General features: G+C 45.0%; 9 protein-coding genes and 1 long non-coding RNA gene across 12 annotated transcripts; 5 read left to right on the top strand and 5 right to left on the bottom strand.

Annotated features, from left to right (window-relative positions):
• Window positions 1–1166: 1166 nt before the first annotated feature.
• On the bottom strand, window positions 1167–1722 carry LOC125129725 (histone H3). The gene has a single exon (XM_047784787.1). It carries the CDS (start codon window positions 1667–1669, stop codon window positions 1259–1261), a length of 411 nt encoding a protein of 136 aa, XP_047640743.1. The 5' UTR covers window positions 1670–1722; the 3' UTR covers window positions 1167–1258.
• A 1035-nt stretch (window positions 1723–2757) lies between these two features.
• Window positions 2758–3336, bottom strand: LOC125129726 (histone H2A type 2-A). Its single transcript, XM_047784788.1, has one exon. The coding sequence runs from the start codon at window positions 3258–3260 to the stop codon at window positions 2868–2870; it is 393 nt and encodes a 130-aa protein (XP_047640744.1). The 5' UTR covers window positions 3261–3336; the 3' UTR covers window positions 2758–2867.
• A 215-nt stretch (window positions 3337–3551) lies between these two features.
• On the top strand, window positions 3552–4070 carry LOC125129728 (histone H2B type 2-E). The gene has a single exon (XM_047784789.1). It carries the CDS (start codon window positions 3614–3616, stop codon window positions 3992–3994), a length of 381 nt encoding a protein of 126 aa, XP_047640745.1. The 5' UTR covers window positions 3552–3613; the 3' UTR covers window positions 3995–4070.
• A 6427-nt stretch (window positions 4071–10497) lies between these two features.
• On the bottom strand, window positions 10498–11654 carry LOC125129730 (histone H2B type 2-E). The gene has a single exon (XM_047784791.1). It carries the CDS (start codon window positions 11556–11558, stop codon window positions 11178–11180), a length of 381 nt encoding a protein of 126 aa, XP_047640747.1. The 5' UTR covers window positions 11559–11654; the 3' UTR covers window positions 10498–11177.
• Window positions 11655–11841: 187 nt separating this feature from the next.
• Window positions 11842–12382, top strand: LOC125129729 (histone H2A type 2-A). Its single transcript, XM_047784790.1, has one exon. The coding sequence runs from the start codon at window positions 11912–11914 to the stop codon at window positions 12302–12304; it is 393 nt and encodes a 130-aa protein (XP_047640746.1). The 5' UTR covers window positions 11842–11911; the 3' UTR covers window positions 12305–12382.
• Window positions 12383–13441: 1059 nt separating this feature from the next.
• Window positions 13442–32597, top strand: LOC125128726 (uncharacterized). The gene is made up of 4 exons (XM_047782901.1): window positions 13442–13910; window positions 14040–14121; window positions 14239–14463; window positions 31321–32597. The coding sequence occupies exons 1-4, from the start codon at window positions 13503–13505 to the stop codon at window positions 31734–31736; spliced, it is 1131 nt and encodes a 376-aa protein (XP_047638857.1). The 5' UTR covers window positions 13442–13502; the 3' UTR covers window positions 31737–32597.
• Window positions 22864–23241, bottom strand: LOC125129732 (histone H4). Its single transcript, XM_047784794.1, has one exon. The coding sequence runs from the start codon at window positions 23224–23226 to the stop codon at window positions 22915–22917; it is 312 nt and encodes a 103-aa protein (XP_047640750.1). The 5' UTR covers window positions 23227–23241; the 3' UTR covers window positions 22864–22914.
• Window positions 32598–32739: 142 nt separating the features above from the next.
• On the top strand, window positions 32740–33792 carry LOC125129731 (histone H2B type 2-F). The gene has a single exon (XM_047784793.1). The coding sequence runs from the start codon at window positions 32799–32801 to the stop codon at window positions 33177–33179; it is 381 nt and encodes a 126-aa protein (XP_047640749.1). The 5' UTR covers window positions 32740–32798; the 3' UTR covers window positions 33180–33792.
• An 11251-nt stretch (window positions 33793–45043) lies between these two features.
• On the top strand, window positions 45044–51666 carry LOC125129734 (uncharacterized). Of its 3 annotated transcripts, none has more exons than XR_007135525.1 (3): window positions 45044–45429; window positions 45596–46340; window positions 51174–51666. It is a non-coding gene; the product is annotated as an uncharacterized LOC125129734 (long non-coding RNA). The 3 variants fall into 3 exon arrangements; XR_007135526.1 differs by lacking the exon at window positions 45044–45429 and having other exon boundaries at window positions 45441–45719; window positions 46155–46340; XR_007135524.1 differs by lacking the exon at window positions 45044–45429 and having other exon boundaries at window positions 45436–46340.
• LOC125129733 (high affinity immunoglobulin gamma Fc receptor I-like) lies at window positions 48331–57464 on the bottom strand. Its single transcript, XM_047784795.1, is given in 7 exon segments — window positions 48331–48468; window positions 48471–48647; window positions 49467–49751; window positions 50701–50952; window positions 56069–56323; window positions 56965–56985; window positions 57384–57464. Coding segments are annotated over 7 exon segments (1095 nt in total). The 5' UTR covers window positions 57415–57464; the 3' UTR covers window positions 48331–48394.
• Window positions 57465–57957: the final 493 nt, after the last annotated feature.

The following is a 57957-nucleotide window of genomic DNA, read 5'->3' on the forward strand; positions in this document are numbered from 1 at the left end:
GGGAGGTGGGGTGGACACCTTTCAGTCCTAACAGGGTTTATTCTGAAAATCTGTGAGCCTAGGGTTGAAAACTGGGGACCCACTATCAGGGGCAGCTAGTCAGTCCAGGCTGCTCTTCACTGTCCACCCCTTGCAAAGGGCAAAAAAGTTTTCAAAAGTATTTCTGCTTCAGTTTCTATTTCCCTCAATGAGTTGTCAATGTCTGTAATGCTTTACCTATCAACTGTGCTGAGAAAACAAAATCATGAACTCTGGCCTCAAAAAAGTAATGATCAAAGTTAAAAGGTGTAATTTAAGACCCAAGTAGTGGCTTCTATCTGAGTCTTGTGTAGTGTGGGTTCTCCAAGATCCTGTCCACTCCAACTGAAGAGGTTCATTACCAAAAGACAGTAAGAGACCTGGGGGTAACTACCGGTACTACGTGCTGAGCTGGGTTGTGCTTTTGAAGGAAAAGGAGGAAGGTTGAGAAAAGTGACTCTCATGGCTTAAAAGACCAGGCAAAATGCTTCAGGTCTGCAAGGGGATTTTGAGAGGGTTGAGTAAGGGGATAAAAGGCATCCGCCAAAGTTTTCTAAGAAGGGAAGGCCGGGGATTCACTACAAGCAACCCGCAAGCAGGAACAAGAATGCCTGGTTTTACCCGACAGAAACGAGGACGGATGGACAGACGGACGGAGGTGGCCATTTCCCTCCCGAGCCAGAGAAACGCACCGGGTCGGGGTGGGAGTGTGGGTGTGGGTGTGGGGGGAGTGATGACGCACCCATACTCGCGCGGCTCCCAGCTGCGTAAAAGGCCAGGCCCCTGCGCTCCTTGGAGCGCGAATCCTGAGCGTCCCCTAGTGACCCCGCCCGGCCTCAACCCGTCCTCTCGCGCCCCCCCCCGCCCCTCCCTGGAACAGACTACGGTTCTGGGCCGCCGTGGAGACGCCTTGCCCTTAGCGGAGGACCCATGGCCGCGCCCAAGAAAGCGGAGAAGCCGGCTGACCAAACTCTTGAAGGACTCAAAAGCTTCTAACGCGCCAGGAGGCGGCCAGCAAGCAGGGGGCTAGACCGGACACGTGGCTTCTAACCCACTTGGGCACCCGGAGCCCAGTCAGTGCTTCTGCCGGCTCGAACATCCTCCCTTCCCCGAGCTATGGGAGAGTCCGCCGGACAGAGCGCGGAAAAGTGGCACAGCCTCTTCCAAGTGCAGTTGTGGGTGGCTCTGAAAAGAGCCTTTGGATGTGATGGAACCTCGGGCCGAGTGCGCACTTCTTTCTCTAAGCCCGCTCCCCGCGGATGCGGCGAGCCAGCTGGATGTCTTTGGGCATGATGGTCACGCGCTTGGCGTGGATGGCGCACAGGTTGGTGTCTTCAAACAGCCCCACCAGGTAGGCCTCGCTCGCCTCCTGCAGCGCCATCACGGCCGAGCTCTGGAAGCGCAGGTCGGTCTTGAAGTCCTGCGCGATCTCGCGCACCAGGCGCTGGAAGGGCAGCTTGCGGATCAGCAGCTCGGTCGACTTCTGGTAGCGCCGGATCTCCCGCAGGGCCACGGTGCCCGGCCGGTAGCGGTGGGGCTTCTTCACGCCGCCGGTGGCCGGCGCGCTCTTGCGGGCCGCCTTGGTGGCCAGCTGCTTCCGCGGGGCCTTGCCCCCGGTCGACTTGCGGGCCGTCTGCTTAGTACGGGCCATGGCGGCGAGCCAAAACACGAGCTTACCAGCGCAGCGCAGGGAGAGTAACCAGGGGGACGCCCGCCGCAGCAGTCTTTATAGGCACAGGCTTGTCCCGATTGGGCGGGACAATAATTGAAAGTCCCGCGCTGGCTCTCTATTGGCTGTGACCTCACCAGCCCTAGCGCCACTGATTGGCTTGGGCAGAATCCTCCTCCGCCCGCCCCCCACCATCCCTCCCTCCCTCCCTCCCTTAATACTTTCCAGTTTGCCAGCAGTTTTCCCGGCCTCGTCTTTCCTTTCTTCCCGGCGAGAGTCATTTTTGAGCGCGACTGTGTCAGAACGTTCCTCCTCAGCCCTTCGCTCCCTTAGAACACACTACCGGCGATGCCCGCCTCCTTTCCACGCTTTTTACCTCCCAGACCGAACCCCCGCCCCCTGAATGCCTTGTTACCTTGTCAGAACCCCCTAGGTTAGCTGCTAGTCTGGCCGATCTCCCCCCCGCCCCCCCCCCCCCCCCGGCCCTTTGGTGCTTTTCGGATCGGAAGGTTATCTGCGCCCTCTCCGGGAGCAAGACTCCACTTCCGAGAGCCTCAGGACCTGTTATCCCCATCCCCGCCCCCCTCTTCCAAAGACGGTGGGCTCAAGCCAAAACCCACGTCCGCTACGCTCCCGAAAACCGTCTTTACCCCCTAACCGACTGGGGTGTACGGGGCGTGCGCGTGTGCGAGGGAACGTCCCCTTGGTGCTAAACCTCAGGTGTTGGGCAGAGGCTTGGGAAGTAACTGCAGTTGCTCACCGGGCACCCGACTTCGAGATAGAGCGTCGCGGCCGCCTGGTACTGCTTATTACTTTCAGCAGCCGAGTCAACCCCTGGCTCGCCCAAGCAGGGTTTGCTACCTCTACCTGCGTTAACTAGATCCTAGGATTTGCCACACTCCCACCCGCACCCGCTTCCCAGCAAAATAACGGCTAAAGCACCTAGTTCCAGAGGCGAGTGAGGAACGGCAGGGAGTAGAGGGCAAACGGCACTCCCTCCGCCCACCTCCGTTCCCCCGGCATCCGCGCTTACTACTACCAAGGGTGGAGTTAAGGAGAAGGCTGGCTAGTGTAGCAACTCTTTTTTTTTTATTTGAAAGAGTGGGTGGCTCTGAAAAGAGCCTTTGATTTCACAGGTGCCCCTTCCGGACGGGGCTGGGTGGGCTTCCGGATGCCGGCCTCACTTGCCCTTTGCCTTGTGGTGGCTCTCCGTCTTCTTGGGGAGCAACACGGCCTGGATGTTGGGCAAGACGCCGCCCTGGGCGATGGTGACTTTGCCCAACAGCTTGTTCAGCTCCTCGTCGTTGCGGATGGCCAGCTGCAAGTGGCGGGGGATGATGCGCGTCTTCTTGTTGTCTCGCGCCGCGTTGCCCGCCAGCTCCAGGATTTCCGCGGTCAGGTACTCGAGGACCGCCGCCATGTAGACAGGCGCGCCGGCCCCCACCCGCTCGGCATAGTTGCCTTTGCGCAGCAAGCGGTGCACCCGCCCTACGGGAAACTGCAGACCTGCGCGGGACGAGCGGGACTTGGCCTTTGCGCGGGCCTTGCCTCCCTGTTTGCCACGACCAGACATGACAACGACACTCACTGCAACCGGCTCCCGCTCAGGCGACCGAGAAAGTCGCCCTCAACGGCCCCGCTTCACCTTTTTATAGGCAGAGCGGCGATTGGCTACGGAGCACGTTGATTGGCTAGAGCACATCTGTGTCCCGGTGGCCAATAGGATAGCGCAACCAGAATCCACTCATTTACATAACCTCGTCTCCCCTCGCAGCAGAGCCACTGAAAACTCGCGAATCGCAACGCGGCGGAACCCGAGCCTTCATTTGCGTACGGCCTCTATAAGTACCGAGTCGCTTCCGGTAGCCTCCGTGCTGCTGTTGCTTTTGCGTTCCCGGTTGTCCTTTGCAGCTGGTGCCTGCCGTTATGCCTGAGCCCGCAAAGTCCGCCCCGGCGCCCAAGAAGGGCTCGAAGAAAGCCGTCACCAAAGCCCAGAAGAAGGACGGCAAGAAGCGCAAGCGCAGCCGCAAGGAGAGCTATTCCATCTACGTGTACAAGGTGCTGAAGCAGGTGCACCCGGACACGGGCATCTCGTCCAAGGCCATGGGCATCATGAACTCCTTCGTCAACGACATCTTCGAGCGCATCGCGGGCGAAGCGTCCCGCCTGGCTCACTACAACAAGCGCTCGACCATCACGTCCCGGGAGATCCAGACGGCCGTGCGCCTGCTGCTGCCCGGCGAGCTGGCCAAGCACGCCGTGTCCGAGGGCACCAAGGCGGTCACCAAGTACACCAGCTCCAAGTGAGTCCCTGCCGGGATAGTGGCGCTCGCCCGGATCGCCGGGTCGCTTGACTCCAAAAGGCTCTTTTCAGAGCCACCCATCTTCTCAATGGAAGAAGCTGTCATCTTGTTTTATCCGGGTCCTGTTTTCCTAACTTGCCTTTTGGTTTCTTCTAGTTAATACTGGGAGTTGCCAGTAGTTAGAAACAAATTCTGTTTCCATTCAGATATTTGACGGATAGGTATACTTACCTAGTTGGGTGAAAGAACCTAATGGAGTGTAGACATGCTATATTTTGTCATAGAACTGCTCTTGAAACTGGCTTGGACTTGATTGCACGCAAGTGCATGTGTCTACATCCAAGTTGTTAAGCAAAATGCCTTTTTTTTTCTTTTTTCTTTTTTTGTAGTATATAAACTTCTGCATGCAGCATAAAATTTCAAAGGTGTAGCCGTCTGGTGTTAAGGAACAAAATGCTGGTGGCAGAATTTTTTACCCATGTGCTCTATTGTGTACAAAAAAAGATAATTATTAGATTTGGTACTAACAAATTCCATGAGTTTGTGTATACTGCACTTACAAGTATCTGTGTAGCCTGTTTATATGTAGATTCCCCAATTAGGAAAATAGAAGCTTGATTTTGATCCCCAGGAATCAGCCGGTATGCTGGTGCCTTCTCATTACTTCATCTCATCAGATCACATAAGACCTGCTTAATATTTGGTGATAGTGTCCTCCATATAGAATTATCACTCAGAAAACTTGCCCAATTTAAAGGATGTGTCCATACAATGGGAACGAAATGTGCATAATTTCCGAAGAATGAAAAAGTTTGAACTGTTAGAGCAGCAGAAAGCCCCAGTGGCTGGGAGGGCAAGGAGATTGGCCTCACACTTTTAGTTTTAGTGCTTTGGGAACCCTTGGATTGCTTTCAGCAGGAATCTGAATAACATGATCCCCATCTCTTTCTAAAAAAATGCAACTGCTAATCACAAAAACAGACATCTCAAGTTAATGCTTTTAGTGCTTTTAGGTATAGGAAGATGCAAGAGTCTGGGCTTATTGAAACCATTCCTTTGATATGCACCTTAACTCTGCAGGGCCATCATCTTGTTTTTCTCCATCCTGAATCCCCTCAGGGTGCACTGTAGGGGTGGCTGCAGTGGTTGATCGCTTTTTGGCCACAACATCTATTATTTACTGAAATGGCAGGTGACATTCTTTGTCCATACTCTATAAACACAGTAGTATTCTTCTAGGCTTTATTTCTCCTTCTGTGTTTCCTTAAAGTATTCTTCAAGACTTGATTTCTTACTATGTTTGTTATGAAGTATAACTTAGTAGTTGATAGCCCTATAATGTATATTATTGACTATAGCATTTTTCTTCTGTTTCTCTAATTGTACGCTGATTTTCATTAAGGAACTACCCAACCCCTTATGTTTGGTTCTCAAATTTCCCCATTGTACCCTGAGAACTTCTAAAAATACTGGTGCCTGGGTGCCATCCCCAGAAATTCTGATTTAAGTGATTTTGGATACAGCCATCACTTGGAATTTTAAAAATCTCACTGGGATACAACCGCCACTTGTATTTCCCAGAAAACAGAATTAGCCACATACAAAAGACAGACTAAACGGGAGTTCCCATGGCGGCGAGGTGGAAACGAATCTGACTAGGAACCATGAGGTTGTGTGTTCAATCCCTGGCCTTGCTCAGTGGGTTAAGGATCTGGCATTGCCGTGAGCTGCGGTGTAGGCTCTGGCGTAGGCCAGCAGCTACAACTCCAACTAGACCCCTAGCCTGGCAACCTCCATATGCTGCAGGAGCTGCCCTAGAAAAGGCAAACACACACACACACAACCAAATAAGGTCATATTCTAAGGTTCTGGGAGTTAGACTTCAACACATCTTTTCACAGTTCAGCCCATAACAGTAGTCAACAGCTGTGGTAGGCTGAAAGGGGCTCCCAAATACGTCTACATCTAAATCCCTAGAATCTGTTAATATTACCTTAGAGGATCACCAATGTCCTTATGTAAGGCAAGGGAGGAAGGTTATGGGAACAGAGAGACTTGAAGATGGTAGGATGTGGGCTTTGAGAATGGAGGAAGGGACCATGACTCAAGAAATGTCCCTCTAGAACCTGGAAATTGCATGGAAAAGGATTCTTCCCTAGAACCTTTGGAGAGAGTACAGTTTTGAGATCCACTTGGTGAAACTGATTTCTGTATTTCTGATTTCCAGAATCATAAGAGAATAAGTTTATGTTTTAAGCCATCAAGTTTATAGTTACTTGTTACAGCAACCATAGGAAATTAATACAACACCTTTATCAGATTTTTTTTTTGTCTTTTGCCCTTTTCTAGAGCTGCTCCCACAGCATATGGAGGTTCCCAGGCTAGGGGTCCAATCGGAGCTGTAGCCACCAGCCTATGCCAGAGCCACAGCAATGCGGGATCCCAGCCACATCTTCGACCTACACCACAGTCCACCACAACGCCAGATCCCCAACCCACCAAGCAAGGCTAGGGATCGAACCCTCAACTTCATGGTTCCTAGTCAGATTTGTTAACCACTGAGCCATGACTGGAACTCCACCTTTATCAGATTTTTTTACTGACAACTGGAGAAATTTGAATATGGATTGCACATGTTAATATTGAATCGATATTAAAATATTTATTAGTGGAGTTCCCGTCGTGGCGCAGCGGTTAACGAATCCGACTAGGAACCATGAGGTTGCGGGTTCGGTCCCTGCCCTTGCTCAGTGGGTTAACGATCCGGCGTTGCTGTGAGCTGTGGTGTAGGTTGCAGACGCGGCTCGGATCCAGCGTTGCTGTGGCTCTGGCGTAGGCCGGTGGCTACAGCTCCGATTCAACCCCTAACCTGGGAACCTCCATATGCCGCGGGAGCGGCCCAAGAAATAGCAACAACAACAACAAAAGACAAAAGACAAAAAAAAAATTTGTTGGGTGTAATAATGATATTGTAGTTATATAGGAGAATACCCTTGTTTTTGTAGTTATAAAGGAGAATGTCTTTATTTTTAAGAGACATGCCAAATAAAGTATTTAGGGAAAAGAACGAGAATTTGCCATTTGTAGCAACATGGATGGACTTGAAGGGCATTACGCTATGTGAAATAAGTCAGACTGAGAAAGGTAAATAGGGTATAATATCACTTATATGTGGAATCTTAAAAAACACAACGAACTAGTGACTATAATATAAAAGAAGCAGACTTACTGATATAGAGAATGAACTAATGCTTACTAGTGGGGAGGGGAGAGGGGCAATGTAGGGTAGGGGAGTGTAGGAGTGGGGGAGTGGGAGGTACAGTCTATTGGATGTAAGATAGGTGCAAAGATGTACTGTACAACACAGAAAATATGGCCAATATTTTGTAATAATTATAAATGGAAACTATCCTTTAAAATTGTATTACAATAAAGAATTTTTTGGAGTTCCTGTCGTGGCTCAGTGGTTAACGAATCCGACTATGAACCATGAGGTTTCGGGTTCGATCCCTGGCCTTGCTCAGTGGGTTAAGGATCCGGCATTGCTGTGAGCTGTGGTGTAGGTTGCAGACACGGCTCAGACCTGGTGTTGCTGGGGCTGTGGTGTAGGCCGGCGGCTACAGCTCCCTAGCCTGGGAACCTCCATATGCCACAGGTGCGGCCCCAAAAAGACAAAAATAAATAAATAAAATGAAATATATCTTCACTACTTCACCATCCCCACAGCTACCACCCATCTTTCTCCTGAGATATTACTGTAGCCTCTTTGATATTCTGCCTCTACTTTTTTCTTTTTTCATTATTGTTTCTTTTTATGGCCACACCAGTGGTATATGGAAGTTCCTAGGCTAGGGGTTGAATTGGAACTGTGCCCCTAGTCTTGCTCTCCTAAAGGCTGTTTTTCAACACAACATCCTGAATGGGTCAATGTCATCACTCTGATCAGACTCTCCAAAGGCATTCCAGCTTATTTAGAATGAAAATCAAAATCTTTGCAATGGCCTCTGAGGCCCAGCAACAGCGTGCACGATCTGACCCTCAACTACCTTTTTTTATTTCTTTTTGTCTTTCTAGGGCCGCACCCGAGGCATATTGAGGTTGCCGGGCTGGGGGTCTAATTGGAGCTGTTCCTGCCGGCCTAGGCAACTTGGGGTCTGAGCCGCGTCTGTGACCTACCACAGCTCACGGCATCGCTGGATCTTTAACCCACTGAGTGAGGCCAGGGATTGAGCCCGAAACCTTATGGTTCCTACTCGGATGCGTTAACCACTGAGCCACAACGGGAACTCCTCAACTACCTTTCGGATGCCATCTCCCTGATAATCTTTCCTTTGTTCACGGTGCTTCAGCCTCAGTGGCCTTGCTTATTCCTTGAACTCCTCAAGCTTGCGCCTTTCTCAGGGCCTTTGCACTTGCTGTTTTTGTTCTTAGAATGAGCTTCTCCAAAATATCCTGTGGCTCGCTTTCTTAATTCAAGCTTCTGTTCAAATATTAACTGATCCACCTGTTATTCACTCTACTCAACATCCTGCTTTACATAATAGCACTATCACCTCCTAAATACTATTACATTTCTTTCTTTTGCTTGTTTTCAGCATCCATCAATTACAATGTAGCCTTATGTGGACAGTGACTTTTTCCTATTCTGTTTATTGCTGATCCCTAGCATGCTTTATTTATCTCAGTGTTCCCCTCTCTCTTATTGTGAGACATGATACACAAATACTCATAATGGAACCTAAATAAGGTATCAATTTTGCTTTCACATCTATAAGTGTAGTGTTGATGCTAAAGAAACTATTAATTGATGGGTAATATAGCTGCACCGAGTCTCTTTCTCCACCTTTCAGATTAGCTGTTTTCTGCTTTCATATTCATCTTCAGAACCAAATATTGACTATTCCTTCCCCCACATATAATTAGGTTATTTACCCAACATCCTAAATGCCTCTTGAAATGCTTTTGTTGTATTTTTATCCTATAAACTCAGCATTTCCCGTTTTCTTTGCTTCGTCCTCATCTCCATGTTTTACCTGAACTTTCAAGCTTCAAGCAATCTGCCTTATCTCTCAGTAAATCTAAGCAAGTCATGTGCAAAAATAGGAGAATGTTTCCTGGGGCCTAAGAAGAGATGGATTTAGTACAACAACCAAGAAATAAATTATCTGGTTTTGATTGGGTAGGACAGAGAGGAGGTAATGAAAATCATGCTGGAAGATAATACTTGAGATTTTATATACACATATAAGGAAAAAAATGAGAAAAATGGGATGAGCTAGTACACTTACGATGTGCTTAGCTTTTTTTTTAGGAAGCAGTTTTATGCCTCTTAGTACTTTATCTTCTGTTCTCATTTGATCTGTTTAAATTGTATTTTTAGGAAGTTCCTATGTGGCCCAGCAGGTTAAGAAATTGGCATTGCAGCAGCTTTGGAAGTTAGCAACTGATTCGATCCCTGGCCCAGGAACTTTCATATGCCATGGGTGTGGCCACAAAATAATGTGTTTTTAAACCCTAATGAAGGTAGAAAATGTTAAGTTCTATGCTATATTTGGTGCTCTGAATTAATGAGGGAATAAATGAAAGGAGTTTTGCATGTAGCATTACAAGTAATACGGGGAAAGGATGATTAGGAAAAAAAGAAGAAAATGTCTGGGGTGGTGACCGCAAATGAACAAGTTCTTATCAAGGAATATGGGATGCACGTAACCACTATCAGTGGTTAACAAACATTTGAATCACCCAGTGTGTTCCGTTGACTTCTCCGCCTTGCCTTTCAGCTTTTAGGGCCCCAGTGACTTGGGCCCTAGGGCTGAAAGGATTCAGTGGGAAGATGTAGGGTTTTAGGAACAGATAAGTTAAGGATCTGGTGGCCTTTGAATTGTTATAGGAAACACTGCTTTTAAAGAGAAGGAGACTAAACTGTACCAAGGAAAGTACAAATAGTTTTAAGGGAAAGTAGTTTTAATAATAAAAGCTGCCAATGAATTCTCTGGAGGACATTTTATGATCAGCAGGCCTAAATTCTTGAAATCCCTAAACAGCTATAAACTCTCTTTCCTCCTCCCTTTCTTAAGCAGATTACAAAACAGCAAAACTATAACTCTAAGGAATTGTATAGGTATCAGCATCTGGGCAAAGAGGATTTACTATAGGTAACAATATCCCTCAAGTATTATCTTATTTTGACAGTGTTGACATCTTGAATTTGAGCAAAATATATTCAGTGTACACTCCTGAAAGGAATACCAAAGTAAGTTGAGAAGTGGTGTAGACTAAAAATTACTTCAACCACCGTGTGGGTGAAAAATGCTGACTGCCATGTCAATAAAACATGTTGTGGCCATCAAGGCCTTAGTCACTGCAGCCACTCAACTGTGCACCCTGAGGGGAATCAGGATGGAAAAAAATAGAATACTGGTCCTAGATAGTTAAGGTGCATACCAAAGGAATAATTTCAATCAGCCTACTCTTGTATATTCCCATACAAAGAAAAGTGCTAAAGTGTTGATTTTTCTTTTTTTAATTATTAGTCTTTTGTTCAACTGCCTGGTTTGTTTTTGCAAAACTCCTATATGTCTTGGCTCCCCCTTGAGCAATCTATCTCCCGGCTGTCTACTGAGATTAAGTCCTCAGCAAGGCTGCCAAATAAAACATAATTCTCAGCTTTCAAATTATGGGGTTTTTGTCTTCAGTCAACATACAGAATCAATATAACCAAGTGCACTATAGGTTTTCTGTAAGCGCTGGGGCATGGTCTCTAGCATTGCTTTGTATTTTTACAATAACATTACATCTGGTTTCCTGAACTCAAGAAAAATGCTTTTACAAAGTATTGACCAAATCTAACAGCTACAAGGTAAACACTGGTTAACTTTTCTTTCTCAAAATCCATTACCACTCATCCCTCACCTTTTCACTGTGATGAAAAGCAAGTTACCTGTAAATGAATGAAAACTTACTCTAGCTAGCTCTCAACCTATCTGTAAAATTTGGACCTATGCTGGTCCTTCATCCGAAGGGAAACGAGATCTTCACTAAGTTATACATGGCACAAAAAGAACAGCTTATGAAAACGAAAACAAGATGACAGCTTCTTCCATTGAGAAGATGGGTGGCTCTGAAAAGAGCCTTTTGGAGTCAAGCGACCCGGCGATCCGGGCGAGCGCCACTATCCCGGCAGGGACTCACTTGGAGCTGGTGTACTTGGTGACCGCCTTGGTGCCCTCGGACACGGCGTGCTTAGCCAGCTCGCCGGGCAGCAGCAGGCGCACGGCCGTCTGGATCTCCCGGGACGTGATGGTCGAGCGCTTGTTGTAGTGAGCCAGGCGGGACGCTTCGCCCGCGATGCGCTCGAAGATGTCGTTGACGAAGGAGTTCATGATGCCCATGGCCTTGGACGAGATGCCCGTGTCCGGGTGCACCTGCTTCAGCACCTTGTACACGTAGATGGAATAGCTCTCCTTGCGGCTGCGCTTGCGCTTCTTGCCGTCCTTCTTCTGGGCTTTGGTGACGGCTTTCTTCGAGCCCTTCTTGGGCGCCGGGGCGGACTTTGCGGGCTCAGGCATAACGGCAGGCACCAGCTGCAAAGGACAACCGGGAACGCAAAAGCAACAGCAGCACGGAGGCTACCGGAAGCGACTCGGTACTTATAGAGGCCGTACGCAAATGAAGGCTCGGGTTCCGCCGCGTTGCGATTCGCGAGTTTTCAGTGGCTCTGCTGCGAGGGGAGACGAGGTTATGTAAATGAGTGGATTCTGGTTGCGCTATCCTATTGGCCACCGGGACACAGATGTGCTCTAGCCAATCAACGTGCTCCGTAGCCAATCGCCGCTCTGCCTATAAAAAGGTGAAGCGGGGCCGTTGAGGGCGACTTTCTCGGTCGCCTGAGCGGGAGCCGGTTGCAGTGAGTGTCGTTGTCATGTCTGGTCGTGGCAAACAGGGAGGCAAGGCCCGCGCAAAGGCCAAGTCCCGCTCGTCCCGCGCAGGTCTGCAGTTTCCCGTAGGGCGGGTGCACCGCTTGCTGCGCAAAGGCAACTATGCCGAGCGGGTGGGGGCCGGCGCGCCTGTCTACATGGCGGCGGTCCTCGAGTACCTGACCGCGGAAATCCTGGAGCTGGCGGGCAACGCGGCGCGAGACAACAAGAAGACGCGCATCATCCCCCGCCACTTGCAGCTGGCCATCCGCAACGACGAGGAGCTGAACAAGCTGTTGGGCAAAGTCACCATCGCCCAGGGCGGCGTCTTGCCCAACATCCAGGCCGTGTTGCTCCCCAAGAAGACGGAGAGCCACCACAAGGCAAAGGGCAAGTGAGGCCGGCATCCGGAAGCCCACCCAGCCCCGTCCGGAAGGGGCACCTGTGAAATCAAAGGCTCTTTTCAGAGCCACCCACTCTTTCAAATAAAAAAAAAAGAGTTGCTACACTAGCCAGCCTTCTCCTTAACTCCACCCTTGGTAGTAGTAAGCGCGGATGCCGGGGGAACGGAGGTGGGCGGAGGGAGTGCCGTTTGCCCTCTACTCCCTGCCGTTCCTCACTCGCCTCTGGAACTAGGTGCTTTAGCCGTTATTTTGCTGGGAAGCGGGTGCGGGTGGGAGTGTGGCAAATCCTAGGATCTAGTTAACGCAGGTAGAGGTAGCAAACCCTGCTTGGGCGAGCCAGGGGTTGACTCGGCTGCTGAAAGTAATAAGCAGTACCAGGCGGCCGCGACGCTCTATCTCGAAGTCGGGTGCCCGGTGAGCAACTGCAGTTACTTCCCAAGCCTCTGCCCAACACCTGAGGTTTAGCACCAAGGGGACGTTCCCTCGCACACGCGCACGCCCCGTACACCCCAGTCGGTTAGGGGGTAAAGACGGTTTTCGGGAGCGTAGCGGACGTGGGTTTTGGCTTGAGCCCACCGTCTTTGGAAGAGGGGGGCGGGGATGGGGATAACAGGTCCTGAGGCTCTCGGAAGTGGAGTCTTGCTCCCGGAGAGGGCGCAGATAACCTTCCGATCCGAAAAGCACCAAAGGGCCGGGGGGGGGGGGGGCGGGGGGGAGATCGGCCAGACTAGCAGCTAACCTAGGGGGTTCTGACAAGGTAACAAGGCATTCAGGGGGCGGGGGTTCGGTCTGGGAGGTAAAAAGCGTGGAAAGGAGGCGGGCATCGCCGGTAGTGTGTTCTAAGGGAGCGAAGGGCTGAGGAGGAACGTTCTGACACAGTCGCGCTCAAAAATGACTCTCGCCGGGAAGAAAGGAAAGACGAGGCCGGGAAAACTGCTGGCAAACTGGAAAGTATTAAGGGAGGGAGGGAGGGAGGGATGGTGGGGGGCGGGGCGGAGGAGGATTCTGCCCAAGCCAATCAGTGGCGCTAGGGCTGGTGAGGGTCACAGCCAATAGAGAGCCAGCGCGGGACTTTCAATTATTGTCCCGCCCAATCGGGACAAGCCTGTGCCTATAAAGACTGCTGCGGCGGGCGTCCCCCTGGTTACTCTCCCTGCGCTGCGCTGGTAAGCTCGTGTTTTGGCTCGCCGCCATGGCCCGTACTAAGCAGACGGCCCGCAAGTCGACCGGGGGCAAGGCCCCGCGGAAGCAGCTGGCCACCAAGGCGGCCCGCAAGAGCGCGCCGGCCACCGGCGGCGTGAAGAAGCCCCACCGCTACCGGCCGGGCACCGTGGCCCTGCGGGAGATCCGGCGCTACCAGAAGTCGACCGAGCTGCTGATCCGCAAGCTGCCCTTCCAGCGCCTGGTGCGCGAGATCGCGCAGGACTTCAAGACCGACCTGCGCTTCCAGAGCTCGGCCGTGATGGCGCTGCAGGAGGCGAGCGAGGCCTACCTGGTGGGGCTGTTTGAAGACACCAACCTGTGCGCCATCCACGCCAAGCGCGTGACCATCATGCCCAAAGACATCCAGCTGGCTCGCCGCATCCGCGGGGAGCGGGCTTAGAGAAAGAAGTGCGCACTCGGCCCGAGGTTCCATCACATCCAAAGGCTCTTTTCAGAGCCACCCACAACTGCACTTGGAAGAGGCTGTGCCACTTTTCCGCGCTCTGTCCGGCGGACTCTCCCATAGCTCGGGGAAGGGAGGATGTTCGAGCCGGCAGAAGCACTGACTGGGCTCCGGGTGCCCAAGTGGGTTAGAAGCCACGTGTCCGGTCTAGCCCCCTGCTTGCTGGCCGCCTCCTGGCGCGTTAGAAGCTTTTGAGTCCTTCAAGAGTTTGGTCAGCCGGCTTCTCCGCTTTCTTGGGCGCGGCCATGGGTCCTCCGCTAAGGGCAAGGCGTCTCCACGGCGGCCCAGAACCGTAGTCTGTTCCAGGGAGGGGCGGGGGGGGGGGCGCGAGAGGACGGGTTGAGGCCGGGCGGGGTCACTAGGGGACGCTCAGGATTCGCGCTCCAAGGAGCGCAGGGGCCTGGCCTTTTACGCAGCTGGGAGCCGCGCGAGTATGGGTGCGTCATCACTCCCCCCACACCCACACCCACACTCCCACCCCGACCCGGTGCGTTTCTCTGGCTCGGGAGGGAAATGGCCACCTCCGTCCGTCTGTCCATCCGTCCTCGTTTCTGTCGGGTAAAACCAGGCAGTCCTGCCTTTCAAGGGTTAGTGATTTGGGTCCTCCCTACCACCTTCTGCTTCTCCCCCCCTCTCCTTTTGCCTTTATGCCTGCATCCTCAGCACATGGAAGTTCCCAGGCTAGATATCAAATCGGACCTCTAGCTCCTGGCCTATACCGCAGCTGTAGCAACGCTAGATTACAGCCTCTTGTGAGACCTACACGGCAGCTCAGGGCAAGGCTGGATCCTTAACCCACTGAGCAAGGCTTCCGATCCAACCCTTGTCCTCTTGGATACTAATCCGGTTTGTTATCACAGGACCATGAGGGGAACCTCCACTCTGCTTCTCATCAAAAGTCGGAGTGGCAGAGTTCTCGTCGTGGCTCAGTGGTTAACGAATCCGACTAGGAACCATGAGGTTACAGGTTCGATCCCTGGTCTTGCTCAATGGGTTAGAGGACTCGCCGTGAGCTGTAGTGTAGATCCCAGACGCGGCTTGGATCCTGCATTGCTGTGGCTCTGTCATAGGCTGGTGGCTACAGCTCTGCTTGGATCCCTAGCCTGGGAACCTCCATATGCCACAAGAGCAGCCCAAGAAATGGCAAAAAAAAAAAAAAAAAAAAGTCGGAGTGGCTAGTAGGGTGCTGTCCAGACCTTAGGTCTATTTTTGTGAGCTGGGCCTTAAACTGGCTGTTTTTCTGTTCGGTTCCACTGAGTGAGTCTCACCTCCCTGAAGTAATTTCTAAACGCTTCAATTGTATCTGCGTTCTCTGCCAATAGTTGGTAGTCTCTTGTTAATATGTTTTTTTTCAGTCATGTGGGAAGTCTGTCCTCAGGTTTTGGATTACTCAGTGAAAGGACAAAAGTGGGGCTCTGAGTTCTGGGAGATCAAACAGGCAGAACATGGTCCTCTTTTGAGGAGATGAAGTTTCCCTCTGAAGGAGGCCTTAGAGATGATTCTTGTACATTTGGGAAGAGCAGGGCCTCTAGTGGGCTCAGAGTGAAGACAGGGTCTTGCAGAGCCCATCTCCACAAGTTCAGATACAAAGCTGTACAGATCTTAGGTGACAACTCTTCTTAACCTTCTTAAACTTGGGAGAAGCTAACTTGTTTTCTGTTTTGTCTTGGTACAGTGGCAGGTGAAAAGCATTCATTAACTGATGAGTGAGAATTCAGAGGACATAGGGAAAAGGAAGGATACTTAGTTTTGTTTTTCTTTCTTACTGCCACATGTAGGAGTTGAATTCGAGCTGCAGCTGCAGCAATGTGGGATCCTTAATGCACTGAGCAAGGCCTGGATGAACCCACATCTTCACAGAGGCAACATGGAGCTCTTAACCTGCTGAACGGCTGAGCCACAACTGGACTCCAATTTTTTTTTTTTTTTAAGCTCCTGTTGCCTCTTTTGAGATGTGTGAGAAATGGGGAGAGCAGTATAGAGACTGTGGCCCTCCTGCTACAGTTTGCCACATGTTTCTGCTTCAGCCAGCGGTCACAGCAATTTCCAGAGCATGCCTCCCAGGGCTCTGCCCAGACCCTTATTACCTGCTTAGTCCCCCACTGCAGGATGGATTCAGCCTCGGTCTGTACTCTTCTGAGTTAAGAAGTAGAGACCTAAGGGGGGTGGCACTATCTTTGCACCTGCTATCTCATCCATCTTCCTGGTAAAACTTTAGGGGACATACAGACATAGGGCTTTCTGAGGTACAGCTTGAAGTTCTCAGGTGAGTAAGTGACTTGTTCATGATCTCAGGTCCAGGAACAGCTGAACAGACTCTGGAAACTTCAATGTCTGTCAGGTGTCAGTGCTCCACATCCTCGGCCTGCCTCTGATATCACACTGCTTTATTTTACCAGTTAGGACACCCTTAACATCAAGGAAGTCTTTCATTATGAATCGCATGCAAGGGAAATTAATTTAGTGGCATTTTTGATATCCAGTCAGGAGTAGAATGAAATTTTGTCTTCCTGTCAGTATAAAGAAAGGCCTACCCTCACAGCATCCTTTCAAATCTTTTTGTTTGAGAGACTGGTATAAACTGAGTTCATTGATAACAGAGTACAGTTTAAAATGAATGTTTTATCATTTAATCATTTCTGTACTTAAATCAATCCCTACTCTCAGAGGTGAGAGTTAAAGGATAAGGACAAGGTAAATAAATGCTTTTCCTCTAGTCATTAGCTTCTACACGGCTAGAATAATTTCAAGGAAAGTCTACTCCAAACCCCTGGGATTTTTAAGAATAGAAAAACAGTCTTTGTGGGTTCTTGTTGTGGCTCAGCAGGTTAAACACCTATCATTGTCTATTAAGAATGCAGCTTTGCTGTAAGCTGCAGTATAGGTCGCAGTATTGCAGTGACAGTGGCCTAGGCCGGCTGCTGCAGCTCTGATTTACCCCTGACTGGGGCACTTCCTTATACTTCAGGTTCAGCCATGGAAAAACAAACACAGTCTTTGTTTGGGTTTAATTCTGCCTTGGTTAGGGTAGTGGGGGACAGGTGTGTGTGCATGTGTAGAGAGAAACTGGTATTCTGGTCCTGCTGACACCACCTTTGGTTCCTTGGAAGAAGACTTGGGCTTTGGGTTCACACACTCTCATGATCATCCTTCCAGGTCCTCATCTCAGGAGTCTCATTTCTTCTCCTCTGCCGGGTTCCGTCAGTGTTCTCGGTTTCATCCATGCTGGCCTTGGCTATTTTTTTTTTTTTTTCTCTTTCTCCTTGAAACTCAAGTGAGATCATGAATTCCATGTATCTGCTCTCTGCCAAGTGTTCTCATATTGATATCTCCTGCTGAGACCACTATCCTGTCCTCTACACCAATATTTCTAACTTTCTGATGGCCAGGTCCTTCAGGATGGATAATAGGCACTTCAAACTCAGTTCACTATATCCACAATTGTATTGTCTTGCTTCCAAAGTTCTTTTTTTCCTTCCATATTCCCCATCTTACTTGGAAGACACCTTCACCCCTTTTTCCTCATCTGTTCAGGTCCACAGTTCCTTTCTCTTATCATGCGTCCAAATTTCACAAGTCACCAATGTTTTCTAACTTACTGTCTGACTTTCAAGTCTGTCACCCTCTCTCCATCCATCTATCGTCCCTCTTTTTTTTTTTTTTTTTTTGGTCTTTTGTTGTTGTTGCTATTTTTGGGCCGCTCCCGCGGCATGTGGAGGTTCCCAGGCTAGGGGTTGAATCGGAGCTGTAGCCACCGGCCTACGCCAGAGCCACAGCAACGTGGGATCCGAGCTGCGTCTGCAACCTACACCACAGCTCACAGCAACGCCGGATCGTTAACCCACTGAGCAGGGGCAGGGACCGAACCCGCAACCTCATGGTTCCTAGTCGGATTCGTTAACCACTGCGCCACGATGGGAACTCCCTATCGTCCCTCTTAACTGACACCCTCACCAGCTCTGTTCTAGAGAATTACATATTCAGCCTTGACTCTGCCTTGCCACTAAGTGTCCACCCTGTGCGAGAGCTGTCACTTTCAATGCATTTTTTTTGAGTCTGTCACTCTCAAAAAATGTTCCACCTCCTTCTCATGCCCTTCAGAATAAAGTTCACCTTCCTTTGCATAGCATTCACAGCAGTGGAGGTTAATAACTGGTAGGGACTCTTGAGTTAGGCAAACCTGAACTGGAACCCTGGTCTTGCCCATAGTCACAGGTTTGACTTCAACAAGAAAGTCTCTGTAGGCCTCACTCTTCCCATTTGTAAAATGGAGACGACAGTATCTTGCTAATAGTGTTGTTGGAAATATTAAAAGTGACACTTCCCATAAAGTACCTAGCAGAGTATCTGGTCCAGAATAAGTATTCAATTACTTTCAGTTACTCTGTTAATAGTTATTAAATTTAAAAAGCCTAATAACATCATCTTAATATGCAACTAGTTCCTGATACTTCCCAGATCCTCCCCGGGTTTCAGGCGCTCTGCTGGCTGAACAAGTACATTCTAGCTCCTCAGAACATCAGCAGTTCCCAAGGATATGATGTCTTCACACGTTTCATTTCTTGTCTTCAGATCCTCCTCCTTTTTTTTTTTTTTTTTTTTTGCAGCCTTGAGAATCCCTGTTCATTCTTCAAGATTCAGCCTTATGTGGTGGCCTTCCCTTTCCTTTCTCCTCTTTACCCTTATCTCTTTGTGCCCCCCCCCACCTCTCTGCCATCCTATCCTCACACCTCTTCCTATTCCCTACCTTCAGCATTAGGCTGGCATCATTCCTCAGGGTGAAGATTTGTCTTTGTTCTTTGCCTGGCACAACATAGGTGATCAGGAAATGCTTAATGAGGGATCTAATGCTCCTGACCTTCTACTCTTTGCCATATATGAGGGAGTTGAGCACAGGATGCCCCCTATTCCTGGGGTCTTTGAAGTTATAGATCAAGAGCAGACCTGAATTGGACCTCTGAAAAGACCTTCCAAGGTCCTCGGGCGGGGGGGGGGGGGGGTCCTGGAACACAGGAGCAGGACACTGCCTGTGGGCAGGGTGTTTGGAAAGCCCAGGTGCCCCTTAGCCATGAATGGCCACAGTCCCAGACAATCTGCTTCTGGCAACAGGGACTGAGAGAAGAGTTCACTTAGCTACATTCTCACCAGCACCCCCAGTCTGTTCCTGAATGCAGATCTGGGAAGGAGTGTCTGTTTTTATATCCACAAGATATCAGATTCGGACAACCCTCCTGACAGGATTTTTTTGGTATTTGGTGTGTGGACCTGGGATGTGATCAGGAGCAGAGAGTGAAATGTACATAAGGAGAGACAGGAAGGGGAGGAAGGATGGTAGAGGAAAGGGGTTGGCAGAAATCTATGGGCCTCACTGCAGTGAACTGGGGCTGAGGCCTGACACCCCTTAGCAGGTAGGGCAAGGCTCCTGACCCTTATCCAGGAAAAGATTCCAAAGAGAAAAGACCAGGATCTCCATTTCCTCATGTGTAAACCAGGATCATAATTGTACCCACCCCAGGAATGCCATGAGGATAGAAGGAGATAATATAGCCCACACAAAGTGCTTAGAACAGAGCCCTACATATGGTCATAAATCAACATTAGTAGCATCATTAATATTAATGATGTAAATATTAGTGACAATAATGTGAATTGATGTAAGCCTTAATTACAATCATGTCATGGAAAACAAGAATCACACACACACATTGGTGAATAATTTTCAACACACAGCCAGCTTCTAGACTGTATGGCCCAGGCAGTAAGAATACCCAGATTCCTAGATGGCTTCTGGTTCATCTTTCAGTCACCTCCTCTCATTCAAACTCACAATACCCCTGGACAGGAGGAAGGGCTTTTAAATTTTCTGTTGAATATTTGAAGAAACCAAAGCTGGTGAGGGACAGATAACTTGGAATGTGGGTCACACAGAAGACAGCAGATGTGGAACTTGAGCCTGTTTTGCTTTTCTTTTTGTATTAGATTCATTGTTTCAGAAGAAAATAATACACAAAAATAATTACATCTAGAGATACAGTAGCTCTGATTTCTTTCCTTTTTTTTTTTTTTTTTGGTCTTTTGTCTTTTTTGTTGTTGTTGTTGTTGCTATTTCTTGGGACGCTCCCGCGGCATATGGAGGTTCCCAGGCTAGGGGTTGAATCGGAGCTGTAGCCACTGGCCTACGCCAGAGCCACAGCAACGTGGGATCCGAGCTGCGTCTGCAACCTACACCACAGCTCACGGCAACGCCGGATCGTTAACCCACTGAGCAAGGGCAGGGACCGAACCCGCAACCTCATGGTTCCCAGTCGGATCCGTTAACCACTGCGCCACGACGGGAACTCCAGCTCTGATTTCTGATCACTCCAAAATATAGTAAGATATAACTTTATATTACTATCTGCTGCACAGTCGCACATACCTAAAAATTAAAGCAAGTTATCCAAAAGGATCTTTTTTCTTTCTTTTTTTTTTTTTTTGCTTGGAATGCACTTTGTTATTTTGAATCCTATTCTGTTTCATTAATAAAAGATACTGGCTCCCATTCTCTAAGTTGATTTTACCACCTGCTCATGGGCTGCAATCTGCAACTGAAAACCGCTGCAATAGAGACATAACCAAAAAAAGTGAGATCACCTCTCAAAAATTCTTGGAGGAGTTCCCTGGTGGTCTAGCAGCTAAAGGATCTGGCATTGTCACTGCTGTGGTGTGGGTTCTGTCCTTGGCCTGGGAACTTCTTTTTTGTTTTGTTTTGTTTTTCTGTTTTTTGTCTTTTTGCCATTTCTAGGGCTGCTCCCGTGGCATATGGAGGTTCCCAGGCTAGGGGTCTAATCCAAGCTATAGCCGCCAGCCTACACCAGAGGCACAGCAACTCGGGATCCGAGCCTACACCACAGTTCACAGCAATGCTGGATCCTTCACCCGCTGAGTGAGGCCAGGGATCAAACCTGCAACCTCATGGTTCCTAGTTGGATTCGTTAACCACTGAGCCACAGTGGGAACTCCTTTGGCTTGGGAACTTTGGTATGTCACAGGTGTGGCCAAAAAAAGTCTTGCTGTTTTGTTCAACAAGAAGCCTGGCAACTCTTCATAGCTGGAGGTGTGTATATGAGTTTGCAGAAATGGGAACCAGGTCTTTGGGCTCTGTGAGAAGACATGCTCTATAATGAAGGCATTCTGCGGTGGGTGGCAGAGAAAGGTGCAAATGAGTTAGCTGGAAATTCAGAGGAAAAGTTCAGTTCTAACTGAGAGACTCAAAAAGGACTTCTTGTAGGAGAACTTGGGGTGGGGCAGGGAACCAGAAAAAAGAAAAAGAGAATTGTGAGTGGTGGACAGTCTACAGGCTGGACCAATTCTAGGAATGGGAAATAATTTTTCAGTGATGAGACTTTAAGGCCAGGTCATTGAGGGGCTTGAATGCCAAACTGGGGAGGGAGTGGATGGATGGATTTTACTCTGTAAACAGTGTAGAGGAAAGGATTATAAAAGAGGAAGCCAAAAAGAAAAAAAAAAAAAGGAGTTCCCTTCGTGGCTCAGTGGTTAACCAACCCAACTAGTATCCATAAGGACTCAGGTTCCATCTCTGGCCTCGCTCAGTGGGTTAAGGATCCAGCATTACCGTAGGCTGGGGTGTAGTTCACAGATTTGGCTTGGATCCCCCATTGCTGTGGCTGTGGTGTAGGCTGGCAGCTACGGCTCCGATTCGACCCCAAGCCTGCAAACCTCCATATGCCGTGGGTGTGGCCCTAGAGATAAAAACGCTCCCGCATGCGCGTGTGCACACACACACACACATACATGGAAGAAAAAGAACATATATTTGTAGAAATGCATATAAATACTAGCAATCAGAGAAAGACAAATTAAAACAATAATGGGATATCACTTTATACTGAATACTCTGGCCAACCACAGAAAGCTGAATAATGCTAAGTGTTGGTGGTAATGGTGGTTTACGTGGCTGGTGCCTGGCTGGTGGGATGTGGCCTAGGGCAGCCATTCTTCAGAATAGCCTGGTACTTAGGTCAATTAAAATTACACATCACAGGAACCGGCAACTGTGCTTCTGGGCACTTAAATCCAAAAGAAATTCTCACACAGGTCTATCAGGGAACATGAAAAGTATGATGGGACATTGGAAACAGTAAGCATTCATCACTGGAAAAGTGGGTAGAGAAAATGTGGTGGGTACACTCCACATGGAAGTGCGGAGACCGGTAAAGCAATAGCTGGATTATCTTTTGGAAGCTAACAATTTCTTCTCTAGACTTTTTCCTTGGCTACATACAAGCCAAGTGTAGCTGTGTAAAATCATAAGCCTAGAACACTAAAAATACAATTTAAGAAAATCTTTTACTTACAAAACCATAACTAGGTTTAAGGACTGCAAGTGTGCACCTACATTTCAATCAAAATCAGGTAAATTTAGATGTGGCAGCATAGGAGTTCCCACTGTGGCCGTGGGTTAAGAACCTGAATGCCTGGGTCTGATCCCTGGCCCAAGAACTTCCATATAGCATGGCTGCAGCCTTTAAGAAAAAGAAAAGTGGCAGTAAAGAGAACCTAAAAGAATGCTGACATAGAATTTGCTTTTGGCTTGTCTAAAATTAAATTGTTCTATTTTATGATTGGGTATATTTCTGTGGGCCTTATTCTAAGCTACAACAGGTCCTAACAAGTTTTCTTTTAAGTCTGGAGCACGATAGGCTTTCCCGGTGATTAAAATTGAGGCAGACACGTGAAAAACAGCTTTGGTTAATAAATAACTCGGGTTCCCAGAGCTCTTAGCACCTGTCCCCTACGCATTTCTGACCCCAGACTAGCCAGCTCCCAACTGCAAAGCTCCCTATGCTTTTTAGGCAAGGGCTCAGCTCTTCTGACGACTGTGTGGTTGGCCCTAAAAAGGGCCTTTGAGATTGTCTCACGTAGCAGAACTAGCAGCTTAGCCCCCGAAGCCATACAGGGTGCGTCCCTGCCTCTTGAGGGCGTACACCACGTCCATGGCGGTGACGGTCTTGCGCTTGGCGTGCTCCGTGTAGGTCACTGCGTCCCGAATGACGTTCTCTAGGAACACCTTCAACACACCTCGGGTTTCCTCGTAAATGAGGCCAGAAATCCGCTTGACTCCCCCTCGCCGAGCAAGGCGCCGAATGGCGGGCTTGGTGATGCCTTGGATGTTGTCTCTCAAGACCTTGCGGTGGCGCTTAGCACCGCCCTTGCCCAAGCCCTTACCGCCCTTTCCTCTCCCGGACATGGCTGGTGTGGTCTGCAGACACCTTTGGGACGGCTGAGGGTGGTTTTTCGCCTGATATACAAGAGTGGCGGACCTGATTGAAAGCTGAAAGCCGAAAGCGCGCGGGCGGGAAGGCGTCTCATTTGTCCCCGCCCGCTCAACCTTTCGTTGTTTCTGCTGTTTCCCTCTCTCCCTCTCCACCCTCCACAGCGCCCGCTAACAGACATGCACCTTTTATTTATTAATTAATCATTTTTGAAATATGGTTGATTAACGGTTTCATATGAGTTTCAGGTGTGCAACAGTGATTCAATATTTTTATAGATTAGATTCCATTTAAAGTTATAAAATAATGAATACATTTCTTGGCCTGTACAAATATATCCTTGTAGCTTATTTATTTTATACGTTGTAGTAGTTTTTACCTCTTAATCGCCTTCCCCTATTTTGCCCCTCCTCCCCCCAGACTCGTAAAAAGTCGATTTGCCAGAATCCGCGGGAGAATTAGAATCCAAGCTTCCGGATTCCACCTCTATTTTCCTCTCCCCCCCACCCCCGCCCCGTCTCTCTCTTCATCTGTGGGCTCCCTAAAGGCATTCAATTTAGCCTAAGAAATGCGTTAGTGTCTCAAGAGGGCAAGAAAAGCAAAGGAAACCCAGAAATGGGAAGAAAAGAGCGCCAGCGAGGGGTCTAATCCTGACACAAGGATCCCAGTCTTCAGAACTAAGGATACATAACACTGCAACTAACACGGTTCCCATAGTAAGACTGCCAGACCCAGGAGGCGATCTGGACAGCAGGGGCACCTAGATTGTGTAGAGGGGGGGGGCACCATAATTCCTGAGTCTCATCTCTATTTTGTTGGTAGGAGACATGGAATTTCACTTCACCCAGGAGAAATCAGATCCTAGGTAAAGTGGTCTCACTATACCGTCAAGCCTTCTCATGGATGTCAGTGAATCCAATGCACTCAGTTTTTCAAAACTCTGCTGAGGGAAGCAATACATACAGAGACAAGGTATTATGTACCTCTGCTTCTACGGACCTTCTAAATTCAACCCTTGTTTTCATCCAGAATTTGGTGCCCAAGTTGTGTCCCCACTGAGGCCCCACATGTTTGCTGAATTGGGTTGCACAAGAGGACATCTGCTCCAGATTGAGAGTCGTTACCAGAAACGCCTTGTGAAATTGACTGGGATCCTTATTAATAGCATTTTCATTACCAGAGCCTTCTGTAGAAGATTACAGGAGATGTAGTTTCTGCATCAGAAAAAAACATGCTTTTTATGTTTATTATTAAACTATGTTTTAATGTTTATTATTTTTTAAAATCTGCCTTTTTTATCTCTCCTTTAGTTCTACTTTATAAAACTATATGCTATATATAACTATATGCTATATTCATATTTATATATATTTATATGCTAAATCACTATCTTTATCCAGGCTCATAGGGTCCAGACATGTAGATCCACCTGGTCATTCTTTAGTCATTTTAAACTCAAAATCTCCAAAAATCAAAATGTTTAAACTTAAAATCTCCAAGATAGGACTTTTGTGGGGTCTGAGGGAATACATTCTCCTCTCCCTCCCATGTTCTCTCTGCTCATCGAATGTTGCTACCGTGCATAACATGCTTAAGGTCAACACCCTGGAATTCGCAACAGATGTTGAAGGGTAACAGCATAGGCCACCCCAAAATATGACTTGTAAGAGTTCAGGACATGCCACCTCAAAATATGCTGGTTTGGCATAATGATTATTTTGAGCCACAGTACCTTGAAAAGTAGCAAATTCAGGGACAAACGTTCCTTGATTTCCCCTTATCTGCCCGAAGACAGATCCTCAGAAAGGAACTCAACTGACAGAAATCCCCTCCCCAGGGAGTTTCATCAACCAGGGAAGTTTGACTCCTGTCTCAGAAGAGGAGACTAGAAGTGGAGACTAAACTCAGACAAATTTTGTCACAAACTGTCATACCTCCCATCTATTCCAAGAGCCCATTCATCTTTCCTAAAAGTCATTTACTCTCCCTGGGAGGCCTCCATGACCCCTCCCTTTTCCCTATTAAGATAGTATTTAAGTCTAAGCCATTTTGAGGAGTTACTAATTTTTCCCTGGATATCTCCAGGTGTATACATGTTAATAAACTTCTGTTTGTTTTTCTCTTGTTAATCTGTCTTTTATTACAGGGGTCTCAGCTAAGAACTCAAGAAGGAAGAGGGAAAATTGTTTTTCCTTTCCTGTGATATCTTCTTCTCCCTTGGCTGCCTCCAGATAGAGAAACAAACTTTTCTTTTCTGACCTTTTAGCAACTCTTACAGACTCTGTCACATTGTTTCATAACTCTTTTGCATCTTACATATCCCCCCACCCTTGACTGCTTGGCAGTGATTTCTATTTTTCTTCATAAATTGACATATTCAATGTCTAACATAAGCTCAAAAATTGTTTATAGAATGAACAGTGCCTACATTTGACTGCTTTTAAACACTAGTAGGTAAGAAAGACACAACCAAATTGCAAAATAAGACAACCGCAAGCCAAGGCCGAGAGAAGTGATGGGTTTTGGTGTCAGAGAGAACAGGACCCTAGACAGAAGCAATGTCTACAAACTTCTTTTTCAAAACTTCATCCTTCTCTGAGGGGCCTAATAACTCATTACCTAAATAAAATTCTCCCCAAAATAAACGCTCCCTTTCCACATTAATAGTAAATTCAGATTGAGAGAGCAATTTACATGCCGCTGTGTGTGTTAAAGGGTATAATATATGTATACTGTTGATTACAAAAGTTAAATGAATGTTGAAGTAGAAAATATGGTTGGAAAAAAACTTCTTTTGCAGACAGGCTATATGTCAGTTGAGTTGCGAACATTCTGTTCTAATTTCCTCCATACACCACAAGTATTAAGTACCATGCTAACATCTGTGGCCTGAACATTTTTTAAAAAGTCCAATTTGTTTCAATTATAAATAAATAAAATTATATATGTGTACATATCCCTTTAAATTTCTACAATGTGTACCTTAAATCCCGTGAGGATGGTTAATGAAACAACATGTACTGTGTGGAACATATTACTTGAATCTACTATAGTCCACAGGGATGTATCACATTGGAAAGCTGGATATTGTATAAACTTGTAGCAGATGGAAAACTTTCTTCTACCTCTTAGATTCTGTGACTGGGCCTGAGAATTAAACTGACATAAGTCTAGTCAAAAGGAAAAAAGCATACAAATTTAAATATTTTTGTGTGTATACGAGGGTCTTCAGAAGGAAAATGAAGAGGTAGATAGTCCTGGAGTTTACATATACCTTTTAAACAAAAAGCAATAAATTCTGGGGATGTGATAAGACAACGGGGCTTGGGCTAGGGCAGTTAACTAGGTGGAATTAACTAGGGGAGTTAACTAGGTAGAAAAGTAACGAGGAAGTTATGGGTTAGTTTAATAAGCTTTGTGTTTATACAATTTCTCATGGCTTCGGCTCCCCATCCTGGCATACCCTCCTGGAATAGGGAAGACTTCTTCCATATAGGGGTTTTATCTCCTGTTTTAAGGAAGAAAGGGGGAGGTCAGAGTGCCTTTCTTGCATCTGCTGTTTGCCAAGTGCTTTTAGCTCAGAATAATCCTTATATGAAAGTGGCATATTTTAGGGGTGGTACACACTGCCACTGATAGGATAAAAGACCTGCCACCCCAAAATATGGCACCTCGCATATTGAATATTTTAAGGTAAAGAAATTTTGAGAAAGTGACACAAGCAGGAAGCTCACTGTGACCTTCCCCCAACTTTCTCTCCTGAAACAGGTCATAAAACGTTCTGGTGGGAGGTGCTCTCCCTATACCTAGAGGAAAGGAGCATCGTTATCTCTAAATCAAAGGAACACACAGAAGAATCCTAACACACAGGTCTTGCTGTTTCCCCAGTTTACTGCACTTACCTCAGACTCATTAACCTGCCATATTTCTACACAACTATCCACCCTTGATCAAATCTAGCATAAATATACTCAGGCCTGTTTCTACAAATCTTCATTTCCTTGTGAATGTTCCTGTGCCATGTAAAACTTAAATAAATGTATATGCCTTTTCCCCCTGTTAATCTGCCTTTGTTGGTTCAATTTTCAGACCCACTCAGGGACCCTAAGTGGGTCAAGGAAAAATTTTCTTCCTCTCCCCTGCCCTTCACTGTGTAGTACAAACAGTAGCATTAGGACAGGTACTAAGGGGCAAGTTTTTATCCAATGAACAGGATGTTGAAAGGAATGAGCTTAGCTCAGAATGAGATAAGAAAACAACTTCAAAGTCCTGTGGCTTCTTAATTTGGTCCATAGCTGCAGGCCACTCAGAATGAAAGGGAAGCAGGCACATGGCCTGACTAACCCATAAACCAAAGATTCAGTCTCAAAGTGGGGGTACTTCAAGTCAAAAGCTAAACACAAACTGTCTTCCTGGAACATACATTTTAATTCAATTCAGGAGTTTCCGCTGTGGCTCAGTGGGTTATGAACCCAACTAGTATCCATGAGGATTTGGGTTTGATCCCTGGCCTCCTTCAGTGGGTTAAGTTAAGGATCTGGTGTTGCCAGGAGCTTTGGTGTAGGTCGAAAATGTGGCTGGGATCCCACATTGCTGTGGCTGTGGGGTAGGCCAGCAGCTGCAGCTCCGATTTGACCTCGAGCCTGGCATATGGGAATATGCCGCAGATGCAGCCCTAAAAAGCAAATAATAATAATAATAATACAAATAAATTAATTCAGTTAATTACTTTTGTATTAAAAACAAACACACGCCCCTACAAAACATTATATGTCTAATAATTCACTTACTAACATCTTCTTTTCCTGCTTATTTCCTATGGTAAAATTTAAGCTTCTCATGCCTAATTTTTGCCCCTTGGTAATAAATAATTTCAGTGCTCAATCTTAAACTGCAAATTCTTATTATTTCTGAGGGAAAAACTTCAGCAATATTAAAGGAGGAAAATATTCCTTCTTTCCCACAGCTGCAGCAAAGCAGAGTTTCATCTGCATTTTTTAGGGATGCATTCAAGGCACATGGAGGTTCCCAGGCCAGGGGTCTAATTGGAGCTCCAGCTGCCAACCTACACCAGAGCCACAGCAACACCAGATCCAAGCCTCGTCTGTGACCTACACCACAGCTCATGGCAATGCCAGATCCTTACTCTACTGTGCAAGGCCATGGATCGAACCCAAAACCTCATGGTTCCTAGTCGGATTTGTTTCTACTGCGCCACTGCGGGAACTTCTCATGTGCATTTTAAATCTGATAAAGTAGTGAGTGGTGTATGGAGACCGCTCATAGGAATATCACATTATTGTCCACTTGTTATATTCAGAGAAATATTATTTATAACCCTTAAAAATGTCCTATTATTTTATTTGAACTGTTGCCCTGAAATTAATATTTAAATTGACACTGCTATTTTCTGAGAAGGAGAAATTCTTACACAATTTCTTTATTAAGTCAGAGGAAGACTCTTGGAATTTTTTAAAAATTATATAAGTAAATTATAAAAGTAAAATAAATCCTATGACTGTTGGATTCTATATAAATAGCTTGAGAATATTTATTGTTTAAATGTACACATCTCTACAGCATGGCCAAGAGTGCATATATGTTTTTTAAAAATAAAGAAAAAATAGAACATTTCAAAGAAATGTGACACTTTGGTGGGCAGCTTTGGACTATCATCCAGACATCTGCCCCAGGGGTAGTTTCCTGTTCTGATGGCAATAGCTCGGTTGAGTAATTTGATTGTAAGTTGGGAAAATTCATCAGTACTTTAAAATGCACCCCAAGCCTGATGAAACTGGAGATCCATTCATTCTTTTGCTTTAGAATATTATGCAGGCATTATTATTTATCCAGGATTAACCATAATTTCTCTGAGACTCAGTTTCTTTATCGGTAATATAAGGAAAATCAAGTAATATCTACTTCACAGAGTTGGGAATAAATGAGATAGTAGGTTGAGGATTTTAAAATACTGAGTAGTGTTCTGTATATGTAAGGCAGTATTACAAAACCTCCACAGGAGGGGGTAATAGTTTTTCACGTCAGTTAGGCATGATGTTTGTTTGTTTTTGGCCCATGGCAGAAGTTCTGTGGGTCAGGGGTTGAACCCACACTAGAGCAGTGACCCAAGCTACAACAGTTGAAAACTGCCAGATCTTTAATTCTCTGAGCTACCAGGGAACTCCAGCATTTAGATCTCTTCCCTAGAGCAGGAGACTGCTGCAGCCCAAGGAAACTTGGAGATATAAAGATAAGTTTCTACTTTGTGTTTAATGCGCAGAAAATCCTCTCAAAATCACTTTTACTTCATGTTGACTTCAGGAAAATAGTCATTCATATTGACACCATCAAGGTAAGTTTTGAGCCTCTTGGGCCTTTGTTCTCAGGTTTTAGTTTTTCTGTGGTTTGGAGGCAATAGTGTTTTTTTGGTTTTTTTTCTGTTTTGTTTTGTTTTTGTTTTTTTGTCTTTTTGCTATTTCTTGGGCCGCTCCCGCGGCATATGGAGGTTCCCAGGCTAGGGGTCGAATCGGAGCTGTAGCCACCGGCCTACGCCAGAGCCACAGCAACGTGGGATCCGAGCCGCGTCTGCAACCTACACCACAGCTCACAGCAACGCCGGATCGTTAACCCACTGAGCAGGGGCAGGGACCGAACCCACAACCTCATGGTTCCCAGTCGGATTCGTTAACCACTGCGCCACGACGGGAACTCCGCAATAGTGTTTTTTCAATCAAAGAAGCATGCGATTAAAAGTCTTTAATTATTACAATTTTAAGCATTGGTAACCTTACATAACTGTGGTATTATTACATGCAATTTTCCCAAGCAATTCTTCAAAGCATATGAAATAACTAAAAGGAAAAAGATCTTCAATTTCCTTATAAAGAATAGAAAAGATAAGAAATGTTAAGAAGGAGTTCCCGTCGTGGCGCAGTGGTTAACGAATCCGACTAGGAACCATGAGGTTGTGGGTTCGGTCCCTGCCCTTGCTCAGTGGGTTAACGATCCGGCGTTGCCGTGAGCTGTGGTGTAGGTTGCAGACGCGGCTCGGATCCCACGTTGCTGTGGCTCTGGCGTAGGCCGGTGGCTACAGCTCCGATTCGACCCCTAGCCTGGGAACCTCCATATGCCACGGGAGTGGCCCAAGAAATAGCAAAAAAAAGATAAAAAAAAAAAAGAAATGTTAAGAATTAGAAAACACTTTATAGAAGAAAATATTCTAGCAACTCACTAATCAACAAATAATTTATTTGTTTTGACACTTTATTTGAACTTTTAATCTGACTGATAGGCAACTTGACTATTTAAAACTATTCACCAGTGTAAAGGAGAATTTCTGGTCTTGTGTTCCCTTTAATGCAGCAGGTTAAGGATCTGGTGGTGTCACTGCAGTGGCTGGGGGGGTCTCACGGCCAAATAAATAAATAAATATTTCTGATCTTACTTTCCCTTACTTAGAGGCGTTTCCTCTATAGGACCTAATTAGCCATTGATGGATTGAGAAGGAGGAAACCGCCTTCCAGGGGGAAATGACAAAAGAAAGGCGGAGAGCTCTACTCTGTAAATTGGTACTGGCCAGCACACAACTTTGGCGAAGTTCTGAATCAGGTAAACGTAAAGTTAAATTTGTTTTCTTCAATTGAATATTGTTTTGTCGAACCGCAGTCATAATGTAATACACCTAGTGCGCTTAGCTCAGTGTCAGGAGCTAAATAAATGTTAACTATGGGAGAAGAAATGGAAATGCGGCTGAAACCTAGGGCATGCTTGTATTTCAAAGGAACCGATTAAAATATAAATCCCAAATGTGCAAAAACACTTTATAAGTTGCTGCTTTAAAAGTTACAGCAATTTCAAGAAATGGCCTAAAAAAGAAAATATCTGTGATGGATAAGATTATAGAAAAGTACGGAGGTAATAAGGAGATTAGCATAACAAGCTTTTGCCCAGGATTGAATTCTAGCCAATGAGATCAGAATTCCGGAAATTCCTTATTTTTCTGGCCCAATCAAGATGAGGCTATGTCTATAAATAGGACTGCCTCAGGATCGGTAAATGAAACCAGTGAGATATTATGGCGCGTACTAAGCAGACGGCCCGCAAGTCGACCGGGGGCAAGGCCCCGCGGAAGCAGCTGGCCACCAAGGCGGCCCGCAAGAGCGCGCCGGCCACCGGCGGCGTGAAGAAGCCCCACCGCTACCGGCCGGGCACCGTGGCCCTGCGGGAGATCCGGCGCTACCAGAAGTCGACCGAGCTGCTGATCCGCAAGCTGCCCTTCCAGCGCCTGGTGCGCGAGATCGCGCAGGACTTCAAGACCGACCTGCGCTTCCAGAGCTCGGCCGTGATGGCGCTGCAGGAGGCGAGCGAGGCCTACCTGGTGGGGCTGTTTGAAGACACCAACCTGTGCGCCATCCACGCCAAGCGCGTGACCATCATGCCCAAAGACATCCAGCTGGCCCGCCGCATCCGCGGGGAGCGGGCTTAAGGCATTTTTTTTTTTACGTAGACGATCTTAAAGGCTCTTTTCAGAGCCACTCACCTTTTCAAAAGGAGCAGTTGTACCATCTCTCAGCCATGTCGGTGGGCTCGTTATGCACAGGTGTTAAGGGTAAAGGGGATCAAGTAATCTTGTATGTGTTGGTGAGGTTACAGAATTAAGGCCGACAGACGCCAGAGGGAGCATCAGGCAAAATCTAGGTCGTCATGGCCAAGTGCTGCCGTGATTTCTGAAGTCCAGAGGGCTAAGCTTGCTACTTACGTGGGAAAACTGCAAGAGGATAGTCTGTTCTACGCAGTTTTTGCTTTATTTTTTTGGAGTGCCTTTCAAGCTGGTTAGTGTGAAATAGAACATTTTGATTGGTTAAAATGTTAGCACAAGTCTGAATACAGAAATTGACAGTAGAAGGCCGGTATTATAACTGGGGGGATCTGGGATCTGGGTTTTCAGATCGACAGCAGTTCTAGGTCTAGGCTGGATGTCAAACACACACCCGGTAGTTTCCTGGCGTTTCAACTGATAAAAAAGGGCAAGAGACAGTGCTGAGCCCCGAGGTGTCTTCCTCACTGCGTTAAGACAGGAGGCGCAAAAGGTAAAAATAAATATTTAAGTAAGTGGGCTGAGGTTTGGTTGCAAAAATCAAAATCAGACTTCCACAAGTGGTATAGCGGAGTAATACGATGCAAAAATAAAATTTAACTTTCCCTTAGCTGGCGCTTCAGATCTCTACGTATACAAGTCAACCAGTAAAAGTTAAAATCAACAAAACAGGTGAAACTACACTTTACATAATTTACTGGTTAGTGTGAAATAGAACATTTTGATTGGTTAACAAGACTTTTGTTCTAAGGACCACTAAGGAAGCGAGACCGGAACCTTATTTACAAGGACTCCACCCTTCTATGACGGCACTGTTGGATATTAACCAATAAACACGCAGTACTGAGTTAGTCTTCATTTGCATACAGGCTCTATAAGTAGCGCGTAACCGACCAGCTTTGATGTAGTCGGCATCATTTCTGCGGGCGCGTGGGCTTTCTTCGTGCAGAAATGCCGGATCCAGCAAAATCCGCTCCTGCTCCTAAAAAAGGGTCTAAAAAGGCTGTAACAAAAGTGCAGAAGAAGGACGGCAAAAAGCGCAAGCGAAGCCGCAAGGAAAGTTATTCTGTGTATGTATACAAAGTGCTGAAACAGGTTCATCCGGACACGGGCATCTCGTCCAAGGCCATGGGCATCATGAACTCCTTCGTCAACGACATCTTCGAGCGCATCGCGGGCGAAGCGTCCCGCCTGGCTCACTACAACAAGCGCTCGACCATCACGTCCCGGGAGATCCAGACGGCCGTGCGCCTGCTGCTGCCCGGCGAGCTGGCCAAGCACGCCGTGTCCGAGGGCACCAAGGCGGTCACTAAGTACACCAGTTCCAAATAAGGGTGCTCAAGAGACGAAATAGAACATCTACCTTACCCCAAAGGCTCTTTTCAGAGCCACTTAACTTATCAGAGAAAGTGGCTGTAAGCACTTGGATAGAAGGTTGGTCAGATAGTGATCTCGAGTGCATGTGCATTTTTTTGGGATTTGGAGTTGAGAGGGAGGTGAAGATGGTCTTTGCTTTTAAAATTGGGATCTTCCTATGGGGCTCGAGGTGCCACCTAGTGGCAGACATCACCTTGCTAGTAACAAGTGATTAGTTCCCAGGGTGGTCCCTACCTAGACCTCAGTGGGAGCTTTAAGTAGAGAGTGGGCCGGGCTGTCCTCTTATCACTTCATCCCTTTGTCCCTAAATGTCTCAAGTCCCTTGTTGAGTAGTAAACAAGCTGGGATTTATTTTATCCTATCACACAGAGTCCTCAATTAACTAGTCCCAGCTACTAAGGTTTTAGTCAGTTTTCAATACACACCTTTCAAACTTTCTCCTATATAGCCACATGCTTTAGTACGCAAGTTGGCCTACCTGTAAATCTCAGCATAGCCATCCTTCCCTAACTTCCTTCTAGCCCAGTGACCCTCAGCCGGATAGACTTTGCCCCTCCACCCCATGGAACATTTGGTAATATCTGAAGACGTTTTTGTTGCCACTTAGAGGGAGGGGTGCTACTGGCATCTAGCTGGGGATACTTTAAACATCCTGTAATGCACAGGACAGCCCCACAACCAAGAATTATCTGGTCCATAATGTTGACTCTTGTAAAAAGGTCGAGAGATCAGTGCTCAGAGTTCCCTTCCTTCAGGATTTTTTTTTTTTCTTTGAGGATTTAATCCTCACTTAGGTTAAACTTTTCCCCAGCCCTAGGCAGCCACTGTTACTGCTCTTGGTGAAAGCTAAGCAGCACATAGGTCCTGTGATTGTTTACATGCCACAAGAAAATTACCAGGGCCATGGCTATCATGAAGCTTGTCTTGGTTCTGTAACAAAGTTTCCTGGTTATAAGAACCACCTATGTGCTTCCTAAACATGCTTCTAGGTACCTCTCCTGAAGTTCCCTGGTCATGTTGGAGGTGGGAGGCTGGGAGGTGGTTTTTAGTGTTCTCCAGAGTATTTTTTAAAAATAGATTGGGGGGGGCATGATGTATAAAAGGGCATAATCAAACATGTGGGATGGATTTCTGAGGCCCTCTCTGTTCAAAATTTGCATAACTCAAGACTAATCCTGACAAAGGCTGGGTATTTTACCAAATAAGATATACCTTTGAGGCAAAAGGGAAAATCTTAGTTTCCAATTCACTTGACAGTCAAGTTTTGAAACTAAGCCGTTCTTGGTAACCTGAGTGGGAGGGGGGCATTTACATGACTTTGTGCTTAAAGCAAATTTTATTAATTTATAATGTAGGAGTTCACATTTACATCCAATTAAAAGTTGCGTAACATGGGCTGTATGTGCTTTCTTCTTTCACTGGGAAATTAAGATTCTCAGTGAGTCATCTTTCCCTAGAGACGACAAGAGGCAAGGGGAAAATGAGTCAAATGAGAATCTAAAATTTTCAGTTGAAAGAAAAGAAATCATACAACACACTTTATGGTAGGAAAAATCACTCTGAGACTGCCAGGGTGGTCTCTTCTTCTGAGGACTAGGGACCTTGTGTTTCTTAGGGTCTTTTGAAGTTGTTAAAGCATTATCAATTGGCTTATCTAATCAAAAGCCATCATTAATTATCCCCTTACTTAAGGATCAAACTTCCATCCCTTATCCTGAAACCAAAGGGCTTCTACCATGTGGCCAAAAACAGGACCTTCTTTAATTATTCATTTCCCCCAGGCTTCCAGCTTAGCTAAAATGTTCTCACTATCCTTTAATGCATTTGAAATTTCTCTTTGCCAACCTGGAAGCTCCATATCAACAAACTTGAAAACTCAAATCACACTGTACTTTCATTTCATATATTACCAAATATTTGTTGAGCAAAGCAATGAAGGGATAAAAAGACAAACACATCTAGAAGAGGGGATTACAGCAGTATAATGATAACTACAATTTAAGACAAAATGTGTTATTTCCAAAAGAGGGGGAAGGAAATGTTATGTGAATTAAGGACAGTGATAGGTTGCATCCAGCTGGAAGATTTAGAAAAGCTCTGTGAGGAGAACTAACATGTGCCAGGCCCTGTGCCAGGTGATGGGCTTATAGAGGTGCCTCCTTCCCAAGTCCTGAAGTTCAGCTGGAATTTTATTTGTGACCAATATATCAAATATCCTATGGGAGTTTTTTAAGTTTTAGTTTTACCCAATTTTCACTGTAACACCTTTTTTAACTTTTTTTTTTTTTAATGAGAGTTGCAACGTTTATTTCAGGTTCTCTCTTGTGTTTTGTTTTTGTTTTTCTTTTTTGCCACACAGGCAGTATGTGGGAATTCCTGGGCCAGGGATTGAACCTACGCCGCATAGCAGCAACCAGAGCCACAGCGATGAGAATGCAGGAGCCTCAACCCCCTAGGCCATCAGAGAACTCCCCCTTTTAACTTTTTAATCATCTGATTTTGGTAGATGGAATTCTTCATTGTTCCCTTTGTATTTTGTGACTAAAGGTCATTATTTCTGTATTTCTCATCCAGATTGTAATATGTTCATTTCACTTTAATATGTTTCTTTAATTTTTCTTCACATAGACTATTTTTTATGCCATTATATTGGAAAGCTCTGGCTGTCCTACCTTCCCACCTGCAAACACAATTTAAGTCACATTGATTTTGGCTCACTGCATCTCAAACCTGCTGAAGCTTTGTTCACCACGACCCTAGCTTGAGACATTTGATTTTCTTTTCCCTGTGAAATTAATTTCCTTTGGGGGAGCGGGGGTTGACTATAGTAAGGTATGTGTATAAGCCTCTTCTCAGTCATCGCACATAAAATTTTTCAGAAAATAGTATTGGCTTAAAATATGTCCTGTATCCAACCATACTCAATACCTGCTTGCTGTCTCCCTGCTCCAAGCCGCCACCACCTCTCCCAGATATTTGCAATGACCTTCTGACTGGTCCCTTTGTTTCTGCCCTCATCCCCTCACTCTATTTTCCACAAACCAGGTAGAGTAAATTTCACTCTCACACCATCCTGCCGAGCTGAACCCCACACCACCACCATGTGGTTTCAGAGCAAAGGTCCCATAGTTACAGTGGCCCACACCCACCTCCTCACTGACTACTCTCCCTTTTGTTTGTTCCATTTCATCACACTAGGCTCCCAGCTCTACCTTGAACACACCAAGGCCCCCTATCTCAGGGTGTTTGTATTTGCCACTTCCTCTCCTGGAAAGGCTCTTCCCCCAGATATTTACATGACTGACTTCCTCAGTTCTTGGGCTCTGCCAAAAATTCCCTTAGTCCCCTTATCAGTGAGGCCTTTCTTGACCAACTTATGTAAGATAGAAAGCCCATCTCCCTCTCCCCCATCATTTATTGGTACTCCTTATTTCCATACCTTGCTAAATTGTCTTCCATGTACTATCAGAATACTAATGTACTTATTTGTTTATTACTGAATCAGAGATGGCTATGCATAACAACTATTCTTCCCTGCTTATTTTAACTCCCTGCTTACTGGGTGCATGGCTTCTCCATTAAAGGCTAATTGACCAATTTTTCTTGCATCTGAGTTTGGCCATAAGACAAAGTTCTGAGCCAATGAGATATGAACAGAAATGAAACACACTAGTTTGTGCCCTAAAAAGGAATATATATGTTTTGCCCTTGCCCTTTTACCCTCTCTTCTGGCTGGGGTGCAGATGCAACGGCAGAAACTATGGCAACCACTCTTGACCCAGAAATAGAAGCCATGTGATAAAGATGGCCCAACTGCTCTACTAGCCCTGGACTGTCAAATGAAAAATTAAGAAATTGTATCAAGTTTGAGCCACTGTTTTTTGTTTTTTGGTTTTTGTCTTTTTAGGGCCACACCTGCAGCATATGGAAGTTCAGGCTAGGGGTTGAATGGAGCTGCAAGTGCCAGCCTATGCCACACCCAGGTAGCAAGGGATCTGAACCAAATCTGCAACCTACACCACAGCTCAGCTCACAGCATCCCTAACCCACTGATCGAGGCCAGGGATTGAACCCATGTCTTCATGGATACTAGTCAGGTTTATTTCAGCTGAGCCACAATGGGAACCTCTGAGCCACTGTTTTTAAAAATACATTACAATAATTTAAACTGCTCTCTGACCAGTACATTGTCTGATTCTCCTCCTACCTTCTCAATATAAGTCCTATAAAGATAGGAACTTTGTTTTGTTCACTGTTCTATCTGCATCATCTAGAGTTGTTTCTGGCATAGAGCAGGCACTCAGTAAATATTGATGGGATGAATGGATTGATGAGGGAAGGAGTCTTGAGAGGGAGGGCAGTGGGACTGTTATTTATGAGATGCAGAGCTCTAAGAGTTGGATTTAACAAAATGATTTTTAAAATCTTTTGCCCTCTGAATGGGGAACAGCACAATACAGAGTGAAGGTCTAGGTAAAGTTGCAACCACCATGGTCCACAAATCATTTTAGAAGGTTCACAGTGTAAGTTGCCGGGTATTTAAGGATACTCACCTACCAACTCTGAAGCATTGAGAGGGTAAAGGAAAACTTTTTTTATTTCTACTATCCTCAATACTTCTGGCCACCAAGTATTTTGAGTTTTCCACACCAAGCAATTCTGACACTGTGTGGAATTAGCACAGAGCCCATGGGGAAAGGGCTCAGTCCAAGAAATTTTGTGAAATGAAATAAGGAGCAGTTTATTTTTGTTATTTTATATGATCACAGGCAATAATTTTAAATTACCAGACGGCAGAGGAAAATCCATATCACTCTTTTGATGTCAGTGTTTTTAACATTCAGGGCAAGAGAAAATACCTAAAGATATTAGTTTTAGTTTTTGTTACTGACAATGATGTTTGAGCTTTGTGTAGGTCTTCATTTCTAGTTAGTGGGATTATCATTTTCAAGTGCATTGAAGGAAAACTCTTTCAGCCAGAGGGAGTGTGAAACAGAGTTTAGACACTACCAATATAACCCTGGGTAAAGGTTGTTCAGTGTTCATAATAAATTCCCAATCCTAGGGTTGGGGCTTAAACTTGAATTTCTCTCTGGAGATGTATGTTTCACCTAGTTTGGCGTGTCTACTTAAGACCCCTACTACAACATGTAGAATAATGAGTAGGAGAAAGTCATACTGATTAACTTGTATAGGTATCAACCATAGGATTACTATCAGCAAGGGAGCATATCCTTGTTTTCCTAGGCTTCTTCATTCTTCAAATTCCAGATGATATTGACATGGGGGTAAGGGAGAGGATGGCAGAAGGTTAAGAAATACAAAAAGCCAAATAATATTTATGTTATTTCAAGAGGATATAGATATTATTATTTTAGAAGTTGTTAGAAAATATGTTTATAAATATATGTATCTACAAAATGTACATGTATAAAAGCTGAGTATAAAGCACTAGAAATATTTCATATTCAAAAAAGCAGAAATCCATTAAGGAATGGTCAAGAATTCTTTGCACTTAACACAGATCCACACACATTTATACACCCATGTGAATGTGCATAAAGTTTTTTTTTTTTCTTTTTTGGCCATCCAGTGGCATATGGAATTCCTGGGCCAGGGATCAGATCAGATTAGATCAGAGCCACAGCTGTGGCCAGGTCTTGTGGGTTTTTTTTGTTTTTTTGTTTTTTTGCCTTTTCTAGGGCCGCTCCTGCAGCATATGGAGGTTCCCAGGCTAGGGGTCTAGTCGGAGCTGTAGCCGCCAGCCTGCGCCAGAGCCACAGCAATTCTGCAACCTACACCACAGCTCATGGCAACACTGGATCCCTAACCCACTGAGAAAGGCCAGGGATCGAACCCATAACCTCATGGTTCCTAGTTGGATTCGTTAACCACTGAGCCACGATGGGAACTCCTTTTTTTTTTTTTTTTTTTTGTGGCCAGTCCTTTAACCCACTGTGCCAGGCCAGGGATAGAACCTGCACCCTGATGCTACAGGGATAACAGGGATGCCACTGATTTCATTGCACCATAGTGGGAACTCCCAAAGTTTGTTGTTTTTTTTTTTAATAAGTCAGCTATCATAGGTGGTGATTATGCTAACAGACATACCTTTCTCAGGAATAGATCAAGTGGACTAAAACATGTTTTAAGATGTAGAGGATTTGAAGAACATGGTTAATAAGATTAATTGCAACTGTTATACCTACACCTTCTTGTATCCCAAACAGAAAGAGTACATTATATTGAAATTCACATGCAATGCTGATAAAAACTGACCATTTGTGGGATGGCAAGTGAAAGCTCAACAAGAGTTGAAAAAGATGAAACCATATAAGATATATTCACTAATCATAATACAATGAAATAACTAAAAGTACTCTCCTTGATTTATAGTGTTAGGGAAAAGCATATGGTTAAACAAGATATCAAAATAAAAATTATACACTTTGTAGAAATAAAGTGAGCACTGTATACTAAAATCTATATGAAGCGATCAGAGGAAAATTCAAATCATTTTAACAAAGAAGTCCATACCTAGTATAAGACCTCATGGAGGTCCAGATTTTCAATTTACTGGCATTTTCTTTTTGACATCTTGCTTTCCATTACCAACCTTAATATACAGCTCTCTTAGATAGGGTCTTTTAGTTTTATATTATACTATTATAGATATGAGATTTTTTTTTGGTTTTTATTTGTACTTTACACTTAAATTGTCTCTCTAATCCATGACTCTGAACACCACACATATATGATGATTCTCAAAAGTTTATCTCCAGTTCAGGATTCTTCCTTGAGCTGCATCAATCCCCTCGGGCCTTGTTCTCAGTTCCGGAAACTTGTCATGGGGGATAGGATAGGCCTTGGAAACTTGAAGGAGAAGCTCTCCTAGTTCCCAAGTGCATTTCAAAACAGCCCTTGAAGAGCCTGTAGGCTCCCTGCCCATCGGCCTGCTGATTCTGCCCGTCCGGGGCCCCTGCCTGGCTCTGAAGGTGGTGGCACCAGAAAAAAAGTCATCTGTGCTTGACTGGACGGCCGTCGCGATTCTCCACCATCTCCCTCCCCGCCGTCTCCAGCCGCCATTTCCCAAAGTGTCGCGGGGACGCCCACTGCCTCTCCCCTTCCTGTGGTCCAGGTTTCCGCGGAGGCAAACTTCCGCGCGCTCCACGCCTCCCGACAGCCTCTGCGCCAGGCGGCGGCTTAGGAAGGCTGCAACTGCAACAGGAGGCCGCGGGGTGGCGCCACCGTCAAGTCCGCGAGCAGGATCTGGCCAACAAAGAGGTTTTTCACCTACGCGGTTCCGGGAGGCATCTGGCCAATCCGCGAGGCTTGCTTTCTGCGGCTGCCGACCGGGCCCACTCGGGAGTCGGGTTCTCACACCTGCTGTACCTGAGCAATTATGTTGGGATGGGGGGGGCGGCAGACCACGCGTTGGCTGCTCTGTTGGGTACCAAGGGCAATAGGACACACGCGACACCTTGCTCCCCTCTACCCTCCCGCCGCCGTTGCCACCGACCGGACTAGAGCTAATTTCTTGCCGCTGCCGGCTCTGGGGACGCAAATATTTCTCACAGGGTTTGTGGCGGGGGGGGAGGTTGCGGAAAGCGTGCTCTTCACCCCTGACCTCCGCGCCGCTGGGACTCAATTCACTGAGGCGGCGACAGTGGCGGCCTCCGCGGCGAGCTAAGGTAGCAATGTCCACAAGTGGCCACGGGGTGGCGGCAGCGGCCTTCCGCGGGATATGCTCGGAGCACACCGCCTCCGCTGGTCCAGGTCGAAGAGCCACCACCATGGTCTGTCCAGCCAGGAGCCTGGTAAGCATGGAGCTAAAAAAGTGTATTAATGGCTATTGGTAAGTAGCTGATTTACAACAATCTACTACCACATCCCAGTTAGGAACAGAAATAATGAGTGACAGCAAGAAGATTTGCAACCAAGTAAAAATATGAATGTGGATTTACAGTATCTCGTCTATTTTTGGTAAAAATCAATAAAACAATCTCTTCTAAATTGTTCTAGAAAATGTAAAACACTGATTTACCTTTGATACATTCCTTTTACTTGACAACGTTAATCTGTTAGAAGTAGAAGGACTTCCGTCTTTTTTTTGAAATCAGGCAGAATGTTCAGCTGAGAAACTGCCATGGGTGAATGAAAGCAACACTTTTCCCTTACTGAGGATGGTGGAAATGCAGGAAGACAGCTCTTTTGAAGTCAGTTGATACTTCCCAGCATGCTTTTTGCATATCTTAAATATTCTTTTTGATAGCATTTATACTGTTCTCTCACAATACATTTCCAGCTTCTTTCCTTAGCCTACTTTAAGAGTTTATAACCTTGTGGGTGGAGCTGTGTAACTGATTCTGAGGAGGACTTGGCTGTGGGAGTGTTGTGTGTCACTTCTGTGCTGGAACATTTATTTCCTGGTAACATGAACAACAAAACTTTTTTGTTGGGATTTTGGAATTGTTTGAACTTCAACATACCCTAGCCTGTTCTTATACAGCCTCTCATAGATAAATGGATCAGGTATAGAGCTGTGAATAAGTTTGCTACCCTAGATGAGATAATGTGCAGTTGTTATCAATCTCTCTTTTTCTGCCTTGTTCTCAGGATTTTCCCCTGAAAGCCAAGCATCTTTTTTTTTTTTTAATAATGGAACAAAGAAGAGACAAGTTCTTTAAATAAAAATTGTCCTGAAATTTGTCCCTCCTCTCTACAATTTAGTCCTCTCTATAATGTATTAGGATTCAGAACATCTCATCATGGGCCAGCATATCCATTTCTAATATCTAGCTTTGTCCCTAACACCCATAAGATAAAGAAGGACACAAACTTACCTCTGGTTTATAGTTCCTTTGTCTCTTTGGTACACTCAGAGCTTTTTGTTTTTCTTTATCTCTGGGACAATGTATCATGATTTAAGATGGGTGAGAGCTCTGCCTTTCTTTAGTAAACTGGGGGAAGACTGAGTGGGAAGGAGGAAGTGGAAAAGGTGAATCAGCTTTAAACAGGTGTGTTCTTCAGCCTTTCAGTGTAATGAGAGGGCATTTGGAAGTTGATGATTGGGAGTTGATTCCCTTAAACTCTTATTGCCAGGAGACCTGTTAGAATGTCTTTATATATCCTGTGATTCCACACACTCCTGGAGGACACCTGTGTCACTGAGTGAAGCGATCCATATGTTTGACAATAGGGAGTGGCGTGACTCTAAAATAAAATGCTGTCTTTAGGGTATTAACCCATTTCTTGATTTCTGCAAATAAAATGAGCAGGCTTGCCTTTTGCTTGTAATGTTAACTAGTGAAATTCCAAACCCTAACCTTAAGATGCCAGCCTTCATAATTCATAAGAGTATAATCAGAAGCAAATGAAGATGTCCCCTTTCCCTTACAACTAGAGGGAGAGAGAACATTTTACATCATAAACCAGCTAAAAAAATCCGATTTGATAAGGTGTTAAGCCAAGAACATTCACAGGAACATGAAGCTTAATCCTCTGTGCAAAATGGAACTGTGGTGCATATTTTTTAATGCTACCACTTGCTTTTTTCTGTTAAAATAAATGTGTCCCTAGAAGTGTTATTTGAACAAACACTCTTTAAGACCCCAAAGACTTTACAAATTGGTGCAGTGGTATACGAAATGCTCATGTTGGACTTTCTGGAAGCAGAGGCAGAGGCAGAGTTTGGGATACAAGATGGTTATTAGGGATGAACCCTCGTGAAAGGAAGAGGGAGGATGTAGGGTTGGACAGGAGAGATCAAACTGAAGTGAAGAGCTGACAAAGCCTTGAGGGACCTGCCGAGCTCTGAAGCAAATACTGCTCCTGACAGGTGATTTGAAAAAGGAAAGATGCAATAGTGTGTATATTATGCTAACATCTGTGTACAGAGGGGAGAGAGGGAAGGATGTCTGTTTATTTGCCTATAAAAACAAAAATCTCTGGGATGACAGAAAGCAAAAAACAGTAATTGTCTTCTAGAAAAGACATTAGAAGATGCTCCAGACTGAATATTTGTGTCCCCCAAATTCATATTCTGACATCTAGTCCCCGAAGTGATGGAATTAGGAGGTGGGCTGTGGGGGTGGGGGGTGGGAATTGGGTGTTGAAGGTGGAGCCCTCCTGAGTGGTATTAGTGCCCTTATGAAAGAGACCATACGGTTCTCTCACCCCCTCTGCATGTGAGGACACCAAGAGAAGACAATTGTCTATAGATCAGGAACTGGGTTCCTCTGAGACACCAGATCTGTAGGTGACTTGATGTTGGTCTTCCCAGCCTCCAGATCTGTGAGAAATAAATTTCTGTTCTTTACAAGCCACCCAGCTTATGGTATTCTTTTATAGTAGTCCAGACTAAGACAGAGGTCTAGGAGTCTGAGATGAAAGATTTTTAACTGTATATGTACAGTTAAAATTTGTACTTCTAGAATTTGACCATATATTCAAAAACAAAAACATTAAAAATAATGTGATGTTAAATGTTCAATGAATGTTATCAGCTATTGTGAAAAGAGCATTGTGTCAAAAACATGTAAGAGCTTGATTTGTCCTGATGATGCTAAGGTGATGGATATTTTTGTTTAAATATTAAGTTTCAAAAGATTTAAGTATTAGCGATTTTGTTCTTATGGATGGCAAACCGCCAATTAGGTTTGTTTAATGAGGTACATCTGTTTATAAATCTTGAACAGGTAGCCATGCATTAAGTTACTATTAGTGGACAAGGTGGTGGCCAAATGCATATGTTGGACATGATTTGGATCGTAAACTGGTTTTCAGTGCATTTCCCAAGGGGAATTGGTAAAGCAGACTTCTTGTATCAACGGTAAGTAAAAGCTGATACAAGGTAAGTGTTCCAACAGCTACCCTATGTAGTTTCCTGGGGAGAGTGCAGGATAATTCTGTGTCCTCTAGTAGTTGAGGCGAGAACCCCCTCTGACGTGGCGCTCTTGGGGCAGCTTGCATCTTGGGATGACTGACTGAGGTACTGAAAGCACTGGGCACTAGGAGCAGCACCCTGGCCGAGCATGGAGTTATCTTTTTATCTGTCTCTTCCATGAAACTGTGCCACCCATGCCAGAATCTGGGTGAATGAGGCATTGGCACACAGGGCATGAGGGAGCAATAGCAACTGTGGCTGTCAGGTAAATACCAGGACTCTCCCTGCAACAGTATGGAAACTGGGATTTAAAATGCTCTTGAACTACATGATGACCAAGGATTCTTTGATGATCCAAAGGGAGGGAAGAAGACCAAAAGGATGATTCTGTACTCCCTGCTAATCTTTTGTATTAAGGGCTTGAACCGATTGTTTTAATTTGGAGAAATAAAAGAGATGTGGCCATATTTGCACCCCAAACATTGAAGAGTAGTTTACACCAGTCTTGTGTAAAAGACTCACTCTCAGCTGTTGTACATATAAGCTTGAAGTCATCCACATTTAATCAAAAGGGCCAAACATAATCACAGGAAGGCAGGTCATGAAAGTGCTAATATTTATGAAAATTAAACATAATTCTTACATTCCCTACAGTTTCTGGTCAGAATTTTCTTTTTCTTTTCCCTTCCTTTTTTAGGGCTGCACCTGTAGCACATGAAGTTCCCAGGCTAGGGGTCGAATCGGAGCTACAGCTGCCAGCCTACACCACAGCCACAGCAGTGTGGGATCCAAGCCGCATCTGCAACCTACACCACAGCTCATAGCAACCTGGATCCCTGATCCACTGATCGAGGCCAGGGATCCAACCCGAATCCTTATGGATACTAGTCAGGTTCGTTTCTGCTGCACCACAACAGGAACTCCCAGTCAGCATTTTTAAATTTTTTTTTTTTTTTTTTTACTGTCTGCACCTTCAGCCAAAGATCACCAGGAACACACTTGTGGTTGAACAAGTTGGGTTTATTACTCCACAGCGAGGGAGAACACATACCAGGGAAAACGGTGGGGCTCTCACACAGCCGGTTTGCCTTCTGCTGGGTCTCACATTTCTGTTCCTCCTGGTAAAATCCTCACTGTCCCAAGGACACTCAGCCTCCACCACCTTCCCAGCTACTCAGAGAGCCAGGAAAGCATCAAGTAACTCTTCCTGAGCCACTGCTTTCTGTTGTGATTTTTGATCCTTTTTCCTGAGGGAGTGTCTTGGAGAAGTATTTGTAGGAGCATACAGATGAAGATCTACTCATTTATTTCTCTCTCCAGGTCAGAACACCTGGGGCAGGAGGTGGGGAGGGAAGTAGTTCTAGGTTTAGGTAAATAACTAATGGGGTGGTAGCTTATATTGAAGAGCTATTAGAAGTAAATGAAGAATAAAAAGAAAATCTACTTCTATAGCATAGTATAATAGGTTACAAAATCTCTTTAAAAGGTTGTTATACTACTGTGCAGAGCAAAAGGACACTGGGACAAAAAAAGAGGAGAGATCAGCTTTTCCTAGAAGATTCAGAAAAGCTGGAAAGAAGAGAGTTAAAGAATGAGCAGGAATTCACTAGGTAAAGATGACCACCCATATGTCTCATTTTACCAAACAAGACTGAGTTTAGTGCATAAAAAACTGAAGTTACATGAAATCATCAGACAAAAGATGATTTAAAAAGCAGTCTTTGATATCCCTGAGTGGGCCTAGTTAAAACAACCAAGCTGTCTTAGTTTAAGTTCCCCTCAATGAGGACCCTGAGATTAAGATTTGGGTGCAAGAAGCTTATTTGAGAGGTAATTGCAGGAAGCACAGTGACAGTAGAGAAATAAAGCAAGGGAGGAAAGTCAGGAAAGGAGGCACTGCTGCTATGAGAATTGGGGTTTCATCTTGCAGGGGGGCCTCTGAGGACTGTGGAACCCACCACAGTTCCATTGAGGAGTGATGAAGTGGGGATGTTTATCTGCTAACGTCCATCTTCATTGATTGGGGATCTGTTCTGGGTCTTTAGCTCATTGGCACTTCTGGCTTTCCCTGGATGCCAATTCACACAACAAAGGCATTTTGGAGGACTGCCTGCAGGTGACATCTGGAGTTTGCAGAGGGGCATGGGACTGACATGGCAGCACACAAACCACAAGAAACAGAATGGCTCTTTTCCAGTGGTCATGCCAAGAGTCCTGTTCCAAAGGCTGGGGTGAGTAACCATCTCTGACTTTTTTCAGCTGTTCTTTGCTCTGCAAATGGAAAAGCTGGTATGTGTTGGGGAAACTAATAATGTAGTCTTGTTCAGGCTTCAGAGGTGGCACTTGGCCTCTAACTGGTCAATGACCCTCTAAGGCTGGTTACCTGCCAAACTGCTGGACCACATACAGGCCAGCAGGGGTCACACCAACAAACACTGTAAATCACTAGATTAGATGGAGAGTTTTAAGTCTCCGAATTTCAGGAACCTCGAGGGCCTAGCCAGCGGGGGAGTCAGAGAACATTCCAACTCCAGACTTAGGAGTTAAGATCAAGACATTTAGGACAATAACAAGGGCTGCAAATTTATAAGCAGGCTATTATCAGTTTGTGGCCTGGTGTTAAAAGCTGGACTCCAAGTAGCAAACTGAAGATAGAAAGATATAACTGTGGAAGAATCTGGAGGGTGAAGCATAAAAGGAGGAGGAAGCACTTCCTGATGGTTTAGCAATGACTGGCTCCATCCAGCTCCGCCCCCTCCAGGTCACGGTGCTCTGTCTGCATCCATGTCTGCCCGCAACCTTCCTTCCCCAGGGAGCCCTTCCTCTAAAATTCTATCCAGTCAGTGGGGTAGAATAGAGCCTCTCCTCTGAGTGTGACATCACTTCCTGCTTCAATTCCCAGTTCCTCAGGCTGGAGTCTTCTGCAGATGGTCCCTCTATGGAGGGTCTTTGGGCCTCCTTCCTCTGGACTCCCTGCAATCACTTCCATGTCCCCAGTCTATAAGACTGAACACTACATGCAATCAGTGAAACCTCTGCTATTATCTGTGATCACTTCTTTTAATGTAGATGTTGGAGTGGTACTTCTACTGAGATGATGCTTATTGCACTTTTCTCGTAAGATGAAGGGGAGAAGCACTTTTTCATTGTCCACAGACTAAAGCCGTGGGCTACATTGCTCTTCCGTCTGCTCCAGGTTCCAAGTTGCTTGAAGGTGTTTTGGGTGGGGGTATTAAGGTGAGTCCTGCCATATGGAGCCAGGACAGAGGCCAGGTAGGGATGTATCCTTGTTTGGCAGATAAGCTGCATTTTTTTAACCAAATAATCTAGAATTATGTTGTTAGGTTTATTTATACCTTTTTCCCCCCTAAGCTTTAGCAAAGTCTTATTCACATATTTCAATTTTTTCTCAGCTGTGTTACAGAGTAGCAGTAAAATATTTTGTCTCTAAACTAGAGCCCGAGAGGGAGAGTATTGTATCTTAAATCATCTAGAAAATGAGAAGGTAAAATAAGCCTCCGAAAGTGGGAGCTGGGGCTTTATGGGATCACTGTCCCTCTCTACTCACAGTGCCATAGTTGGAGAGCTGAGTTTAGTTTAAGGAAAGCAGCAATTACATTCTGCCCCTGGTGTCTCTGGACACAGAGAGGTTATGAGAAAACTTCAAATACAAGGGCAAAGAGAATGCACCCATTTCGCAGCATGAGTTACTCCCTTGTATCCCTGTAAGATGTATGGGCGCCGGGGTGCTGAACTACAGAAGCTGTGCAGTGACCGTCCTGAGCACCAGGAGGTGTGAGCTCTTGCTCTCACAGTTGCTCAGAATCATTTGTGGGTTATATATCCTCCCTTTTGGTCTATACCATCCCTTCTTGTCTCCCTCATATCCTCTCTCTCCCTCTCTTATTCTCCCTTCCTCTGTCTTCATCTCTTACATATGCACACACTTAGCTTTCCACCCTGTCCCCAGAAATTAATGCTCAGACTACCCCCAATGGGATGATCAGGCTAGACTCAACTTCCAAGTTTTAAAAAATTTCTTTAGAGTAGGTCTCACTTCAAATCATCCCTGATTGCCAAATTCTCAACTTTATCTCCATTGAAGTCACCTCATTTATTTGCTTTATTTAAGAATGACATGCCATGGGATTCCCACTTCTAGTCTCTCAACTTTTGGATGCTGGCGCCCCACTCTTCCACAGAGAAGAGGGGCGGGGACTGTAGAGATCTATAGGCACCCACAGAGCCACTGCCGCTGTCCCCCCCCCACCCTTGGGGCTTCTCCTTAGTGTGTCCTTTCTTGCAGCTCTTCTTCTTGTTCCTGACATTTCAGCTCTTCTTCTAAATATTTATCTTTGGAAGGTAGGAAGTTACCTTTTTCCCATGACCAGAGTCCAAAGAGATTTCCAAATCCCACTTTTTCTTTCTTTGTAGTTGCTTCTGTATTATCATATAGAAAACAGTATCCATCAAAAATACTGACCCTACTGCCAGATAGAAAACGACATGAAACCAGACAGGAGTTGGTGGCTGGGGGCCTGCAAAAGAAAATTACAGAGAAGAGATGCTGTTTCCAGGCCAGAGGGATCCAGCTGAGTCACGTTTGGAAGAGAAAGTTGCCTAGACCTTACATGCCTGAAACCCAGTGGAGACACTGGCAGTTTCAGGGGCAAGGGGAGCAGGAAGGAGCATGGACAGGGGGCAGTCTCCTCATAAAGGCTTACCTGCCAGGGCCTTGCCAGTGGACCCACTCCCTAGTTTCAGAGATAACTCCTGTTTCTATGCCACTGAATGCTTAGAATGAATTTAGGTTGAAGACAAAATTTTTTCCCCAAAGCGTCTTTGTTCTGGAGCTCACAATCCCTCCACCTCAGCCATATGTAGACACTTGGACAAGTACTTATGTACAGTCCCCCAAATCCCTGTGTCACCAGTCTACCGTGTGAGTTCCTTGAGTTAAGAGCTGCTCCCCCCCTCAAAGTGTCTATGTCTCCATACCTGTGACAGTAGATAGGAGGAACTCAGTGTGTGCTTGATGAGATTATTGGGGAAAGAGAAAGGGAGAGAGCAGGAAGGAAGGAGGAAGAAAGGGAAAAAAAGAGAGTAGACCAAAGAAAATAAAGAAGGAAAAGAAGGAAGGACAAAAGAGAGGAAGTAAACAGAGAAAGGAGAAAAGAAAGAAAAAGAAAATGAAGGAAGTTTATGACGAGAATGGTAGAGATTTGAATCAAGAGTGGAAAGGCCTATTCAGGGATTTTTCCTGGCTGGCTATGAAATCCCCTTGACCCAACCCCAGGCCCCAGGAGGAAAGGGAGCATCTCTTCTTGTGCCAGTCATTTGCCATCGTCCTCACTCACCAAGCACCTGAAGCTCCAACTCAGGGCTGCGCTTGATGACCTTTCCATCTTCTGTGGCCGCCTCACACCAGTATAACCCAGAGTCTTCTTTTTTAGCACTTAGCATCTGGTAGCTAGAGGACGTGTTCCTGCTCATCAGGGTCTTGCTTCCCATGAAGAAGGAGAAGTAAAGCTGCAAACCAGGCCTCTGTGGGAGCAACTTTGTTTCACAGCTCAAGTTGACCAGGTTCCCCTCTAGGATGGGGAATGACAAGGATGCTCTCAGCACTGGAGCTGGAAATAGCTCTAAAGAAAACGTTGATGGGAGTAGGGTGGCCTGCTTCAGTGTCAAAAAAGGTTTTGGTTTTGTTTTTTAACAGTAGACATACCCCCTCCCCTTTGGGAAACTTGGCCCTGGAGAATGCATCTATGAGACATAATTTCCCCCACTTCTAGCAGAGAGGCATTCTTGGGGTTTCCTCACAGACATACGGTTGCCAGCTTGCCCCTATCTCCTGGGGAGAACATCTCTCACAGTCCATACATCCCTGAATAGCCAGGCTGTTTATTATATGACCATGCCCCTTTTGGTAATGGTTGATCAGGTGTGGACATTGACCCCCACACTAGCCAATTCAGTGACTCATTACTTGTGTTTTCTGCCTCAAAAGATAGTCTAGGACAATGATTTCTTTCCCATAGGAATGAACTATTTTTCAGACAAAAAAGGTGCTAGTAGTTATGAGTATTAGGGTAAAAGGCCTTGAAAGAGTCACAAGGGCCCATGCAAACTGAGACAGAGGAAACTGCTTAGTTAGCCGTTGTTCAGCGAGAAGTGGAACCAGAGAGGCCATGTGGTCTCTGAGAGATAAACGGAAGGCAGAACCGCATTCCTAATGTCTTCCTGGCTATGGTGCGTTTATGAGATCCCACTGAGTTATTTTCTAGTAACACTCCTACCTACCTTGAGTGAGTCTCTATTCCTTGCAACTAAAATAAGATTGATGAAATGGATCCTCACTATGCCCTGGCCTTGACATTAGCTCCTGGGGCTGTGGATGGGTTACGTGGTACATAGGAAAGAGCAATGGAGAGGGACCCAAAAGACCTCAGTTCTGATCCCAGCCCAGCCACTGGTCATTGTGTGGCCTTCAGTAAGGCAGTTCCATTTCTTCACTTGTAAATTGAAGGGATACTTTATGATGATTCCTCTGGTTCTTAAAACTCTAGCTCTATGACTGTTTGGATACAATACCTTTTATAGTGATAGATACTCCTGCAGATGTGTAGCGATGCATTCTCATGCCTGAGCAATGATAGATGCCATTGTGACTCAAGTTGGTTTTCAGAATGGTGAATTCAGAATTCCGAGGAGAAAACTTAAAGGTTTTGCCATTTTGGTAGAAAAGGATATTGTACATCAGTTTATTCCTCCATCCATGACACCTCAAGGCCAGAGGTTCCCCTTCAGTAAAGACTCTGCTAGAGACCTGGAGTAGTAGCCAATCTGCAAAATGTGGGCCCAAAACGTGTATATATGGTGAGGTACAAGGAAGCCAAAGCTGGACCCTGGGGGCTTATCTTTTTCTCTTTTTAGCATTTCAACTTCAGAGCTCTGGTGAATTTGAGACCGATCTCCTATTCCTCAAATATCTCTAGCTTTGCTGGGAAGAAAAGTAATCTTTACCAGATCCATGTACACAGCCCCTTCTTTTCTTTCCTTTCCAGATCTCAGAAATTGGCTAGGATAAAAACAGCTTACTCTATGTATTCTAAGATGCCCCAAGGAGTCACATCTTGTATAATCCCCTTGACTGCGCTGGAACCTATGACTTGCTTGTAGCCAACAGAGCATGACAAGTTTATGAGATGCCACTCCCATGATATTACGTTATGTGAGACTATTTTGGCTGACTAGACTGCAGAGAGACTCCTGCTGGCCTTGAAGTGAGATGACATGTTGTGAGAGGGCCTGTGTGAGGGCAACATGGATGGGGTCTCCAGGAGATGAGACTAGCCTTTAGCTCGTAGCCAGCAAAAAGGCAGAGATCTCAGTCCTACAACCACAAGGAACTGAATTCTGCCAGTGACCATGGGAACTTGGAAGAGCTGCTGGAAGTAACACAGGATAGTTAACACCGTGACTGCAGCCTCAGCAGAGCACCCAGCTAAGCTGTATCCATGGAAAGATAATAAATGTATGTTGTTTTAAGCCAGTAAATTTGTGGTAATTTGTTTTATTTATTTATTTGCTTCTTAGGGTTGCACCTGCAGCATATGGAAGTTCCCAGGCTAAGGGTTGAATCGAAGCTGCAGCTGCCAGCCTATACCACAGCCACAGATGCCAGATCCGAGCCGTGTCTGTGACCTACATCACAGCTCATGGCAACACCAGATTGTTAACCCCCTAAGCAGGACCAGGGATCGAATCATTGATATTAGTTGGGTTCGTTACCACTGAGCCACGACAGGAACTCCAAGTTTGTGGTGATTTGTTACGCAGCAATAAAAAAAAAAACTAATACAGGGAGTTCCCCGTCATGGCGCAGCAGAAATTAATCTGACTAGGAACCATGAGGTTGTGGATTCGATCCCTGACCTCGCTCGGTGGGTTAAGGATCTGGCGTTGCCATGAGCTGTAGTGTAGGTCAAAGCCGCGGCTAGGATCCCGAGTTGCTGTGGCTCTGATTAGACCCCTAGCCTGAAAAGACAAAAAGACAAAAAAACAAAACAAAACAAAACAAAAACTAATACACTCCAACTCCTGACTAATTTGTTAATGGGGTCTCACAAGACACACACAGAATGGCAGACATATCCAGATGTATGTCTGTATGTGCTTCCAAATTGATAGGAATACTCACATATCAGTGATGTAGCTGGTAAAAACAACCTCCAAGTCAAATGGGCTCTGCCTTTTCATGTTTATCTCTACACATACCCAAAAAGGACTTTAAAATTTTTTCTTTCCTAGGGCAGTTGGTTTGGCTAAATGAGAATGAAGTTCTTAAGGAACAAAAAAGGAGAAGAGATAGTAGAGCTTTTACCCCTCCAGAGTTTATCTAAGAATGGAAGGCAGACATTCCAGTGCTATATGTTGCATGGTTTTTACAGTCTTGGATGCTGCCATAGTGCTCCTAAATAGAATGAATACTCTTCCTTCCCTTATTCCTGTTCCCAACCAAAAAGTGCTCAAAGACTGCACTACCCAATCACAGAAACTGTCAAAAATACTAGTAATGATATAAAATATTTGAATGGTACAATTAGTAGACTTGACTTCATGGATTTATAGAATGCTGTACCTTAAGAAAATTCATATACTTTCCAAACACACATGTAATGGTGATAAAAATTGAATGCATACTAGGCGACAAAGCATTTTCAACAAATATCAAGGAACTGATATCAGATTTAACACAAATTCTGCCCAAATGCCATCCAATTAGATATCAATAACAAAAAGCCACACTCTAAAATCTCTTTTAAATAATTCATGAGTAAAAGAAAGAAAAAATGTAATGGAAATTAAAAATATTTAGCCTTAAATGATAATGGGAGTATTACATTTCAAAACTTGTGACGTACAGATATTAATTTTGTACATAAAACCTATTCTCAGAGTTCCTGTTGTGGCTCAACAGAAATGAATCCGACTAGAAACCATGAGGTTGCAGGTTCGATCCCTGGCCTTACTCAGTGGGTTAAGGGTCTGGCATTGCCGTGAGCTGTGCTGTAGGTCACAGACATGGTTCAGATCTGGCACTGCTGTGGCTATGGCCTAGGCTGGCAGCAACAGCTCCAATTAGAGCCCTAGCCTGGGAACCTACATATGCCACGGGTGCTGCCCTAAAAAGACAAAAAAATAAAATAAAATAAAAAATAAAAACTTATTCTCACCTTCATCACCTTAGAGTATGATCGGGACACTCATTACAAACCATATAATTAGGACCTGAATCCAGGAAATGGCTGCTTTTTCTTGGTTTCAGCACACACAGATTTAACAAATTGATTGAGAGCTAGTATATCTGCAACTGGATCCTCCACTGCTAACTAACTGTGGCAAAATGTTCTTAAATAGGACAGAGAGAGCACCAACCCAAGAACTTGATGTATTTTACCATAGTAAAATTGGAAAATTTTGTTCACTGAAAAAAAAAAGACAACATCATGAGATAGCAAAAAGACAACAGAGTGGAAAATACTTGCAACACTCGAAAAAGGACTTATACCCAGAATATATAAAGAGCTCCTATAAGTCAATAAGGGAAAGGCAGACAACAATTTTTTTTTTTTTTTTTTTGCTATTTCTTGGGCCGCTCCCGTGGCATATGGAGGTTCCCAGGCTAGGGGTCTAATCGGAGCTGTAGCCACCGGCCTACGCCAGAGCCACAGCAACGCAGGATCCGAGCCGAGTCTGCAACCTACACCACAGCTCACAGCAACGCCGGATTGTTAACCCACTGAGCAAGGGCAGGGACCGAACCCGCAAGCTCATGGTTCCTAGTCGAATTCGTTAACCACTGCGCCATGACGGGAACTCCAACAAATTTTTTTTTAATTGGCAAAAAAAAAAAAAAAAACCTAGACAGCTACTTTACAAAAGAGGATATCCAAATAGATAATGTTAAAACGTGAAAAATGCTCAATATCACTAGTTATCAGGGAAGTGCAAATTAAAAACATAATGTGATACTTACTGCACATGTACCAGAATGGCTAAAATGAAAAATACAGAAAATATTGATGGGAACAAGGAGCGACCAGAACTTACACTCTGCTGGCAGGAGTGTAATATGTGTACAATCACTTTGGAAACCTAAAGATGAGTATATGCATATTTTGTGACCCAGCAATTCCACTTCTGCGTATATTCCAACATACATGCGTACATACATGCACCAAAGTACATGTCGAAAAATATCCATAGTGGTACTATTTGTAAGAGGCCCAAAATGGAAAGAACCCAAGAGTCTATCAACAGAATGGATAAATATGGAATATTATACAGTAATGAGAACCAGTGAACTGCAACTTTACAACATGTATGAATCTCATAATCAACATAAGACAATGAAGCCAGACACAAAAAAAGTACTGTACCACATCATATCCATATGAAGTTATGAAAAATACTGTACCATATTATATCCATAGGAAGTTTAAAAACAGGTGAAAACCTATGGTGCTAGAAATCAGTGGAGGTAGTGACAAGACATGGGCAAGAGGAAGTTTCTGAGATTCTGGTAATGTTCTACTTGATGCAGGTGCTATTTACTTTCTGAAAATTCACTGAAGTTTGCTATATGTATGTTATACCTCAACAGAAGTTCACATTAAAACATAATGTAAAATGATATATAACATTATAATGTAATGTAAAAAATAATGTAAAAAACATTATTCTCTTTCCCAGTGCTTGGGGTTCTAAAGCCTGTGCAAAAGCAAAGAAAATGGCCCCTTCCCAGACCTAGCTCATACTTTGTTATCTGAACATGAAACGTGTCTGCTTCTGCTTGAATTACACAGTCTCTTGTTAAAATAGTTCTAGTTTTGTCAGCTGCCTTCAGCTCTCTAGCCTAGAAACTGATTTTCAGAGTCATAAGAAACACATGAAGAACACCTAGCATCTCTTCTGACATTTTCAACTTTCCTTGGCTAAAACACATTTCCTCCAAAAGCAACCTAGTCTACATAAATCTAATTCTGCCTCCAGCATAGATTAACTTTTGATTAATCAATTGCAAAGAAGTTTTAACCTATTGCTTTTGAATAATTATCTCACTCAATTGAATGATTTGTCCTGAGTAATGAAACATTTTGCCCTAAACAGTATGACTCTCTCGATAAATAGAAATCTCTTACAGAGTTAAGTGAATGGTGGTTTCTTTTTTCCCTCTGCTTCTATTCATCAAAATTTAAAATGCTCAAAGTTCACAGTAATTTCATGTCCAGAATATTATCTCACCGAGATAATATGAAAGGCGCTCCAGACTATGTTTATAAAGATTGTAAAAGCAAAAGAATGGAAACACAGTAGCAGTCTACTAATAGAACAGCTAAATCAATTACAGCATAGCCACATAGCAGACATTTGAAAGTTAGAGGTAGATCTCTATTGATATAAAGAGACCTCCAAGATATTTTAAGTGATAAAATAAGGTGAAAGACAGTATATAGAGTATTCTCCCATCCATTTTTAAAAGCAAATTCATATACACTAATTGTTTCACTTTTGTGGAAGGTAACTGTAGGACTTGGGGTTTGGGACAGGAGGGAGACTTCATTGTTCATTTCTCTGAATTACTGTTTACCATGTGCAGGCATAACTTTTTTCGACAAAACTAAATAATTTTGAATAATAAAATCATAAGGTCTAAGTTTTAATCTAGATACCCTACTCACAGCCGCCCTAGTTGGGGTGTTATTGGGGCACAATTTAAGGATCCTAATGTGATGTTTTGAGTATCTTGACTTAATTTTACCTGGTAGACATAGAGCTGAGACCCATATGCAGATCAATCAAAACACACACACATATACCTGGGATTCAGAAAGAAGAAAACTTTACAAAGGAAGACCTTGTGATTTCTAGCCCTCCTGTTCCACACCATACTTACCTTTGTGGACTTCCAGCTGTACAGGGTCACTTGGCACTGAGAGACCTGTCTGGCACCTGTATTCACCACTGTCATTGATACCAGCAGCAGCAATTCTATATCTGGGGGTCAAGGTCTCAATGGCTGTGCCATTGAGAAACCACTGTGTAGAGCTGTCCCCAGGCAGATGGGGTCCCTCACATTGTAAAGTTACGTTTTCTTCTTGGAATACACTGACCCACGGAGGCTGCAAGGTGATCACTGCCTTTGCCTGGTCTGCATGGGGATTGAAAAACAAAGATCAAGTGGAGTAAAATGAGAGTCTGAGTAATTGGGAAAGTTTTGTGGCTAACACAAGGAAGAAATGTATAGTATTCAGATTAGGTTGAAAAATAGGCAAGTGGAAAACTGTAAAAGCTAGCCATTAAGTGTCCGGGCCCTGCTGCAGAGAGTTCTATTCATGTTATTAATCCTTATCTGGCTGTTGGAGATTTGGGGCACCCAAGAAATAATTGACTAATTTAGGTCTCATTATTGGTGAGCATGAAGCAGGGTTTTAAACTAGGGCAAGGTGGCTGGAGCTGGTTCTCTTACTCTTTGTATGATACTGTCTCTGAGGAGGTGGATATTGGGAAAACCGACAAAGCTGTTTTTGCAATTGTAGTCATTTCCTGTTAGTATACACCCATTTATTTCGGCATTTAATCAAGAGGTCAGGGCTCATTCAGAAAATCTGAAGAGATAAACCTTAAGAACCAGGATTTGATCAAAATCAAAATCATACTCTGAATATAGGAGATTTTACATAATTCATAAATCTTTCTGCTTTCTGTCCTCTCTTCTTCGGGATAATGGGACTGACTGTTTGAAAGAAGGAATGTGTCAGAGGAAGGGAAGCTGAGTTAGAGATCACTCACCCATTTGCCCACCAGTTGGAACTGTAAGAGACCAAAGAATAGAGACATCAGTTGGTCACTGGGAGATGACAAGGAAGAGAGAACTAAGGAGACAGCATTAATGTGGACCCCGAGGGGCCAGTTAGGTCTCAAATTTCTTTCTATCCCTTTTCCAAAATCAGACACCAGTGGTACTGAACAGTCTGCAGGGGGTTACTGATAAGGCTTTATTTTTGACATGCTGCTTCCAGGCTTAATGTTACCTTGGAGTCTCCCTCCCATTCTTTTGACATAAGCACCAAGAAACCATGGAAGCACAGATACAGTTGTATCCATAGTCATGAGTTCTAACCTAGAATACCAAAGGAAGACAAAAAGTCCTGAGTCCCCCTAGCCAGAGCCTGTACCTTGCTAATTACCCTTGTCTAAGCCCAACTTACCGCAAAGGAGTAGAATTATTAAGAGCCACATGTTATCTACAAGCTGGCAGGAGCAGTGAAGTCTGTAACACACAGGACATTGAAGAGTTTCCTGCTGGGGGTGCTGGAGCCAAGATTAGAAAAGAGGAAGGAAATTGCCTCTAGGTTTTTTGTTTTCTTTGGAAATTGCCTCTTATCACCACTTTCATCATGTTCCTTTTCTGGGAAATACATCCCTAATTCTTAAAGCATGCTCTAAGGTTTGGGGTTTATGAAACTCTCAGAATCCAAGGGAAGGGATAACGTTTACTGATGTTCTATTCTAATTATACTTTCCCTCTACCAATTCTGTTTCTTGGGACTAGAATATGAAAAATCTCCATTTAAAAAAAAATGGGCCCGAAGCCTGGCTAATGCCTCCAAAACTTGATCATTTGAATCCAGATTATCTACATCAGCCTGTTTGAGTCATGAGAAGAGTTACTCATCTATACAAATCAGCCTCTGTTTTTCTGGGAATACATAGAGAATTAATGTTCTATTTTGTTTTAAAAACAAAAGCCATCCCCTGAAATACATTAGGAATTTGGGATGT

The sequence above is a fragment of the Phacochoerus africanus genome, chromosome 6 (genome assembly GCF_016906955.1).
Source record: "Phacochoerus africanus isolate WHEZ1 chromosome 6, ROS_Pafr_v1, whole genome shotgun sequence".
Lineage (NCBI taxonomy): Eukaryota > Metazoa > Chordata > Mammalia > Artiodactyla > Suidae > Phacochoerus > Phacochoerus africanus.

Excerpts from the sequence above, each read along its gene's own strand:
- LOC125129725 (XM_047784787.1), bottom strand. The coding sequence starts at position 1,669 with ATGGCCCGTACTAAGCAGACGGCCCGCAAGTCGACCGGGGGCAAGGCC.
- LOC125129726 (XM_047784788.1), bottom strand. The coding sequence starts at position 3,260 with ATGTCTGGTCGTGGCAAACAGGGAGGCAAGGCCCGCGCAAAGGCCAAG.
- LOC125129728 (XM_047784789.1), top strand. The coding sequence starts at position 3,614 with ATGCCTGAGCCCGCAAAGTCCGCCCCGGCGCCCAAGAAGGGCTCGAAG.
- LOC125129730 (XM_047784791.1), bottom strand. The coding sequence starts at position 11,558 with ATGCCTGAGCCCGCAAAGTCCGCCCCGGCGCCCAAGAAGGGCTCGAAG.
- LOC125129729 (XM_047784790.1), top strand. The coding sequence starts at position 11,912 with ATGTCTGGTCGTGGCAAACAGGGAGGCAAGGCCCGCGCAAAGGCCAAG.
- LOC125128726 (XM_047782901.1), top strand. The coding sequence starts at position 13,503 with ATGGCCCGTACTAAGCAGACGGCCCGCAAGTCGACCGGGGGCAAGGCC. Across the intron at positions 13,911-14,039 it reads GCATCCGCGGGGAGCGGGCT|CTCGGGGAAGGGAGGATGTT; the intron begins TAGAGAAAGAAG and ends ACTCTCCCATAG. Across the intron at positions 14,122-14,238 it reads GGTTAGAAGCCACGTGTCCG|GGCAAGGCGTCTCCACGGCG; the intron begins GTCTAGCCCCCT and ends TCCTCCGCTAAG.
- LOC125129732 (XM_047784794.1), bottom strand. The coding sequence starts at position 23,226 with ATGTCCGGGAGAGGAAAGGGCGGTAAGGGCTTGGGCAAGGGCGGTGCT.
- LOC125129731 (XM_047784793.1), top strand. The coding sequence starts at position 32,799 with ATGCCGGATCCAGCAAAATCCGCTCCTGCTCCTAAAAAAGGGTCTAAA.